This window comes from Lolium rigidum, chromosome 5 (assembly GCF_022539505.1).
Source record: "Lolium rigidum isolate FL_2022 chromosome 5, APGP_CSIRO_Lrig_0.1, whole genome shotgun sequence".
In the NCBI taxonomy this organism is placed as follows: Eukaryota; Viridiplantae; Streptophyta; class Magnoliopsida; order Poales; family Poaceae; genus Lolium; species Lolium rigidum.
Window position 1 is genome coordinate 21,374,643 of NC_061512.1, and position 72,089 is coordinate 21,446,731.

A 72,089-nucleotide genomic window follows, 5' to 3' on the forward strand; every position below is an offset into this window, starting at 1 on the left:
AGAGGGAACCCATACTAAAATACATAAGTTTCCAGCTAAGCCTTACCCGGATTCGAGTATTGTGGGGGTACTTGTAAAATTGGAATGGTATCGCATCCGAACCCAACCATCAGTGTTTTTGGTAAAATTCACCAAGTCAAATCACCAGTCATATTCACCTTCAAAATCTCTCCATAGAATGACTCATCATTCCAAGGTTTTCAAAGTCATTTCAATTCACAAGTTCCCAACTAGAGTAGTCACTTTTAATATTGAGCACTAGCCACTAGTTATGAGGGGTGCTAAGTATCTTGGAGCTTGCTAGGCTAAGTATGATTCTCTTGTACTACTCTATAATTCAACCCAGTGAATCATAAATCAAAAAGTAACTTCGATAAATAAAATCAAGTACAACTTGTAAAGTAAAAACTTGGGATAGGTTCATAAAGTAAAATGTAATGGTGCCTTGCTCTAGTAGAGCTTTGCACAAGGGAACCTTGCAAGAGTGTTAGCTTGCCTTGATTGGTGATGTGATCAAAGTTTTCTTGCTCTTCCTCTTGGTAGAAGACCTCTTCCTCTTGATAGTCTCCGGTACTAGCGTCTATAAACGAATACGAGGATACAATCACCAAACAACACTTAAGTAGTCTTAATTAGCCTTATTGGCTCACACAAAGGATCTAGCATCACTACTTAACATTTATTCTCAAATTATGCTAGGGTTTCTTTATTTAACATTAGGAAAATAATTTCCTCTCATTGAAAATTGGAAGTAGGGTTTATCTTTGGTTTGGAGAAATAATTTCCTCTCATTGAATTCTTCTTAAGATTTAATTTCTCTTATGAATAATATATGACCTAGGTTGACCAAAGTCAACCTCTTCATACTTATCATTTGAGAAAAATGATTTAAATGAGGTGCCATACCTCATGCAATTTAATACTAGCATGGTAGTGATTTAATGTCATCAAATAACTCAATATAAGATTATTATACCATGGTCACTACCTCATGTTGAATTACTTGAGAACAAGATTTAAATGAGAGGAATACCTCTCATATGATTTAACACATAGTTGTAACTAATTTAGTAAAAACTATTATTGAGGTGATGCCATATTCTCAAATAACCAGGGATGATCCCATGTTGACCAAGGTCAACACTTCACACTTAGTATTTGAGAAAAGGGATTTAAATGAGATTCATCATCTCATGTGATTTAACTACCCATGGCAAAGGTAAATACTATTTAGATTTAAAAATCTATAAGTGGGCCAGTATGAGCCTAAGCATTTAAAGGTCAACACAATACTTCATAACATTGGTGAGAATGATTTAAATGAGGTGCTACACCTCATTGGTTTAAATTCCTAAAATTTGAAATAGTTTAAATGGGCTAGTATTGACTACATAGCCAATATTTTGATTCTAGCCCATGATCATGTACAGAACATATATCCTATTTTTACATAGTAAATTAGAGTTTGTTAAATGTGAATTATTGCAATTGGATTCACTGCAAAATTCAAATTGGTTGATTTTTAAGATTTATTTGAATACTGAAAAGTATCTGTTTTTTTATTTTTGCTATTCAAAAACTACACAAGGTATGAGTTTGAATCCAGTGAGGTTTGCTAGATAATTTCATAAGCTTTCTATAGCATTTTGAATCACCAGATTTGGATTGGTAGATTTGAAGCTATTCAAAATATGGCACGGACTGTAATTGAAATATTTGCTGAATCAATTTATTTGAATTAAGTTAGATGGGCTAGGCGGGAAACTTTTGGGCCGAAACGGTTTGAATGGGGGAAACAGGCCCGAGTAACGGTTCGGTGTTTTAGTGGGCTGTCGTGGGTGGGGCCTACGTGTCAGCGACGGTTTTACTTACCGAAACGGTACGCGCTGGCGACCGTCGGATCAGAACGCGATCGGACGACCGGGGTTCGTCTTCTTCTCCGGCGAGAGGAGGGCGTGCGAGCGACGGAGGTAGGGGGTCGGGGAGCGTGATGACCCACAAGTATAGGGGATCGCGGCAGTCTTCGAGGGTAGTATAACCCAAATTTATTGATTCGACACAAGGGGAGGTAAAGAATACTTATAAGCCTTAACAATCGAGTTGTCAATTCAGTCGCACCTGGAAAAGCACTAGCAACAGGGGTGATGTGAAAGTAACGATAATATGAGAGCAGTAGTAAGCAACAGCTAGTAATAGCAATATGAGAGCGATGGCACGAGAAGATAGTTGATACTACTTCCAATGACATGTAGAACAGGTATATTATGATGAGAGATGGACCGGGGTTCCCAGCGATCTACACTAGTGGTAACTCTCCAATAAGTGACAAGTGTTGGGTGAACAAATTACAGCTTGGGCAATTGATAGGAATCAAAGGCATTAAGAAAGAATATCAGGCTTATTAATTATGTAGGCATGTTTTCCGTATATAGTCGTACGTGCTCGCAATGAGAAACTTGCACAACATCTTTTGTCCTACCAGCCGGTGGCAGCCGGGCCTCAAGGGAAACTACTGGATATTAAGGTACTCCTTTTAATAGAGTACCGGAGCAAAGCATTAACACACCGTGAAAACATGTGATCCTCACATCACTACCATCCCCTCCGGTTGTCCCGATTTCTGTCACTTCGGGGCCATTGGTTCCGGACGAGTGACATGTGCATACAACTTGTAGATACAATCTAAGCAACAATATAGAGCTCAAATCTAAGATCATGCCACTCGGGCCCTAGTGACAAGCATTAAGCATAACAAGATTGCAGCAACAATAACTTCACAAACTTTATAGATAGACTAATCATAATGTATCATCCATCGGATCCCAACAAACACAACACCGATTACATCGGATGAATCTCAATCATGTAAGGCAGCTCATGAGACCATTGTATTGAAGTACATGGGGGAGAGTATACCGACATAGCTATCGCTAGAACCCGTAGTCCATGGGGGAACTACTCACGGAGCATGGCGGAGGCGATGGCGTTGATGGAGATGGCTTCCGGGGCACTTCCCCGTCCCGGCGAGGTGCCGGGACAGAGTTCTGTCCCCCGAATTGGAGTTTCGCGACGGTGGCGGCGCCCCTGGAGTCTTTCTGGAGTTTCGTCAATCGGTACGGTGTTTTTAGGTCGAAAGGGCTTTTATAGGCGAAGAGGCGGCGCAGGGGGGCACCTGGGGGCGCCACACCCTAGGCCGGCGCGGCCTAGGCCTGGCCCGAGCCGCCATGTGGTGTGGTGGCCCCCTGGCCCCTCTCCGACTCTTCTTCGGTGTTCTGGAGCCTTCCAGGAAAAATAGGAGGTTTGGCGTTGATTTCGTCCAATTCCGAGAATATTGCCCAAACAGCCTTTCTGGAACCAAAAACAGCAGAAAACAGGAACTGGCACTGTGGCATCTTGTTAATAGGTTAGTTCCGGAAAACGCATAAAAACATCATAAAGTGCAAGCAAAACATGTAAGTATTGTCATAAAACAAGCATGGAACAACAGAAATTATGGATACATCGGGGACGTATCAGCATCCCCAAGCTTAGTTTCTGCTCGTCCCGAGCTGGTAAACGATAAAAAGAATAATTTCTGTAGTGACATGCTACTTACATAACCTTGATCATACTATTACAAAGCATATGAAATGAATGAAGTGACTCAAGGCAATGATCTATAGTTGCTAACAAATAGATAACATATAGCAAAACTTTTCGTGAATAGTACTTTCAAGACAAGCATCAAAAGATTGCACAAGAGTTAACTCATAAAGCAATAGATTCAAAGTAAAGGCATCGAAGCAACACAAAGGAAGATATAAGTTTCAGCGATTGCTTTCAACTTTCAACATGCATATCTCATGGATAATTGTCAACACAAAGTAATATGATGAATGCAAATATGTAAGTATGTAAGAATCAATGCACAGTTGACACAAGTGTTTGCTTCTAAGGTGGAAGGAAGTAGGTAAACTGACTCAACATAAAGTAAAAGAATGGTCCTTCAAAGAGGAAAGCATTGATTGCTGTATTTGTGCTAGAGCTTTGGTTTTGAAAACATATAGAGAGCATAAAAAGTAAAATTTTGAGAGGTGTTTGTTGTTGTCAACGAATGGTAATGGGTACACTAACTACCTCGCCAACCGGACTTTTAAGAGCGGCTCCCATTTTATTTTATTTTTGGGTGGCACTCCTTCCAACCTTTCTTTCACAAACCATGGCTAACCGAATCCTCGGGTGCCCGCCAACAATCTCATACCATGAAGGAGTGCCTTTTTATTTTAGTTTTATTATGATGATGACACTCCTCCCAACCTTTGCTTACACAAGCCATGGCTAACCGAATCCTTCGGGTGCCGTCCAACAATCACAAACCATGGAGGAGTGTCTATTTAAGTTAATTAATTCGGGACTGGGAATCCCATTGCCAGCTCCTTTTGCAAAATTATTGGATAAGCGGATGTGCCACTAGTCCATATGAGAGTCCGTCAAAAGTAAATGACAACGTTGAAAGCTAAACACCACATACTTCCTCATGAGCTATAAAACATTGACACAAATCAGAGGTGATAAATTTTGAATTGTTTTAAAGGTAGCACTCAAGCAATTTACTTTGGAATGGCAGGAAATACCACATAGTGGGTAGGTATGGTGGACACAAATGGCATAGTGGTTGGCTCAAGGATTTTGGATGCATGAGAAGTATTCCCTCTCGATACAAGGCTTAGGCTAGCAAGGTTGTTTGAAGCAAACACAAGTATGAACCGGTACAACAAAACTTACATAAGAACATATCGCAAGCATTATAATACTCTACACTGTCTTCCTTGTTGCTCAAACACTTTTACCAGAAAATATCTAGACCTTAAGAGAGATCAATTACGCAAACCAATTTTAACAAGCTTTACGGTAGTTCTCCACTAATAGGTTTAAACTACATGCAAAAACTTATGATCTACTTGAGAGCTCAAAACAATTGCCAAATATCAAATTATCCACAACATATGCGGCATTTTCTTTTCCCAACCAAATAATGATAAGTATTGTAGCTTCCAACTTTTATTCATTGAACATTAAAAGTAAAACGAAGAACAAGTGTTCATATGAAAAAGCGGAGCGTGTCTCTCTCCCAATCAAGGATTGCTAGGATCCGATCTTATTCAAACAAAAACAAAAATAAAAGCACACAGACGCTCCAAGTAAAGCACATATGATGTGACTGAATAAAAATATAGTTTCAGGGGAGAAACCTGATAAGTTGATGAAGAAGGGGATGCCTTGGGCATCCCCAAGCTTAGACGCTTGAGTCTTCTTGAAATATGCAGGGATGAACCATGGGGGCATCCCCAAGCTTAGACTTTTCACTCTTCTTGATCATATATCATCCTCCTCTCTTGACCCTTGAAAACTTCCTTCACAACAAACTTCTCATAAACTTCATTAGAGGGGTTAGTACTCAAAAAATTTGAATCCACCTTGGTCCTGTAGTGGCACATTGCAAGAACTCAATAAAACATTAGCTACAGCTCTCTACGTCTAGAAAACCTCGCTTAAAGTCCACAAGAGACAATGCAAAAAACAGAGACAGAATCTGCCAAAACAGAACAGCCAGTAAAGACGAATTTTAATAAAATACTCCCGTTGCTCAAATCAGAAAACTCAAAACTAATGAAAGTTGCGTACATATCTGAGGAACACGCACGTAAATTGGCATAATTTTCTGAGTTTCCTACAGAGAATTGGACCAAGATTCGTGACAGATAGAAATCTGTTTCTGCGCAGAAATCCAAATATAGTATCAACCTTCGATTAGAGGCTTCACTTGGCACAACCAAACACAAAACTAAGATAAGGAGAGGTTGCTATAGTAGTAAACAACTTCCAAGACACAAATATAAAACAAAGTACTGTAGCAAAATAACACATGGGTTATCTCCCAAGAAGTTCTTTCTTTATAGCCATTAAGATGGGCTCAGCAGTTTTAATGATGCACTCGCAAGAAATAGTATTGGAGGCAAAAGAGAGCATCAAGAAGCAAATTCAAAACACATTTAAGTCTAACATGCTTCCTATGCATAGGAATCTTGTAAATAAACAAGTTCATGAAAAGCAAAGTAACAAGCATAGGAAGATAAAACAAGTGTAACTTCAAAATTTTAAGCATATAGAGAGGTGTATTAGTACCATGAAAATTTCTACAACCATATTTTCCTCTCTCATAATAATTTTCAGTAGCTTCATGAACAAACTCAACAATATAACTATCACATGCAGCATACTTTCCATGATTTCCAAACACATAATTCTTATCAAGCTCAAAAATAGTGGAATCAAAACTTTCAAACTCACTTTTATCAATAATATAACAAGATGGTTGATCAATCTCAAGAGATATGGGACACATAGATAAAGTCAATAACTCTCCAATCCCATTTTCATTAGTAGTACAATTAATAGTATCAAGTAACATAGGACCATCATCTAGAGCTTTATCATAAACATTTGCCAAGCAAAATTCTTTAGTACCATGCATTTCGACATCGGGCACAAACAAAGCATTATCATAAGATTTATCAAAGTAGCATGGATTATCATAAATAACAGTAGCATAATTATTCTCACAAGTATTACTCATAGGTACTATTTCAAGAGAATCCACAGGAACATAACATTCAACCTCTTCCGGTAAGCATGGAGGACAATCAAATAGTGTAAGAGATAAAGAGTTACTCTCATTAGAAGGTTGGCATGGGTAGCTAATCCATTCTTCCTCCTTTTGTTCGTCGCTCTCCTCTTCTTTTTCATCCAATGAGCTTTCGAGTTCATCAATTTCCTCCTCTTTTTCATCCAATGAGCTTTCGAGTTCATCAATTTCTTCTTCCACAGGTTCCTGCAAATTGTGAGTGCATTCTTGTGCATTAATGAGTCTCTCTTTATAATCAATGATATAAGGATTATTACCGAAGCATTCCATGCAACAATTAAGGATAGAAGAGACATAATCTTTAAGGTCCTTACAAACAACACAAGTTTCATAATTCTCAACCATGAAGGATTCGATCTCGAGAGGCTCCCATAAACACGACAAATTGTTCTACCTCTTCGAACCCATAATGAATATAGCAATTCCGATTATAGTTCTTAATTAAAAATTCCTCACTAAAGCCACATTGAAATTTAAGATGTTTAGTATCCTGTTGAGAGCAACAGTTTATATCATGGCGTTTAAGCAAGATTTTAGCAATTGTATTCACTTTTTCCATCATAGCACTCATTACTTCACCAGACTCTTGATTTCCTATAATTATTATAACATTCTATAAGCTCCAAGTAGGTTGTTGGTTCTCCCATAACGAGCAGCTTTTAATTTTTTGGTTTTTCAAATTTTTATGGATTTTTGGGTATATGAGACAAATAAAATAAGACAAAAATAAACTAAGCAAAAGTAAACTACGCAAACTAATACTAGACAGAAATAAACTAAGCACAAATAAACTAGGCAAAAGTAAACTAAGCAAAGCAAAATAAAACAAATTAAAAACAGAGAGAGAGGTAGAGTGTACTCCCCAGGTGAACTTATGAGTAGAGCTATGCCTCCCCGACAACGGCGCCGGAAAACAGATCTTGATGACCCACAAGTATAGGGGATCGCGGCAGTCTTCGAGGGTAGTATAACCCAAATTTATTGATTCGACACAAGGGGAGGTAAAGAATACTTATAAGCCTTAACAACTGAGTTGTCAATTCAGCTGCACCTGGAAAAGCACTAGCAACAGGAGTGATGTGAAAGTAACAGTAATATGAGAGCAGTAGTAACAGCAGCAGTAATAGCAATATGAGAGCGATGGCACGAGAAGATAGTTGATACTACTTCCAATGACATGTAGAACAGGTATATTATGATGAGAGATGGACCGGGGTTCCCAGCGATCTACACTAGTGGTAACTCTCCAATAAGTGACAAGTGTTGGGTGAACAAATTACAGTTGGGCAATTGATAGGAATCAAAGGCATTAAGAAAGAACATCAGGCTTATTAATTATGTAGGCATGTTTTCCGTATATAGTCGTACGTGCTCGCAATGAGAAACTTGCACAACATCTTTTGTCCTACCAGCCGGTGGCAGCCGGGCCTCAAGGGAAACTACTTGGATATTAAGGTACTCCTTTTAATAGAGTACCGGAGCAAAGCATTAACACACCGTGAAAACATGTGATCCTCACATCACTACCATCCCCTCCGGTTGTCCCGATTTCTGTCACTTCGGGGCCATTGGTTCCGGACGAGTGACATGTGCATACAACTTGTAGATACAATCTAAGCAACAATATAGAGCTCAAATCTAAGATCATGCCACTCGGGCCCTAGTGACAAGCATTAAGCATAACAAGATTGCAGCAACAATAACTTCACAAACTTTATAGATAGACTAATCATAATGTATCATCCATCGGATCCCAACAAACACAACACCGATTACATCGGATGAATCTCAATCATGTAAGGCAGCTCATGAGACCATTGTATTGAAGTACATGGGGGAGAGTATACCGACATAGCTACTTGCTAGAACCCGTAGTCCATGGGGGAACTACTCACGGAGCATGGCGGAGGCGATGGCGTTGATGGAGATGGCTTCGGGGCACTTCCCCGTCCCGGCAGGGTGCCGGGACAGAGTTCTGTCCCCCGAATTGGAGTTTCGCGACGGTGGCGGCGCCCCTGGAGTCTTTCTGGAGTTTCGTCAATCGGTACGGTGTTTTTAGGTCGAAAGGGCTTTTATAGGCGAAGAGGCGGCGCGAGGGGGCACCTGGGGGCGCCACACCCTAGGCCGGCGCGGCCTAGGCCTGGCCGCGCCGCCATGTGGTGTGGTGGCCCCCTGGCCCCTCTCCGACTCTTCTTCGGTGTTCGGAGCCTTCCGGGAAAAATAGGAGGTTTGGCGTTGATTTCGTCCAATTCCGAGAATATTGCCCAAACAGCCTTTACGGAACCAAAAACAGCGAGAAAACGAGGAACTAGCCATCGTGGCATCTTGTTAATAGGTTAGTTCCGGAAAACGCATAAAAACATCATAAAGTGCAAGCAAAACATGTAAGTATTGTCATAAAACAAGCATGGAACAACAGAAATTATGGATACGTCGGGGACGTATCGGCATCCCCAAGCTTAGTTTATGCTCGTCCCGAGCGAGTAAACGATAAAAAGAATAATTTCGTAGTGACATGCTACTTACATAACCTTGATCATACTATTACAAAGCATATGAAATGAATGAAGTGACTCAAGGCAATGATCTATAGTTGCTAACAAATAGATAACATATAGCAAAACTTTTCGTGAATAGTACTTTCAAGACAAGCATCAAAAGATTGCACAAGAGTTAACTCATAAAGCAATAGATTCAAAGTAAAGGCATCGAAGCAACACAAAGGAAGATATAAGTTTCAGCGATTGCTTTCAACTTTCAACATGCATATCTCATGGATAATTGTCAACACAAAGTAATATGATGAATGCAAATATGTAAGTATGTAAGAATCAATGCACAGTTGACACAAGTGTTTGCTTCTAAGGTGGAAGGAAGTAGGTAAACTGACTCAACATAAAGTAAAAGAATGGTCCTTCAAAGAGGAAAGCATTGATTGCTGTATTTGTGCTAGAGCTTTGGTTTTGAAAACATATAGAGAGCATAAAAAGTAAAATTTTGAGAGGTGTTTGTTGTTGTCAACGAATGGTAATGGGTACACTAACTACCTCGCCAACCGGACTTTTAAGAGCGGCTCCCATTTTATTTTATTTTTGGGTGGCACTCCTTCCAACCTTTCTTTCACAAACCATGGCTAACCGAATCCTCGGGTGCCTGCCAACAATCTCATACCATGAAGGAGTGCCTTTTTATTTTAGTTTTATTATGATGATGACACTCCTCCCAACCTTTGCTTACACAAGCCATGGCTAACCGAATCCTTCGGGTGCCGTCCAACAATCACAAACCATGGAGGAGTGTCTATTTAAGTTAATTAATTCGGGACTGGGAATCCCATTGCCAGCTCCTTTTGCAAAATTATTGGATAAGCGGATGTGCCACTAGTCCATATGAGAGTCCGTCAAAAGTAAATGACAACGTTGAAAGCTAAACACCACATACTTCCTCATGAGCTATAAAACATTGACACAAATCAGAGGTGATAAATTTTGAATTGTTTTAAAGGTAGCACTCAAGCAATTTACTTTGGAATGGCAGGAAATACCACATAGTAGGTAGGTATGGTGGACACAAATGGCATAGTGGTTGGCTCAAGGATTTTGGATGCATGAGAAGTATTCCCTCTCGATACAAGGCTTAGGCTAGCAAGGTTGTTTGAAGCAAACACAAGTATGAACCGGTACAACAAAACTTACATAAGAACATATCGCAAGCATTATAATACTCTACAGCTTGTCTTCCTTGTTGCTCAAACACTTTTACCAGAAAATATCTAGACCTTAAGAGAGATCAATTACGCAAACCAATTTTAACAAGCTTTACGGTAGTTCTCCACTAATAGGTTTAAACTACATGCAAAAACTTATGATCTACTTGAGAGCTCAAAACAATTGCCAAATATCAAATTATCCACAACATATGCGGCATTTTCTTTTCCCAACCAAATAATGATAAGTATTGTAGCTTCCAACTTTTATTCATTGAACATTAAAAGTAAAACGAAGAACAAGTGTTCATATGAAAAAGCGGAGCGTGTCTCTCTCCCAATCAAGGATTGCTAGGATCCGATCTTATTCAAACAAAAACAAAAATAAAAGCACACAGACGCTCCAAGTAAAGCACATATGATGTGACTGAATAAAAATATAGTTGAAACCTGATAAGTTGATGAAGAAGGGGATGCCTTGGGCATCCCCAAGCTTAGACGCTTGAGTCTTCTTGAAATATGCAGGGATGAACCACGGGGGCATCCCCAAGCTTAGACTTTTCACTCTTCTTGATCATATATCATCCTCCTCTCTTGACCCTTGAAAACTTCCTTCACAACAAACTTCTCATAAACTTCATTAGAGGGGTTAGTACTCAAAAAATTTGAATCCACCTTGGTCCTGTAGTGGCACATTGCAAGAACTCAATAAAACATTAGCTACAGCTCTCTACGTCTAGAAAACCTCGCTTAAAGTCCACAAGAGACAATGCAAAAACAGAGACAGAATCTGCCAAAACAGAACAGCCAGTAAAGACGAATTTTAATAAAATACTTCCGTTGCTCAAATCAGAAAACTCAAAACTAATGAAAGTTGCGTACATATCTGAGGAACACGCACGTAAATTGGCATAATTTTCTGAGTTTCCTACAGAGAATTGGACCAAGATTCGTGACAGATAGAAATCTGTTTCTGCGCAGAAATCCAAATATAGTATCAACCTTCGATTAGAGGCTTCACTTGGCACAACCAAACACAAAACTAAGATAAGGAGAGGTTGCTGTAGTAGTAAACAACTTCCAAGACACAAATATAAAACAAAGTACTGTAGCAAAATAACACATGGGTTATCTCCCAAGAAGTTCTTTCTTTATAGCCATTAAGATGGGCTCAGCAGTTTTAATGATGCACTCGCAAGAAATAGTATTGGAGGCAAAAGAGAGCATCAAGAAGCAAATTCAAAACACATTTAAGTCTAACATGCTTCCTATGCATAGGAATCTTGTAAATAAACAAGTTCATGAAAAGCAAAGTAACAAGCATAGGAAGATAAAACAAGTGTAACTTCAAAATTTTAAGCATATAGAGAGGTGTATTAGTACCATGAAAATTTCTACAACCATATTTTCCTCTCTCATAATAATTTTCAGTAGCTTCATGAACAAACTCAACAATATAACTATCACATGCAGCATACTTTCCATGATTTCCAAACACATAATTCTTATCAAGCTCAAAAATAGTGGAATCAAAACTTTCAAACTCACTTTTATCAATAATATAACAAGATGGTTGATCAATCTCAAGAGATATGGGACACATAGATAAAGTCAATAACTCTCCAATCCCATTTTCATTAGTAGTACAATTAATAGTATCAAGTAACATAGGACCATCATCTAGAGCTTTATCATAAACATTTGCCAAGCAAAATTCTTTAGTACCATGCATTTCGACATCGGGCACAAACAAAGCATTATCATAAGATTTATCAAAGTAGCATGGATTATCATAAATAATAGTAGCATAATTATTCTCACAAGTATTACTCATAGGTACTATTTCAAGAGAATCCACAGGAACATAACATTCAACCTCTTCGGTAAGCATGGAGGACAATCAAATAGTGTAAGAGATAAAGAGTTACTCTCATTAGAAGGTTGGCATGGGTAGCTAATCCATTCTTCCCCCTTTTGTTCGTCGCTCTCCTCTTCTTTTTCATCCAATGAGCTTTCAGGTTCATCAATTTCCTCCTCTTTTTCATCCAATGAGCTTTCAGGTTCATCAATTTCTTCTTCCACAGGTTCCTGCAAATTGTGAGTGCATTCTTGTGCATTAATGAGTCTCTCTTTATAATCAATGATATAAGGATTATTACCGAAGCATTCCATGCAACAATTAAGGATAGAAGAGACATAATCTTTAAGGTCCTTACAAACAACACAAGTTTCATAATTCTCAACCATGAAGGATTCGATCTCGAGAGGCTCCCATAAACACGACAAATTGTTCTACCTCTTCGAACCCATAATGAATATAGCAATTCCGATTATAGTTCTTAATTAAAAATTCCTCACTAAAGCCACATTGAAATTTAAGATGTTTAGTATCCTGTTGAGAGCAACAGTTTATATCATGGCGTTTAAGCAAGATTTTAGCAATTGTATTCACTTTTTCCATCATAGCACTCATTACTTCACCAGCTCTTGATTTCCTATAATTATTATAACATTCTATAAGCTCCAAGTAGGTTGTTGGTTCTCCCATAACAACAGTTTTTAATTTTTTGGTTTTTCAAATTTTTATGGATTTTTGGGTATATGAGACAAATAAAACAAGACAAAAATAAACTAAGCAAAAGTAAACTACGCAAACTAATACTAGACAGAAATAAACTAAGCACAAATAAACTAGGCAAAAGTAAACTAAGCAAAGCAAAATAAAACAAATTAAAAACAGAGAGAGAGGTAGAGTGTACTCCCCAGGTGAACTTATGAGTAGAGCTATGCCTCCCCGGCAACGGCGCCGTGAAAACGATCTTGATGACCCACAAGTATAGGGGATCGCGGCGGTCTTCGAGGGTAGTATAACCCAAATTTATTGATTCGACACAAGGGGAGGTAAAGAATACTTATAAGCCTTAACAACCGAGTTGTCAATTCAGCTGCACCCGGAAAAGCACTAGCAACAGGGGTGATGTGAAAGTAACGATAATATGAGAGCAAGTAGTAACAGCAGCGAGTAATAGCAATATGAGAGCGATGGCACGAGAAGATAGTTGATACTACTTCCAATGACATGTAGAACAGGTATATTATGTTTTTTAATGAGAGATGGACCGGGGTTCCCGGCGATCTACACTAGTGGTAACTCTCCAATAAGTGACAAGTGTTGGGTGAACAAATTACGGTTGGGCAATTGATAGGAATCAAAGGCATTAAGAAAGAACATCGAGCTTATTAATTATGTAGGCATGTTTTCCGTATATAGTCGTACGTGCTCGCAATGAGAAACTTGCACAACATCTTTTGTCCTACCAGCCGGTGGCGGCCGGGCCTCAAGGGAAACTATCTGGATATTAAGGTACTCCTTTTAATAGAGTACCGGAGCAAAGCATTAACACACCGTGAAAACATGTGATCCTCACATCACTACCATCCCCTCCGGTTGTCCCGATTTCCGTCACTTCGGGGCCATTGGTTCCGGACGGTGACATGTGCATACAACTTGTAGATACAATCTAAGCAACAATATAGAGCTCAAATCTAAGATCATGCCACTCGGGCCCTAGTGACAAGCATTAAGCATAACAAGATTGCGAGCAACAATAACTTCACAAACTTTATAGATAGACTAATCATAATGTATCATCCATCGGATCCCAACAAACACAACACCGATTACATCGGATGAATCTCAATCATGTAAGGCAGCTCATGAGACCATTGTATTGAAGTACATGGGGGAGAGTATACCGACATAGCTACTCGCTAGAACCCGTAGTCCATGGGGGAACTACTCACGGAGCATGGCGGAGGCGATGGCGTTGATGGAGATGGCTTCCGGGGCACTTCCCCGTCCCGGCAGGTGCCGGGACAGAGTTCTGTCCCCCGAATTGGAGTTTCGCGACGGTGGCGGCGCCCCTGGAGTCTTTCTGGAGTTTCGTCAATCGGTACGGTGTTTTTAGGTCAAAAGGGCTTTTATAGGCGAAGAGGCGGCGCAGGGGGGCACCTGGGGGCGCCACACCCTAGGCCGGCGCGGCCTAGGCCTGGCCCGCGCTGCCATGTGGTGTGGTGCCCCCCTGGCCCCTCTCCGACTCTTCTTCGGTGTTCTGGAGCCTTCCGGGAAAAATAGGAGGTTTGGCGTTGATTTCGTCCAATTCCGAGAATATTGCCCAAACAGCCTTTCTGAAACCAAAAACAGCGAGAAAACGAGAACTGGCACCGTGGCATCTTGTTAATAGGTTAGTTCCGGAAAACGCATAAAAACATCATAAAGTGCAAGCAAAACATGTAAGTATTGTCATAAAACAAGCATGGAACAACAGAAATTATGGATACGTCGGGGACGTATCAGAGCGCTCTGGGCCACCGGCGGTCGAGGGAGAGGGGCGAGGCGACGTTGTCGAGGGTGTAGAGGCCCCTGGTACCGCGGCGAGGCTCGGGGTGGCTCCAGGCGAAGCAGATGATCTGCGGGGCTCCGGCGGGAACGAGCTGGCGATTGGAGCTCCTCCGGCGAGGAAATGTAAAATTGGTGGGAGGAGAAGGGGCAAGGATGAGAGAGGAGCAGATGGTGTGAAGAATCGTGGCTCCGATCTCTCCTATTTATAGGCTGGTGCGAGGGCCGTGGGTGCGGCGAAGGGGTCGACGACGACAATGGCGCTACGGGCTGCGAAAGGGCAAGGCGAGGTGCGCATCTTGTAGGCGACGTCTAGGCAAGGCTATCGCGCTGGATGGCGTGCTAAATGATGGTCTGTGGAGGGCTGGCGACGGAGGTGTCCTTGCGGTACCGCGGCGGCAGATGTTGATCATGGCGACGTCGACTGGTCCTCCGCAGGCGAGTGGGCATGTCTAGCGTGTAGGCCGGAGTGGTGAGGGTGCGTGATGCAGAAATAGGGAGGTAGGGGAGGACTGAGGCGATGGTCCGGCTCGCCGCTCTGGCGTGTCCAGTGCACGGTGAGCGTGCTCACTGGCACGTACTGGACGTGCAGGGGCGCGCCCGATTTGGCCAATACCGTGCTCGCTTCGATCCAGGGAGAGTACAGGCATGCTCAGGGAGGTTCGGTGATGCTCCAGGACAAGGTGGATGTGGCCAGAGATGAGGGGTGAGGTAGGGTGGCATGGTAGTGCCTAGCATGGCCGGCATGAGGAAGTTTTTGATCATGCACTATTTTAGCAGGTCACGCAGTGCATAGGATGATGCGAGAGGAGGTACAAGGATGTTGATGATCATAAATGAAAAGGGGTTTAGGCTAAAAACCGGAGGATAATAGCATGTGTGCAAAAACCGAATCATGCCTGCAAGGTGTTTGTGAAAATGGCCGCATGAAACTTTTTGTGGAATTTTGGAAATCTTTTTGGTGCACTTCATTCATATAAGTAAAGAAGTAGAAAGGTGGTGGTGGTGGTCAATTTGGTGAAGATTTGCAAAGTTTCAAAAAGTGGATCATCTTCTCTTTATTTCAAAGTCCTCACTTGTCCATCTTATTCTGGTCAACCTGGTCAACTTCAGCAGAGATGGTCAACAGATAAGTTGTTGACCTTGACATGGTCTTGGATGACATGGTCATAGTTGACCAAGTTTGGTGGAAGAAAAGTCAAAGCCAGAGGGGTAAAGAGGGGATCATGTTAAAAATCACACAAATGACCATCATCACATGTGAGATGGTTTTGAGTTTTCCTTTGATTTGATTCTTGTTTCTTTGATGCAAATGTGTTTGTTTATCATATATAAGTATTCTACAAGCAATAGATCAAGCATTGGTGGCCTTGGTTGAAGATTTGCAATTTTGGCTAAGTGTATGTGAGTGAAATATGGAATTTCTCACTATTTGGTTTCTCTTCATTTGAATTGACTTTGGTTGACTCTAATGTGATTCTTATTGGTTTAGAAACATTTTCAAACCATTGAATCCATTTCAAAAGGTCTTGGTCAAAGATTTGCAAAAATGGCCATAACACATAAGAGGTGATGTGTCACTTTTCACTATTCTTGTAAATTGTTGATCTTGCTTTAATTGGGCATGGGTTAGGGTCAATTTAGGGTTATATGAAGTTTAGAAATGGTTGCACACCATTTGGTCAAGGTTTAAAGTCATAGGGCAAGAATTGAGTATTATGGCTATGTGCCACATATGCCTCTATGCATATGTTGCATTTCATTTTAAATTTGACTTGGCTTGACCCATTTGGTGTTGTTGAGTGTTGAAATGGTATATGGAAGTGATCCAACCATTCACAACAAGTCTTAGGGTCAAGGATCTCAATTTCACAAATTTGCTATTTTACTCTCATATCCCTCTATGGCATTTTTAGTTTCTTTTTATTTTCTTTGGAAACCACTTGGATTAGGTTTGATAAGTACTAGGTAAGGTGTATGAAGGTTTTTCAAACCTCTAAGCAAAGTAGAAAAGCTTAGGGTAAAGTTTTATAAATATAGCCATAGGCACATATGCCTTTTTCTTATTTAATTTCCTTTTACTTTATTTTAACTAGGAGGGTGAAAAGAGGTGTGAGGTTTAGGGTTTTAGATCACTTCAAATTCTAATAACAAGCAATTCATGGCAATAGCACAAGAATTAAGCAAGATCACTATGTATCCTACTTAATTGAATGAAAGTTTTTGTTGGTTCCAAAATTTGGAACTAGTGAAATTCATTTGTTTTATTTTGAAATTCTTGGGATGTTACAACATCGGCTTCACCATAGCGGACCATCCACAGCAAGTTCCTCGACCGGGGCAATCAGCATTCATCTTACCAGCGGTGATCGCAGGATTCAATGTTTCATGAGTATTCATAGATGGGGGCAACAGTTTAAACCTCATGTACGCAGATACATTGAGGAAGATGAACATATCCCTGGCGAACTTAAAACCAACTGACACACGTTTTCATGGTATCACACCAGACATGCCAAGTTATCCGCTGGGAAAGATCGATCTCGACGTTCAGTTTGGAACCCAAGAAAATTACAGGATAGAAAGGCTGGAGTTCGAAGTCATAGATTTTCCATCACAGTACCATGCTCTACTGGGACAACCCGCGTATGCCAGGTTTATGGCGGTACCACATTACACATACTTGTTATGGAGACTCCCCGGACCCAGAGCTCCAATCACAGTAAAGGCAGTTTCGCGCTAGCGGATAACTGCAACAAGGATTTTCATCGACTGTCAGAAACCTTCGGGATGCAAGCGAAGTATATGGCATCCAAGCTAACAACTGACTATGACGTGTTGCCTGATGGAGGGAGGCCGCTAAAGTAGCCAACCTTCAACACAACCAAAAATTCAAAAGAGGTGCAGATTCACCCGACAGATCCCAAGAAGACGACATCTATCGCCATAAATATGGACCTCGCATAGGAAAGCGCGCTCGTCGAGTTCCTCCGTGAGCGCTGGGAAATCTTCGCATGGTGTCCAGCAGACATGCCAGGAGTACCCAGGGAACTTGCCGAGCACCCCCTTAACTTGGATCCATTGGCCAGGCCAATCAGACAACCTCTGCGGCGTTTTTCGGAACCAAACCGCAAAGCTATGCTGTCGGAAATTAATCGACTCAGAGAAGCTGGATTTATCAAAGAGCTACATACAGAGGCCACATGGGTAGCTAACCCGGTGTTGGTCCCGAAGAAAAACACAAAAGTTCTTCGCATGTGCGTCGACTTCACGTGTCTCAATAAACATTGTCCAAATGATCACTTCCCCCTCCCAAGGATCGATCAAATTATCGATTCCATGGCAGGCTGTGAACGTGTTTCCTTCCTGGATGCATATTCTGGTTACAACCAAATCCGCTTAAAAGAAGAAGATGAGGTCAAAACATCATTTATAACACCCTATGGCGTGTTCTGCTATAGAACAATGCCCTTCGGATTGAAAAACGTGGGAGCAACATATCAGCGGATGATGTAGAAGTGCCTGGCTACGTAAATTGGCAAAAACGTTCATGTGTACATCGACGATGTCGTCATAACAACAAAGAAAGGGTCAACCTTGATTGATGATCTCAAGGAAACTTTCGACAACCTCGATAAATTCTGCCTCAAGCTGAACCCGACGAAGTGTTCTTTTGGCATTCCTGCGGAAGAACTTCTCGGGTTTCTGGTGTCAGCAAGAGGAATCGTGGCCAACCCGGAGAAAATTGAAGCCATCGTGATGATGCGGAAGCCAACAAAGCTCAAGGAAATACAACAGCTAACTGGGCGAGTCGCAGCTTTGAGCAGATTCGTCGCCAGGTTGGGAGAAAAGGCGTTGCCGTTCTATGCCTTGATCAAATAGGGAGAAAAGTTCGAGTGGAACGAAGAAGCAGACATAGCCTTTGAAGATCTCAAACGCACAATCTCGACACCACCAATATTGGTGGCGCCCAAAGAAAAGGAACCTCTCCTGTTGTATATCGCGGCCCCACCCCAGGTGGTCAGCATAGTACTTGTGGTGGAACGAGAAGAAGAAGGAAAACTCCATGGAGTCCATCGGCCGGTATACTTCATCAGCGAAGTTTTATCGCCCTCAAAACAGTGGTACCCGCAGTACCAAAAGTTAGCATACGGAGTATTCAGAACCGCAAGAAAACTGCGTCATTATTTTTCGGCACATCCGATAATAGTGGTCAACGAGGCGCCTTTGTCCAATATATTGAATAACCCGGAAGCTACGGGTCGTGTCTCCCTTTGGGGAATAGAGCATTCCCCTTGGGACATCACGTATGAAAAAAGAAAAGCAATAAAATCGCAGATCTTACCAGACTTCGTCGCAGAGTGGATGGAGCTGCAAAATACGTGACCCCTAGACTTATCGAGAACTTGGACTATGAACTTTGACGGGTCCAAAAGGTTAGAAGGAGCTGGAGCAGGCGTGATATTAATATCACCTCAAGGAGACAAAATGAAGTATGACCACTATTCTACAATCTGTAGGCATTGACACTCAATGACATCAACGTGCTGCAATAATTTGGTCCAGACTATTGTTTATGTGTTGTAGTAATTTGGATGATTATTTGATTAATTATGATTGATTGTTGTATGTGTTGCATAGAATGAAAAACCCATCTACGGAGTATTTTTTTTTTTCAAATTTAGTGAACGATGGGCGGGCCCAAAGGAATTGGTCCATTTAAGGGTGAGCCACTGTATGTCGGCATGATGGGCCGCGGCGGTGGAGGCGCCCCGAATCCACGGACATCCAGGGTACGCCAGTGAAGCACCAAACGGAGACGCTTCCAGGTCGATTCAAAGAAGGGAAACCCCCGGACTCCGCCGCCGCCGCCGCCGCACCGCAGCCATGCCGTCGGAGAATGGAGGGTCCCGGTCGCCCTCGCAAGCGCCCTCATCGGAGCGCTCGGACAGAAAAAGGAAGGCAGAGGAGGAAAGCTCGACCGAGGCCGCCGGTATGAGGATCGGCGAGGATGGGGAGGAGACGAAGAAGAGGAGAAAGGATGAGGATGGGGATGAGGAGGAGACGAAGAAGAAGAGGAAGGATGAGGATGGGGATGAGGAGGAGACGAAGAAGAAGAGGGGGGATGAGGCTGGGGATGAGAATGGGGATGAGGAGGTGGTCTCCTCTGCACCCAGCTCTCCACTCTACGAACCCCGCCTCCCCGAAGACGATCCGGATCCTCCGCCGGAGTTAATCGAGGCCTTCGAGCGTGCACAAAGCAACTACGAAATAAAAAGGGGTAACTTCTTAACTGAGAAATTCGCCTCCTCTCTAAGATTCCTCCGCATATTGGAGATCTATCGATCCATCTTCTTCATCTTGTAGACCGCCATGAGGACTTGGTCACGATAGAATACTGCAGATCTTCGCACATGTTTTTCAATCCGGAGCTTCTCCCTGTCGCTGAACCTGCAACAAAGGCAGTGCTTTTGGCTGCCAGATTTGTTGTTGGGCTTTCCTCCTCCTTTGGTACTATGTAACACCGCTAATCTTATTTCGATCGCTCTGTCTCGATCCCATAATGTGTAACCATTCGGATTGTGAATCTGCATGCAGAAGGGGCAAGAAAAAGGTGCTCTGGATTCTGGATTAAATTTGACAAGAATAACAAGACCGGTTTTGTTTTGACAACCGCACATTTATTTAGCTCAAAGGGGTGTTCTGTTGAACAAAAGGGAGAAGGAGTTGAAGACGAGTATGCTGCTTATGGCGAGGTGAAGTATTATCCTGATGCCAAGGTGAGTTCATGAGAAAGGTTTGGGGCAATAACACTCTCTGTTCAACTGTTTAATTGGCATGGCTTATTTGTTTGACTTGTATCCTTTGTGAGCAGTTTCAGTTTAATTGTTTAGCTGGTTCCGTGATAAATTGAATTATTATCTCAAATAACTTCCTACTATCTGCAAGCCTTCTCTATCTGTGGTGTAAATTAGTTTGGTTGTGTTGGTTTTTTTTCTAGATAAACCCGCAGTCGGTAATCTCTTGTCCATATCAGTTGTGCATGGTCTATTTATGCTTTTGTCTAAAGATTTGATTTAGGCGCAGCTGCCCTTTTTTTTGGTAGCCAGCTCTCTAGATGTAATTTCACATTTTTAGCAACCAACTTTCAGGTTACTGTTCACTTGCCAGATGGGTCCACGAGAGTGGGCCAGCTGATCTACCACCAGGAGCACTATGATCTTGCTTTTTTTAGTGTTAGCGTGGATCAATCGGTGGATCAATGGGTTCAGTCACCACTTTATAATGATGGAGTAAAATGGGGTGAACTCGTCTTCTGGCTTGGAAGAGATGCCAAGTTCAATCTAACAATGACCCATCTTAGGCCGGGATATATGAATCCAAACACATTTGAACGACCTCATTACATGTTCTTTCCCGGTAAAGAACATATTATTAAGGTAAAAGCATATTCTGTTAAGGGATTGTATTGTATACATTATTTCTCTAGTTTGAGTTGTTTTTTAACCTAACTTTCTTGTTATATTGTGCAAACGGCTGCATTTTTCTTATGATAAAATTGTAATATTTTTTGTCAAATAGTATGACAACGGGGGACCGATCATTGACTTAGAAGGGAAGATCGTGGGAATGGTCAACAGTCATAGGAGTGGGTCTTTTATACCTTCTTCTGTTTTGCTCAAGTGCTTGGATTTGTGGAACGAATTCGGGTACGGTTTCCCTTCCAGTTCTGTGCAAATGTTGCTAGTCTAATGCTTTCTTCCATGCTGTTTTCCCTTGTTGTCAGGGGTTGAAGTTAACATTATCATCTTAGCACCATAGATAGGCCCATGTGTCCTATATGTTAATCTGGTTATGCTATAGGAGAGATGATGATTTGGTCATGTTTTCATGATACAAAGACAAAACTATATGGTTTACCTTGTCAAAAGATATAACCCAGAAATTAACTGTGATGGCATTCACATTTCCCATGCATGACTGATACATTTCCACAATATTCATGTAATATGGAAATATGATTTTGTTGAGTTTCAGAATTCTGGTTGCAATTTACTTTTTTTTAAAAATATATTTTCACTCTCTTACCTCATGCAATTTAATGACGACAAGTTATGTTCAGATATTTTGGCAATGCAACTGTTGTCAACTTGTCATGCCTTTTAGTATAATGACTGTTTGAATAGATTACTGTATTTTTTTTTTTTTTGCAAAAATGGTCCATGATCTGAATTTTTCTGAGGGAAGGAGTGACGATTACTTAATTATGCTATGCATTTTTCCATGTTATTTTAATAGCAAATGTCCAAAAACTAAATTTAGTAAATAAATGTGTTCTCTTTTAACTGCAATGGGACTTCTAACTTCTAAGGTCCATAAGCAAAGGTTCCATTCAAAATATTTGGTCTACTACAGGCACATTTTCAAATAGGAGAACGGTGTTTTCAACTGGCTGTAGCATCAGCGGGTTACATCGTGCGTCGCTGTCACACGTCGTAGTCACGTAGGTGCAAGTGCAACTCACCCTGCGTGGTCAACCCCCGCGCTGTCTTTTTCCACGTCACTTTGCCTTGATTGGTTGGGAAAGCTAACTAGCTCACTAGCGCGTCCTCTCTCTCAGCTAGCTAGCCGAGCAACAAAAGCACACCAGATGCAGTGCATATAGCTAGCTAGCTAGCGTGCGCTCTCTCTCTCTCTCTCTCTCTCTCTCTCTCTCTCTCTCTCTCTCTCTCTAGCTAGCTCTCTTTTAACTAGTTTATTTTTCAGGTAGCTAGTTAGCTGGGATCTTGTTGTTATGTTGCATAGTGATCAGGTTAAATAAGCACACCCACATACACGTAGAAGATAGCTAGCTAGCTCCAACGCGCCTCCAGCGTAGTTTGAAGTACACTCAGGCAGCACACATGGTGATGCTGCCACGGTCAATGACGAACGGAAATTTTTGGGAATTTTTGTGATATTACACATGTTGTTGCGATTATTACATATGTGCATCATTTTCGTTGTGTAGGTATGAGTAAACTGGTACAATGATTTTTGTGTATATGATACAGAGAAATTTGCACCAATGTTACATGCGTGTCACTGTAATGTTTGATAATTTAGATAAATTTGTTGGATGCATTGCACCGAAATGTTGTATGACAATGTCCCATTTTTTAAAATGTTACATACGCAGATAAAAGTGTTACTTTCGGGAAACTTGTGTACCATTGGAAAGAAGAATTGTACCATTTTTCGTAAAAAAATAGAAAATGTTGGAGACCGATGTTACATACTACAGAAAAAATTGTTACACGCGAACTGTTCTTGTACCACGACCGGACGCACGGAATTCGCTCACTTAACTAGATCGGACGGCCCGGAAGGTGGCTGATGAAAGACGTTTTTACAGCCGGCTGATCCCTAGCGTTCGCCTTTCAAATATGGTAGACATGATTTAGATTTCAACAAAAGTAGCTCATTTAAGAACTGTCAATTGTTCCTCCATACCTATTTTTTTCCAAAATGGTTAAATGCTTTCTCTTATGGTATAGGTGCATCCCTCGCCCCCAACTTGGATTGGCGTTTTCAGGTATCAAGCTTTTAGATATTGTTCAAGTGGAGAAGATATGGCGCAACTACAAGATTGATGATGGTCTTATTGCTAACGAGGTATTATAATGTTAATGGTCTCTTATGTGCTGAGTTACTGTTCCCAAATGTGCTTCTCTTACCATGGATATTATTATTGCCAATTGAACCTTAGGTATTAAAAGGATCACCAGCAGAGGAAATTGGAATCCGAAGAGGTGATATTATTGAATGTTTAAATGGAGAGTGCATTTCCACTACAGTTCAGGTAGGTGTTTTTATAGGTTTAGCGGGAAAAGAGCATTACTCCCATTTAAACTATTGGCAAGCAAAACTTCAGATACTTCCAGCAAAAAATCAAGTATTTTTGAAGGTGTTTCTTTTGTCTGAGTGTGTTGTGTCTTTGATGCAACTTTTCAAGTCCATGGTTGAATGGAAATCATGGTCACTCAAGAGGATTTTCGTAAGAGGGTACACTATATACATATAAAATGTTTCTTGTGTGGTAATGTTAGATGTTTTGAAGTTCTGGTGTTCCTTCATGCACAAAAGACGAGATCGTAAATTGTTGTATACATGTTTGCGTATCATATATGCTACATTCTTTTGTAGCTTGCATTACTTCAAGTTACATCCTTGTTTTTGTTTTTATCCAACATCTTGCTGTTTGGTGCTGGTGGTTACAGCCCCAACATACTGAAATTTAAGATATGTAGGATTTGATGTACTTTATGCGCTCTGCAGCAAATATTTTAAAGCTACAGGAGAGGAAGAAAATCTAGCTTAGAAGGTTAGATCTAAAAGGATCAGGGAATGTATGGGTTTGAGTGTGCATATCATTGGCAAAGATCGGACGGCCCGGGAGGTGGGAGGGGTTATTGTTCTCAATGATTCTGGTGTTGTATTGCATATTAATATCTAAGAACTAAGAATACTCCCGCCGATCCAAATTACTTGTTGCAGATTTAGGCAAAATGTTGCCCAAAATCTGTCTAGGTTCATTTAATCTGCGACAAGTAATTTGGATCGGAGGGGGTAGATAGATTGTACCTGAAATCCTAACCATATCTGAAAATTTATACGTTGGTTACAAACTTTTAGTATGCAAAATTGCGTATTGTTTTATGGTCCTCACTTGTGTAGTTATTTCTGCTATTATCAGCTGGAGAACTTGTTGCTGAGCCTATGCAAATCAGCTGGAAAGGGCCTTGATTCCGAAATCCATGTTTCAGTAAGTCCACTTGCGTGTTTTAGTCATTATTTCTTCATACTGGCTGGGAAGTATTATGAGCACTAAGGTATGTGTAATGCTTGCTTCATAGGTTGGGGTGTTTCATGTACGCAAGCTTCGCCGGAAGACAAGAGAGTTCACTGTAGGTGTATCTGAGCGTCTGGAATTTATTGACAAAGGTACACATCTCCATCCTTTTTATTCTGAGCACTAGCTTAGAGGTGTACCCTACATTGCGTGTATGAAATGTGCATATATTTCCTTAATTTACATGGATATGGAGAATATATTGGCCTGATCAGAGATTTTTTTTGTAGCTTATAAACTTGTCACTCTGGAAGAAGGAACTTGTGCTGCTTCGTCGTCAACCTGACTCAAGTTGATCGATGGGAAGTATGTGTGATAGATAGATGATGCCTTAACTTGTAAGCACCAGCTACTTTTGTAATGGAATGGTGAACATCTCAAGGAAGTTAGAAGCAACTGCTACTTAACCAAACAAGCACACCGTCACAGATTGATCTGCCAAGGACACGGACACGACACTGGATAGCGGAGGAGACGTGCCTTTGAGTTTGTCCACTGCCCTTGAGACCGATCTCTTGAGCTCACCTATGACCGATCTGATGTAAATTGCATGTGCTGACAGATCAAGTAGGAATTGATGAATCGTGTGTTTCCATTTTTCTGGGTAAGCTGTCTCTAAAACGTGTTACTACTGAGAAATGCTGTGTCTGTTCCCCGTGGCCCACACTATTATTTTTTACTACATTAATTGTCAGTTCTCTGAAATTTTGGCTGCCTAAAATCACACACCCCTCATAAAAATTGCGGCATTAAGATGGTGAGTGAAATCTTGGCGGCCTAAAATTGTACACCCCTTTCATGAAAAAATGCAGAATGTAAATGCATTCTTAGTTGGTAGGTTATATATATGAATTTACAGGTGTATCACAACCTAGTTTGTTTTTCTTTTGAAAGGCACAGGTTTCATTCCATTACAAGGACATGCTGACTAAATCGTCATCTACAACGTTCATTACAAAAGTGGGGAAATGGCCTAACCAAGTTTCATAAATACCCCCATGGAGGCTCCATGTGCAGCTAGAGTGTGTGCTGCATTGTTACAGGACCTTGAACATACAGTAAGTTTTACATCAGTGAAGGCAACATTCAGCTGCAGTTTTATATCATGAAACAGAACCCCTAGTGGAGCCAGTTTATACTCGTCACTTGAAATGGCTTGCTTTAGTATCATGGAGTTCTGTCTCGAAGATAACTCGTGTGCATCCCATCTGAGCAGATATGTTGTGCATATAGCATTGCTAATGCTTCTGCATGAAGGGCGTGTGCATCCCATCTGAGCAGATATGTTCAGTGCATATAGCACGGAAATTTAATTCGGCTCCCGGGTGCGTATGCTCCCTCTACAAAAAAATCATATTTTGAAATGTCGAAAAATTTGGATAAAAAATTCTACATGTACATCTCCATAATATATGAATGTTTGTCAAGTTTCACGAAAAAATAATATTTTTTGTGATCTATGTAAAAAGGAGATAGTTTATCTTGTGAAAAGCATTATTTTTAGCACTGAATTTTATCTTTTTTACACACGTCACATGATAAGTCATTTTTTTATGAAACAACTTTGTAAGCGCGTAGCATGTAAAGATGTACGTGCGGATTTTTTGTTTCAATTTTTTTGAAATTTAAAACACATGTAAGATGCATTTCAAAATATAGGGAGCATATGCACCCATGTTTCAAAACACCACTCTCCATATAGCAGTGCTAATGTTTCTGCATGGAGGACGTTAGACAGACGTTGCAGGTTTGCTGCACCTGCAGGAATAAGCACTTCACGGTCATCTCTTATAGTAAAACCCCAGCTACCTGAAAGCGAATGATTCATGAAAGGCACCATATGTATTTATTTTTAGAAACTCAATTGGAGGAGGAGACCATTTTTCGATGGAAACCTTCTTTTGGGTCATCCTGTGTTTCTTTAGGTTCCTGTATTCCTTGACATGGTAGTTAATAGATGATGATATATCATCTCAGGATCTGATTATATCACCAACATTGACTTTATTTCTCTCATGCCAAACCAACCAAAAAGGATACACACCTTCATACTTTCTTGTTCACTCAAACGGAAAACTTCTTCAAACAAATTAAACAGGTCGGCATAGAGTAATAGTTTCGCTCTGATATGCTCAAGTTGAGCTGAGCACCATACCTTCCTCACCGTTTTGCATTTAAGGAAGCAATGTCCTCCGTCCTCATCAAACCTGAAACAAATAGAGCATCTAGTATTCACTTCCATGCCTCTACGTTTTAGTTTCATTCATAGAGGTAAATTGTATATCGCCATACGCCCATAAAAAGTGAAGTATCTTACTAGGAAAGAGTAGGGTCCAAAGCTTCTTCCAAACAAAATCTATAATTTCACCATTACTTGCTGCACTAGATGTCTGTCCATGATCTGATTCTCGTTCTGCACTATCCAGGGCTACCTTGTAGGCCGACTTCACTGCAAAGGTACCCTTGTTGTCAAAATTCCAAGTGATAAAGTCGTTTGTGTGATCCTGGTGGGGATTTACAAAATTTTCTTAGCATCTTCAGCATTAAAAGCATGTTGCACCAGGCGGACGTCTCAAGAATTTGATATTGGATCATGAGTTCTGCTACCCTTGAGTTGACCTGCCTTCCTCTCTCTGACGTCAGTCTTCTGGTAATGCCACTCGGTAGCCAAGGATCCGACCATATATTTATGTTTCTTCCATCTCTAACCCGCCAGATCATGCCTTTCTTTAGAAGTTGGACACCTTTTAAAATGCTACGCCATACATAGGAGATTCCATTATTCGGTATTGCTTCAAGTATGCTGCGTCCTGGATGGTACTTTGCTGCTAATACTCTTGCACACAGTGAGGAAGGGTTTTGGAGAAGGTCCCATGCTATTAAATAAATGTTGGTTTCTAAAACCTAATCCTCCAACTCTCTTTGGTTTTGATAGTTTCTCCCAGCTCGTCCAGTGTATTTTGTTAACTTGGTCCATTTGGCTCCACCAAAATTTATATATCATAGAGCTGAGATTGTCACATAAGGACTTTGTCAGGTCTAATCAAGCCATGGTGGTATTGCCTGGGCTGCTTCCTTAATGAAAATCTCCTTTCCTGAGTTTGACAACGACTTTTCTTTCCAACCCTAGATTTCTTTTCCATACCTTCTCTTTGATGTATTGAAAGGTTCTTGTTTTGGCCTTTCCGATGTAAGTTGGCACTCCCAGATATCGCCCTTCTAATCCTTCGGTTGAGATGTGCAGGATCTTCATCACCTCTTTTTTTTTTTTTTTGCCTCTTATTTGTGTTTTTGCTAAAAAAGAGCAGATGATTTATCTTTATTCGAAAATAATTTGGTGCACATGGTGGCAGATGCGCACAGGGGGGCATAGTTACACACGCACTAGATAACCGACACCTGCCCTAGCTAACGTTGCATCGCGTCAGTACGTAGGCACGGTACCAAAATCACAGAGGCTACGTGTAGGGTAGATGTGTAGTGTCACCTTTTTTTCATTTGTAGCCCAAAACGGCCCATATGGTTACAACATGAAGATGGGCTGAGCCGTCGTTTTATGCAGTCGGCCCAACACTCACGGTTCGCCCCGACGGCTCCGACCATTTAGGCCTTGTTTACTTCTAGGGTATTTATGGGGATGGGAGGGGATTATTCCGTATCCCGGAAAATCCCCACTAGTCCGTTTACTTCTCCGGTTTTGAACGACATAATCCCGAGATATCCCCTCCCATCCCCTCCCATCCCCACATTTTTTGCCTAAATCAAAAACTCTCCATCATACTAGTGTATTTTTGGGGAGGGGTATTTGAGGGGATTGGGTGAACACCAAATCCCCTCCCATCCCCATACCCATTGGGAAGAAAAATACGAGAGAAGTAAACAAGGCCTTAATTTATATGTGAGCACGGCACCAGTCGTTAACAATCCACATTAGCCACGCCTTTTTTGTGCAGCACTCACCCAACCCCGTCTCTTTCTCGCTCATCGAAAGCCATGGAGCCAGCCAGATCGGGAGGCAGCCGCAGCAGCGCGTTCAGCCGCAGGGTTGCCTCGACCGGCTCATCATCAGGAGTCCGCGACCCTGGTGGGGCAATAGTCCTAGCGGACGGCAAGAATCCGGTGGACGAGTTGGGCGATGCCTCGCCTGTGATGTTGTGTGCATGCTCAAGCCCAGCTCTGTTGCTGATGGCAAACACTGTTGCGAACCCAGGCCGAATCTTCCTCAAATGTGGTAATCCAGCCCGGCCGCCCGTCAGGTGCGGCTGCTACAGAGGGATACAGGTGCGACTTACGCTTGGCGCCTCTCTCCAAAGTTTGATACATCTCAGAGTGCCATTCTTTTTAGCCTCAACCTAGTTGAATGCCCATGAGTTGCCTAAAAACTTGTATCCCCCACTTGTGCTTGCTACGGTACAAAAAGAAGTCTAAAGGTGAGAACCAACTTATAGTTGGATGTTAGGAGGATTATGGTACTCCAAGCCTACTAAAGTTCAAACATCATATTTGACACTTCAGTGTCTCATAAAAAAAGTGAAATATTCTTTCAGTGGGAGGCGGGAGTCTTGTCTGCAGCAAGGTGTCTATGATGACTATCAATCTCAAAACCTGTCATGCTAGTTTCTTGGGCTCAGTCTCTCGAAGTGCTCATAGCAGTAGGACGTGCGTGCCTGCGTTTACAGAGCTGAGTGTATATAAGTACTAGCAAGGCCGCGCCGGGAGTTGAAGAACGAGTAACATATCGTTTTTTCATCATGTTAAATTGTGATTGTGATGTGATGTTAGAGTAACATGATGTCATACGGAAGCTAGCACAATTGAATTGGCAAATTTACTTTTAATGAACTAAGATAAGTTAACATATTCATTACTTTATGTTAAAGGTGCAAGGGAACCTGAAATAAAGCATCATATTTATGTAAAATACAAAGTTGATGAGAAAAAGAATGTATTGTGCAGATTCATTGCTTCCCTTTGCAAATACATAATAGTATTTCTCCCCTTCATGCTTCCTGGGCCCAGAAGAAAAAAAAATCACTATCCAAAGGCAAATGAGGTATTCAAAGTTTTGAAGCAAGTCACCCAAGTAGTGTACTTGACTCGAATGTTTTCTAACACAGGAGTGGATGCCCTATATAAATGAATTGCTCACATAATATGTTGTCTAGAGAACACATGGAAAAAACGTTTCGTCCCTGGGCTCCCGCGAGTCCTAGGGCGAAACCCTAAATCGCCCCCGCCAGAGCTCTTCTCCCCCTCCCCCGCTTCGCCGCCGCCAGGAGGGCGCCGCCGGGCGAAGCTCGGGGGCGCCGGTGGCGGCGGGGCACCTCTCCCCTCCTCGTGGTGTCGCCGGCGCAGGCGGTCTCGTCGCGAAGGGGCGCGACGCTGGCAGGAGGCGTGGCAGCGCGGCTGCACCTGCGGTGGCGTGGTGGCTCTGTGTGCTGGGCGCACTCAGGGAGGCAGCGGCTCCAGCGGAGGCGTCTGCGGTAATGGGCGGCGCGAGCTCGGCCGGCGGCGGGATCAGGGCGTCGAGCACGGCCGGGCGGGCCGGCGGTGGCGAGGCCTTCAGGGATGGAGCAGGGCGAGGCGTGGGCTGGGTGGCCTCCCTGGCAGCCCTGCATGCGGGTTGGGGCAGGGGCCCCGGGCCCTGCCAGGCCCAGTTCGCCCCCAGATCTGGTACCCGGTGGCCATGGTGGCCGGCGGCTACCTCTCTAGCCTTCTTTGGGGTCTGTAGGTCGAACCTCGCGGCGGTGTTTCTTGTTTCCCTCGTGCTGTAGCGGGCAGGGTTGGGATGCTGGGGCGGCGGCCCTGGAAGGGGGGAGCTATTTGGTTGGCGGGCGAGCCAGTAGCTCTGGTGCTGGTCGGTGCCATGGTCGTGGGGGCGACGTGGTACTCAGCGAGTCGAGTGGTGTGGGGTGTAGATGGCGGTGAGGTTGCCAAGGGGAAACCTTTGCTCCTCGGGCCACGGCGGCGGCGTTCCCTTGTTGAAGACGACGTGAGGCCAACCTCCGTCCCTCTACTTCGTCCGGGTGAAAACCCAAGATCCTCGGATCGGACGGTGGCGGCACTCCGGTGTCGTGCTCTTCTTGAAGACACCATCTTGGAGCCCACAGCGTGAGGCTCACCGAAGGTTGTGACGGAGGTGATTCTTCGGCGATCTTCGACAAGGCTTGCTCCGTGCCCTTCCCTTGTCGAGCTTCCTTGGCGCTGCTCTTCGGTTTGCGAGCAACGTGGGTCGGTCCCCGGTGGTGGTCGGCTTCCGGTGGCGTCTCTGCGACGGAGGAGTTTTGTGGAGGCGCGCGTGAAAATGGCTCGCTCTCGAGTGAGCTCCGGCCCGACACTGTAGACTCCAGTTCTTCTCCGAGTCCCCGTTGGCGCTTTGGCTGAGCCTGTTGGTTGCCCTTCCGGTTGTAACTTCTTCGGTAGTTCGTGTGGGTGTGTGGTGTCGTTTGTAAGCTGGGTTCAACACTTTGTATCGTTCTCGCCGTTGGTGGCTTTGTTAATACAAAGTTGGGCACTTGAGTGCCTTTTATCTAAAAATATATATATACATTAAAGGAAGCAATAACCTGCAAATCATTTTAGTACGGAGTATTATAAGCATGCGCCCGCTGCATTATCTTTTTTGCAAACATGGTTTATATCAGCTGTTTCGGAGATATAGTAAAGCAAGTTTGATTTTGCTTGTAATCGTATTGGTCGGCTTGTACATTGATGGATCAAGTTAGTTATTATAGCCCACGCGTAGCATCAGTTCTTACAGCCACGGATGACTCGAAATAGCCTTTCGCCCCGCTATATAGCGGATGACTAAGAGGATAAAAGAGGGAAAAAGACATAGCAAACGGTCTGATCAACCATTCTTCCTCAGTTTGTTTCATAAAAAAAAACATTCTTTCTCAGTAATAGTACTGTAATAATAATAACCCAGAGCAAAGGGGTGAGGGGCTCTACTCCGTCGCCGTATGTGGTGGTGCGGCCCCGCTGCGAGTCAGTACCCCCTCGAAGATTGGGGATTGACCTGGTATGTCACTGTTTCTTGAGTATCCACTATGAGGCTGTGTACTGAAAATGAATCATTTCTGCCCTGGAACTCCGAGAGTAATCCCAATCTGAAAATGAAACTATAGGGTTTGATAATTACTCTGACAATTCTAGAAATTTACCTGAGTTATTTTCCTAGCTTAGTATGCAGTTGTTTATAACTAAATTATTGCGTGTCTATGTTAACTTATACCATAGTATTCCAGGAAACAAAGGGGTAAGGGATCCCAAGAAGTAAAAGCCGGCAGGACAAAGTAATTTCAATGTTCTGAAACTGGTTTGTTGTCTGCCTAACTCACTGAATTGACAATAAATTCAGTAACAAACACTACCTAACTAAAACAAAGTGTCGCGCCCAAACTGGACTAATGAATATCAACACTTCAACATCATTTACAAACATAAAAGATGTAGTAACAATATACTTCAGCTGAAACCACGGATAGTGCTTGCACTTCAGAACCAGGCATTTCAAATTTAGCGGCATGAGGAATTTAATAATTAACAGTTGTACTGAAAAAAGTAAAAAAAATAAACTAAAAAAACAGCTGCAAGCAGTAAAGGAGTAAGTGGAAACTTCATTGTCTTGCGTGGAGAACTGATCCTAGAAAACAGATCAATAAAAAACCATGATACATATGCAGAATGTGCAATAGGAAAAAAGAAAAGCACACATACAAAACAACACACCTACACCTCACCAAGCACCGCATATGTTCAGCAAACACCAAACTCTTAGGAAATGAATTTTAACAGAGCTCAGCCCAGGATGACCAGCAGTACGTGCACTTCAGTATCAGCTATCCTAAGCCTATTGCTGCGAGGAACTCCAACGGAAGAATGAGTAGGGAAGTTAATGCTTCTAGTAGAAAGCTGAAAGAAAATAACAAAGAAAAACCACATCAGTCAATCTCGACAGTGCTTCATCTCTGTCTTGTGTAGTTGGAACAGGTTGGTCTGGTGCTGCAAATGGTATCTTACTGCTTGCTGCGGGGAAGTAACAGAGTAAGATCAGTATACCTCAAGGGTAGTGTGTAATTGATTCTATCATGTGCACTAAAGTTTTTTTTTTTTGAAATGATGTGCACTAAAGTTAATACCTAACAAAGCAGAAATAAATAATAGAGTAGAAAAATAAGAAGAAACAATAATAGATAACAGAGTAGCATAAATAATATAAGCACTGGATCACACGTGCAGTGAAGTGGATACTTTGACAGGACTATTGTCGACTGTACATGTCTGCAGGACCTCAAATGAGTTGCATGCAAATAGAGGAAGGTTATCAGGTTGTGGAATGATTTCCTGAACTTTTGAGCACTTAAGTAATTTTGATTCTGTAAGGATGATCCGCTACTCTGTATTTATTCCTCACATCAGCAACGATGAATGTTTCTAAGGTGTAATCTGAACCTTCTTTTAGCCGCGCCTTGAATTGATCTATATGATTAGTTGGCACACATCCTTTCATCATGTTCCCTTCGGACAAAAGCAAGATTTTGATGCTTCTTGGAATGAAAAAATATCTGCATTAAGAAATTCATACAAACTCACCTCAGTAACATCCAAGTAGAAATCACATAGAGTAGAAACAGTTGACTCTGTGGAACAATCATGTATCCTTTTTCAGACTTTCAGGTTCAACCACATACATTATCCGGCTAGACAACTGTATAGAACATTTAACTGGTGTCTTGCCAGCTACTCAACTTACACTTGTTATTCGGTGATTAATATTTAATCCCAATTATGAAGTCAATGTATTACTATAAAAGCTGTATTGACTTGAAATATTCCCAAATCCATGTGGGCCTATTCACTATTCAGTTCACAAATCTAAAGAAAACATTTCTAGGGGAACATGAGGCCATCCACAGCCTATGAATCCTGGCCGTTGGATCAAACTGCATCGCGCGCTCTCAGCCGTCCGTTTTCCCCTATCGGCATCTGTGCCCTGGTTCACATGGTCCGAACCGTCTGTTTCAGAGAGCCCTTTGTTTGCCTCTGGGAAATCCATCTTCATCGGCCCCTACCTAGCTATCTCCACTGAACAGCAGGCCTGCTTTTTCGAGGGCCCGCCCATCAGCGACCTAGGGTACGTGTTGCTGTGTGGGAGATGAAAAAAGAGGATAGACACGGTAGCTCACCCCATGATTTTGCCATTGGGCCGGGGGTCAAATAGGGATTTCACATGTCATTCCGTCCTTCCCTGGTCACGGGGCTCCGGCGTAACTGGTCATGGCTCATGGGGAGAGTGGGGCAGGGGGCAGGGGCGCCACCAACCCTAGCCTACCCCCGCTTTCCCCTTTCCCATCCTCTTCCTTCCACTCCTCCACATCTTCTTAGGGTTTCTGGTGGTGGCGTGAGAAGGGGCCGGGGTGGAGGACAGCGACAGAGGAGCCCACAACCCATTTTGTGAGTGAGAGCGGCCACCCATCTTGCCTCTCACGGTGGTGAAGGACGAGGAAGGAACGAGGCTGCGCTTCGTCCCCTGCAGATGCCCTTCCGCCCCGACAGCAGCCCCCCCCCCCTCCCCCCCTCGCTGAGTGCAGCGGCGGCCACCCACCTCAGCAGCACCTCCTCGTCTAGCGAAGTGGTGGAAGGAGGAAGAAGGGAACAGGCCACGACCGTGAGATCTTGCCCTCCTCCAGCTTCGCATCTCGCTGGCTGCTGGTTGTGGGTCGTCGCTGTGGGTGGAGCTGCTGGCTGAGACACGGCGGGCACTACTAACATTCTTGTCAGCAACTGATAACTGCCTACGCTCCTCCACAGTAAGGTCCTCGAAGTCAACTGTCTTGGACACCTTCTCGATGAACTCAACCATCTCCTCATTTCTCTCAGCCTGCTTTACGAGCTTAGCCATCTACGCATTCTCCCTATGGGAAAGTTCAGCAGGCTGTGACATCTTCACTGTTTGTAGTTTTTAGTAGTCACAGATGGTCAAATCTGCCAGATATTTCAGTTAGATAAATGTTACTTAGTTACCATCATCACGCGCAAGTATGATTCGAGCCATTGTTACCTGAGTACAATACAGTAACACTAAAGCAATAGATACACTACTTATCGTGACAATGTAATCACAAGATTTTACATTCTCAGTTCAAATCTTTAAACCCAGAAATTTAGAGAAGAATATTGTCAAACAAGAACAAATTGATTAACACCCAGCTAATTGCCCTTATCCCCTTAGAAATTTGAAGCTTCTGTCGTCCCATGAATATTACCTATTCATAACGTAAAAATGAAAGCTTTTACTGAAATACCATTACATTTTTCCCGCTTATAAACAAGAAAATTCGTACAGACAGAAGGAAATCAAAAAACTTATGAAGACATCGATATAACAATATTTAAATAAAGATAAAACATAAAACAACTAGCATCGAACAATAGAGAAATTAGATATCAAGATGTGAGCGAAGATTAAACTACGAGTAACAGCAGTATTCAATACCTCAGCTCATTCGTCACGTTACTAGATTCCTTACTGCAAGCGCAAACTTTGATGTTTATGCTGATTTCCACCTGCTTTCGCCTCCCCCCATGATCTCTTTCCCTTTCCTCTTTTTCTCCACCTCAACCGTGATCCTCTGATCTGTTGGATGAAACGAGAATAAAAATCTTGAGAGTATTGTTTATCGATGTGAAAAAAAGAAACAAAAGTAAACATTACCTGAAGTCGTGGCATATTGAGCCAAGAAATCCAAGATGAGGTCTGATGGGATGAAATAAGAATGTGTCTTTCCAAAACCCCCATGTAGAAGTCCAATAACCCGACCAGACTTGTTGAACAATGGTGCACCAGATGAACCTGATTCGCTGGTTATGTTGGCTTCTAGTATTTCCATGTTGTACTCAATGTTGTTGGGCCTGCTGACCTCTCTCACATTCCTACGCACCCCCACACAGCCAGTTGCTACTCTTCTGTGCTTGTCAAAGGGCCATGACAATAGCATGGATTTTTCACCCTCATTTGCCAAGTCCCTGCTAATCTCAACAGCCGGATGAATTCCAGCACATATCTGACGACTTGATTGACGCATGATATGGCTTCGTTCGACTGCAATAAGAAGCAGGTCTCGTTCGCAGCTAACTGCAATGATATTCGCAGGCACATACTCCCTCATATCATCCCCCAACGTAGCAAGTCCAGCAGCTCGATAATCAGCCTCATAGTGATCACACAGTATTGATGCTTGAAACAAGTCATTGGCTCCCAAAATCGGCATTGACCCTTTGTACACATGGTCGATACTATGAGCCGTGGTCAATATTAGCAACTCACTGTCACTAGTCCACACGATGAAACCTGTGGACAGCCTAGTCTCCTTGGACCTACTACGTCGTTCCCCTTTGTCCACAGTCCCCACAGTATTAGCCAACACCTCTATCTCCTTTATCTTTGTCTCCCTCGGTGCTATGACGACAAAACAGACTGAATCTTTGGCACGCTGAAAGAGGGGAACGGTCCAGTCTTCATTTGCAGCCATCTTGAAGGAAAAATCAGTTTGATACCAGTCAATTAGCATACACAGATGTAGTTTGACATATAATCTTGAGTAAATATCATGGATGGGACAAAGGTTTAAGAATATCAATATAAGGTAGCAATCGATTCATGTGTGCTAGGTCAATTATAAGGTAACAATTATCCTGATGGAAGATTCCAAACATCTTGTGTCAGGGCTGAAAGAAACAGCAAGTATGTGGCCTGCAGGTGATCAGTATTGAAGGCTGCAGCCATTTATCACAGCCATACATTTTAATTCAAACCATGTGCAACTAAGCAGAAGATGACAGTAAACATGGAGTTAAAATTTCAAGATTGTGTGTTAAACATGAACCAGTGTATAGATTTAGTGCTTTAGTTTCCCTCCTCAGAGAGGAGGGCGGGGGATATTGGCTCAAGATTGGCTAAGCGAAGTTGTCTGCTCCCTTACAAATACAGGAACAAGGGTGATGGATAGGATTTATGCAAAGATAGGAGTACCAGCGATTGTAGCCGAGCACCGGTTTACTGACCTGATCCGGACACCTGCTTGCAGAGCTGGCTTGGCTGATCGGAGCTAGAGGGGAGCCTTTCGGGGCGGAGGAAGTTGGCCTGCTGGCGGCTGGCCGTGGGGTCCTACAGACCCGCTGTCGAATACGGGAGGCGGGCGCGCGGAGGAGGGACGGCGGCGAGCCAACTTGGTGCGGATCGGAACGCGAAATGCGGGGTTGGCCGGTGGACGGCGGCGCCCTGCAGCCCCCGGGTCGAATACGGGAGGCGGGCGCGCGGAGCAGCGACGGCGACGGCGACGGCGGCGAGCCAACTCGGTGTGGATCGGATCGCGAGCCAACTCGGTGTGGATCTGAACGCGGTTGATCGAACAAGGGGATTTGGGGTTGTCGAGTCTAGGGTTTTCGACAAGACGGCCGGGCGAGAGATGGGGAGGGGGTTTGGGGCTCTGGTAGGAGGGGATTTTTGTTTTTTTGAGACGAACACTCACGCATTATCTAACTGGAAAATTTGCTACTGTACATGACTTCTCTAATTCATACTAATTGGTATAGAAATTGTGTAGGATTTAATTTTACAGAAATATTTTCTACATTAGTTGTTTGATTTATAGAAACATATCCTATAAAAACCAATCATATAGGAATCTTGTAGTGCAAATCATATAGAAATAAAACATTTGGTTCTACCTCATGGAAAAATTTATTTGCCACAATCAAACACAAACTCATCTTCCTATTGGATTTAATTAGTCATTACATCCTAATGCTATGCTTTTCCTATTTCTATGATCTATGAATCAAAGGTCGTTGCAATCCGCGCGTGCCGAGGCTACCCACCGCAAAGGTTACCGGTTGTTGGATTGCTAAAATAGTTACCTTGTTTACTTGGTCTTTGACTCCAAGTAAAAAAAAGGCGTCTCATTTCTCTACCACAAAGCCACATCTCGCTCCCGCAATGGTCATGGTGAATTAGGCTTCTACCGTTGCAGGCCACTACTCCGTCAGTTGTGTCACAATCTACTACGTGCGGCCGATGCCCTCCACTAGCCTCCAGCGCCCTAGCCACCGCCCTCCTCCTACCTCTTGCACACCGCCGTAGACACCCGCGGTGCCTTCCAACCTCCTCTGGTAGTCGTTTGGGTGCGATCTCACCGTTTTTGGGGGTGAGCATGTGGTGCGCCATGTCGCTGCAATTCCTCTCCGAGCAGACCGCGTTGCCGCTCAAGGTGCTCGTCATCATGCTCCCGCGCGGATGATGATAGGTCAGGAGGGGTCTTGGAGGCGCCGCTAGAGGTGGAAGAAGGGGATGAGGGAAAGGAAAAAAGGCACGGAAGAACTCGAGCTGCAAGGCATTGTTATATCAATCCACGAAGGGGATGTGTTCAGTTTTATTTGATTTTCCACTTAATCTTCTCAGCACAGTTTTTAGTCCTAGAGATGAAACTCTGAATGATGGTTAGATGCGGTTGAAGAGAAGATTCAGTAACGCACAATAACAATATGATGTAGATCAGGTGACTGCCGGCAACGACAGTTTGGAGTAGATCAGGAGGAGCGCTAATTAACGTCCACGTGGCTAATGATTAAAGGAACTATGATTGACTGGTGGGTGGCAAGTGGCTCTCCAAGTTTTAGATAATTTGAACTCACATAGTTATCCGTAATACCCTGTACAAAATTGATGTTACAACTACACAGTTTCAGCAAACAAGATTTTCTTGGGTGTGCACTGCATGTTGAAGTAAATTTGCAATAATATTATTGGGTAATTATTAGAATATGTTTGTGTAGTGTGTGTATAGCGTACGGTAAGCCCAAGTGGCCCATGTACTATGTACTCTGTACTATATGTATCGCAAGGTGGAATAGAGAAAATTGATTTGGCAAATCCTATTATTGACATGGTATCAGAGCATGGTCCGCTCATGACCTAGCTCCATGCCGCCGCCGTTGGCAAGTCTACGCCGGCTGTTCCCGTCGCCGTCGTCCGTCGCTCCGGCCTCCTTCATCCAGATCGAACCGGAGCCTTGCTTCTTCTTGTACATCTACTGTTGTAGGTGCTTCGTCCCTGCTTTAGTCATTTGTGCTTGGCAGCTGCAAGAAGCTGCTGCAATTTGGGAAACAACAAAGGTTCTAGCGTGGCAAGCTCGAGCTAGCTTGGGTTCAGACATTGAGCGCTCAATTTGGAAAACTAGGGATTGGGTTCACATCGATCTCGACTTGGGGAATTTTCCAACTCAACACACTATCAAGTGGACCCCGCTGATTTTACCTACTCAACATTGTGAAAAAAAATCGAGTCACATCCTAATCAACCTCACTAGAGGGAGAGGGTGAAAAATTACGCCAAATTTGAGTTGAGGGTGAAATGTGGCCGTCAGGATGGATTTTGGGTGATTTGTTTTGCTTTCTCTTGTCCCAATAAAATTTGTTCATGTATGCCAATTTTTTTAGACAGTGGAGAAAAGAAAGCTTATGTAAACCGGCCCACACGGGAAAACATGAGTCTTTGCTGTCCACAAGCTAGACCGGCCCAACCCAGCCCACTGCCCACCTTCTTCTTCTTCCCCTGTCGCACCCGTCTACCACCACCACCACCACCACCATCAAAGGGGAACGAGCGCCGCCGATAACGCTCGCCTCCACCAGCCGGAGCACGACCGCCGCCCCGAATTCTTCTCTCGCATCCGTCGCTCCCCTACTCCTTGCTCCTTCGCTTCGCTGGATGGCGTCCAGCGGTGACGCGGCCGGAGTTGTCGGTAAGCCCTAGCTCGCTCCCCGCACCGCTCGCACACTCATCTCTCCTGCTGCCTGCCTTCCGCTCCCCGTCAGCCGCCAGCCCACAAATCTACCCGTAGGGGCTGCTTACGATGCTCCAGTCCGTCCAATCAGTTGCGGATTCGTTCGCTGACGCCGTGGATCCGTTCCCGTCCGTCAACCCACGGCTCGATTCGAGTCTTCCCCGGCTCGCTCGCTCGCTCGCGCGCGCGTGCGCGCGGGGAAGATATTTTGCCGTGATCAAGTAGTACATGGTTGAGGGTGTAAACTTCTGCTGCGAATAGCACTCTGTTAATTTTAGAAGCAAAAACAAAACAACTGGGTCCAGTTTAGTTCAGCTCATTCAATTCCTGGGACTCGGGTGTAGGTCGTCCCCTTTATACTGCTTAATAACGAGTTACTAGTATTTTGGATGGATTGGCAAGCAGTGCTATTTTAGCAAATAAGGCAGCAACTAATGTTCTGATGGCGATAAATTGATGGGAAGGATACTGGCATCCCATGTGATTAGGACAATGACACTGAGATGACCGTTCAACGTGATACTCAAGTCCATAGCTGTTGATAATCTTTATGATGGGGTAGGGAGTGTCGGAATTTTCTGTACAGAAGAAATGAAGAATCTAATGAATCCATTTTAGTAGAATGCATTGTATGACTAGCTTTGTGCAAAGTGGTGGTAAATAGGATACTAACAACTATTCATTTTAATCCCGACCAGTGCTAGAAGGAATACTTAAGGTTTATGTATCGCCAATCTATGCTTGTATGCTACCACAACATGAAATATTTTGTCCGCAGCTGTTTTTTTTTTATTCCTGCAAATTCACTATGCGAGTCTGCAAAGTGTAGTCTATTTTGAGGCTTCACCCAAAAGGGGAATAATTCAGTCGGAATCTGCCAATCCTTGGAATAGGCAACACTTAACTATACTAATTTTTATTGCTTCCACACTACATTTGCACTATTGTGTAGACCTTGTGAAGAGATGTACATTTTGGATGTATGGTATAGTCACATTTCTGTGATTGCTTAGCTGTCTAAGTGTGAGTAATCTTCTGATGTGCTACGCAGCCAAGGGAGATGGTATATTATAATATTAAGCACAACATTAGGTAGAATCCAAGATATGTGAGAATTATTGTCATTCGAGATTGCGATAACCTGCTCTGCAGTAGGCTGCGGAATATCCTTTGGTTATCTGCCGACTCCTAATTGCTTATTGGAATAACTTGTGTTAGAAATTTTGCAAGTAGAGTTTGTTAGTAAGTTGTCCATCGTATGAGCATCTACCTGGCTCTGTGCATGTGGGTTGATTTTTTTGAAACTCATTTATGTAGCTGTCCTCGCATCATATTTGCTTTGACATGCCTATGCTGAAGCTATTAAGGCTTTTGGAAGCGAACTATTGGTACTTACTTGCATAAAAATATTTCTGTAGTGCCGAGGAACTTCAGACTCCTGGAAGAGCTTGAGAGAGGAGAGAAGGGCATTGGGGATGGAACAGTTAGCTATGGAATGGATGACGCTGATGATATATACATGCGCTCTTGGACAGGAACAATAATTGGTCCCCACAACGTGAGATATTTCCACTTGCTTACTCTTGTTCTCTTCAAATATGATTGTTACGTTTCTGAGTTTGTACTTTTCTGTTGACCTATATTTTGCTTTGTAGACTGTCCATGAGGGCCGAATTTATCAATTAAAGCTTTTCTGTGACAAGGACTATCCAGACAGGCCACCGACTGTTAGATTCCACTCAAGAATCAATATGACCTGTGTAAATCCTGAGACTGGATTGGTATGTCACTGTATCCGTGCGACTGAACATTTTACATCACATGTTCTCCTTTTTTTTTCAAACCTAACTTGGAGCAAATGCAGGTTGACCAAAGGAAGTTTAACCTGTTATCCAACTGGCGCCGTGAGTACACAATGGAGAACATTTTGATACAGCTTAAGAAAGAAATGGCAACGTCACACAACAGGAAATTAGTGCAGCCTCCGGAGGGAACATTCTACTGAAAGCGCTCGTCTCACCTGCCATCCAAGAATTCTCGCGGTTCTCAATTTAGATATTGCATAAGATCAGACCTTAATCCAACATTTCGTGCAAACGATTGTACCAGAAACTTTGCCATGTCCTTCGCATGGTTCGTGTGTGTCTTGTCTTGCTTTCTTCGATAGTAGTAGCCGCTATGGCATTATCACCTGGGTAAACCTGTGTTGTAATGACGCACTTCAGTTTCAGCTAAGCCGCTATGGCATTATCACCTGGGTAAACCTGTGTTGTAATGACGCACTTCAGTTTCAGCTATGTTCGTAAAAGTACCAGTACGTTGCTTCTTTCTTGGATTGCAAGTGCTATGCTTGGCTATTTTGTCGGTAAGACCTAATCTTGCATGTGAAACCTTGGTGCGTGTGATATAGAGAGCACCTAGTGTGCCAAAACAGTACATTACAAGTGATTAGGTGCAGTTTACAAGACTCCGGGGATCTATTATGAATGCCACACCAAGAGATAGTCCTTTTTTTTCCAAATCCGTGTGATAATTCGATACTTGCATATGAGGACATCTGCCACAATTTTCCCAACCCCTATGTTGTAGCCTTTCTTCCGTCTAAACTCTATTTTGCATAATCAAATAGAAAAACAATTTATTTATTTATTTTGGAGGCGTCCAAATTTTCCAAACCGTGGAGTTGAGGGTGGTTATCTGGTTGAAACAAGGCCTTCAAATTGATCTTATAGGCCAAGGAAGCGGTGTATTTTCCATCATTCGTGAACTTCCAATGAATCGTTTCGGGCAGACGAGCACATCATGAGAAATATGCATCGGTAAGAAGTCCCAATAGCTTAACAAATTCTTCAATGTGTGGCACTCTGAAATCATGAAAGATCTTAATTTGACAGCCTAAAATTGTTGTGGAGGTTCTTTCGAACATTGCAATTCTTCTTCTTAGACAATTTAAGGAGCATGTGAGCTAAGTCAGGCGGACAAATTCCACCAAGCCAAGGTGAAGTCCAAAACTTTGCCTTTTATCCATTTCCAATTTTAACTAGATTGGCGGCCGTAAAAAGGCTTCGGTCCTTCTTATTGCATGGATTGCCAAGTCCAATCCAAGATTTAGTTTCATCGGTCCATTCAAGCAATCACCATCTTAGCCTTAGGGCGGCGACAAACTGCTGAAGGTGCAAAATACGAAGACCACCAAGCTTAGTAGGACGGAAAACTTTATCAAACTTGACTTTGCACTTGCCGCCCATTACTTTGTCACGGCCCGCCCATAAGTATGCACCTAGAAGTGCAATGATCCTTTGAATGACCTATTTGGGAAGGTCAATGGAGGTGATGTGGTAGATCGCTTGCGAGATGAGGGATTAGCGAACCAACACCCTTATACCGGCCATGTTGACATTTTTCCTATTCCGGAGGCGACCTTTTTGGCAATTTTATCTTTCGAGTATTGTAGATCCGCTCGTTTAAGTCTAGTTACTGTCAAAGGTAATCCCAAATAGTGCATTGGGAAGGTGGTTCTCTTTGCCGGGAAAAGTTGTAGGATGTCCTCAAGGTCAAAACCATCACACTGAATCGAGGCAACTACGGTTTTTTGAGAGTTGACACACAAACCGGTCACATCTTCAAAGGTTGTAAGGATGGAAAAGAGACAAGCAATGTCCTCTTTAATTGGGGTCACATCTCCAGGCGAGGATTTGACTGTGTGCAATGGCGAACCTAGATTCCGCACATGTTCAGCCTAGTGTACCCCATTTTGTGTGCCATATGTTGTCCACATAAGAGTCTTCTAGAGGTTGATGGCATATGAGCATTTTCAAGAGTTCAGGATCCGATTCAAACTACTGAAGTCTAAAGGAGCAAAAGTAAACTTTCTCCAGAGTTTATGGTGAAAAGTGAGCTTTCTTCTTTTCAAAGTAAATTGCAGTTTTTTTTTTTGGTTTGCACAGGTTGTTCGCGGAAACGAAGAAAAACGTTTCTCCTTTTATTACGCACTTAAGAATAGAAATATTTTTGCAATTACAAGGAAGTAGAGGGTTTCACATGAGAATGAGAGAAAAAATATTACTCTTGCTTTATTTGTTAAGTAATCAATAAGTAAACTGCGTTTTTTTTTGCGGGTAATAAGTCAACTGCTTAGGTGGCTGAACTTGCCATATCTATGAATTATTGGTAAAAGTATCCCCCAAAAAGAGTGTATGGGGGTATTTTATCTGTGTTTTGAAACTAAGAGGGTTAGGAGATGGTAAAAATTGATTTTATTTATCAAGTTACACTAAGTCAATACTTGTGAGTTAAATATTTTTTCTCTCGAAATAAATACAAATGCAGATATTTTATGCTCGTTATGTGCATGTATGACCATTAATTGGATATCATGTTTGCTTAGGCTAACACAATCTACACAGTTTATGCTCGTTATATCCGCGTATGACCATTGATGCCAATGGACGGTTGAACACGGAAACTGCGGACATGTGAATTAGTTTAAGCGGCTAGTGCAATCGGCGCGAGGGATGCCTGCATCTTTACCTAAAATGCAAGCAATGCCTCCGCCCAAGGAATGCCAACCAAATTCATTATGTTGTCTCTGCAAAATAGCTAGAAATAGCGTGTGGTAGTTGTTATGTTGGGCGGAGCTACGCTCAGGTATTGGGGGGGGGGGGGGGGGGCATTTGTCCCTCCCCCACACTCACATTTAGGGATGCACTCTCCTCTTATTTACTTGTTACCAATTAACCTAGAGAAGTGAAGTGTGTCATTCGAACAAGTATATTAAATGCATTTTAAACTTCTAGACTTCCAGATATACGCAAGTAGTTCTTGGGCTTAGCAATCATTGTGGAGCAACCAGCAAAATGTAGTGTCGTCACTGGAAATGACAAGTAAACGGTTGAAGAGAAGCAAAACAAGTGTGTAATTAAATTGAAAAAAATGTAGGCAACACCATATAATGTATACAAAAAAGAGTTGTAATTTTTTAATCATTAAGGGGAACTCGTTTGATAGAAAATAAGAAAAAAATACCTGCTAGAAGTACAAAAGCAACAATCCCCATTCTTGACCACTCGGTGTACATATGTAGAGGCTGCAACATCTATCTACATATTTCAACCATAATGCAAATTGCGACAAAAGTTAATAATGTATGTAGGGCAGGAGGAATATGAAGTGTACTCTGAGCTCATTGCCCAAACAAAAAGATTGTGTATTGCATCTGAGGGTATGCTAAGCTTGTTCCCGAATCCATAAAAGTCCGATGTGCAGATGATACACTAAAACCAGAAATGGCAATGGGTAGTTTAATTTTGATCATTTCATATGCTCCCTAGATGCACTTCATAATAATCCATGTGTTCAATTGAACTGCAGTGTTAGGGAATGGTGTGCATATAATACATGAAATTCTACCACTTGTGGTGACCACATCATCATGTTTGCTATGTTAGGCAGCAGCGGAGTTATGTTAAGGTAGGGGAGAACATAATCCACGTGTTTCAATTAAATTCCATTTCCAAGGGGTGTAGCTACGTTCAGGTGGGAGCATTTGCCCCCCCCCCCCCCACCACCAGCACACACACCTCAAAACAATATTGCTCATCTTCCTCCTCTTTCCCTGCAAACAAGCATAATATAAATTAAGTTGGGAGTATAGAAGTTTAGTATAAAAATAACTGGATATGTGGATGTTTTTTCTAGAATTTGGACCAAAAGTGGCATCGATCATATCTACATATGGATAGCATGTATGAAGGTGGTTGTCTAGGCTACCATTCTATACATATATGATGACTCATGCAAGTGGTGGGGTGTGTCCGACCCTCCCTCGCGTCGTTTTGGGCCAAATCTTGATATGTGGCCCCGTGCCATATACCCCATGAACATGCTTTTGTAAGTTCTTAGACCGTAATAATTTTCTAATAGTTTGTATTAGGGTTGGATACAGGAACATGAAAACACAAAAGGTGCCCAATTTTTCGCAATATTCCCTCCGGTGTGGCCTCGAAATGAGGGTGTTGAACGGCAGGAAACTGAGGGTAAATGGCAGAAAAATAGAGATGGAAAGCAAACACACAATTATGACATGAAAAATAAAAGTTGTAAACAAAAAAAATTATTCTTTCAAATTATAAAATAAGTGTATGACGAGTGTCACTCCTGGGCAAACCTTGATGGCATATTGTTTGCCAAGCTGGTATGTGTAGGGATTCGTAGCATAGAAAACAAAAAATTTCCTACCGCAAGAACGAATAACAAGCCAAGATCTAATCTAGTAGATGGTAGCAACAAGGTGAAGATCAACATACCCTCGAAGATCTCTAAGCGTTAACGAGATAAATCTCGTGGTGGATATAGTCAATCACTTGCCGCTTTCAAAAGCGCGTAGAAGATCTGGACGGTGCCACAATCGGGATACAATGCATTATCTCTTATTGTCATCCTTTACAATAAATAAGAATTAATTATTTTTAGTAGAAAATTGTGTGTCTAAGGGTAGACAAGTCGTACAATGGAAAAAATAGTCTTCTCTTGTTTCATAAGAGACCATCCCTTAGCTAAGAAAAGACAACCTTCTCTTCCTTCCTTCTTTCTCCTCCAACTAAGCAAAAATCCTACGTGGCAGGCATAAGTGAAGGCTGACATCACCCCATTGTACATGCCCTTAATGGCCAGGGATCGTTGATTTTTTTCCATTGATCTAGGTTATTGGTCGAAGAAAATCCTAGAAGATTTGCACTTAGCAAACTCACTGCATCATTGTTTTTTCTGTCAATTTAATAAATCATAGAAGAATATTAGTTTTTTTGACACTGAGAAGAATATTAAATAAGAAAGCCAATACGCTACTACCAACCATAGGTAAAAACAACACTTTTTTTCCTATTTTTCAGCTTGCTGATTTTGTAATTCACCATCAGTCAAATTTTCTGTCCATTGCCAATTGGCAGTAGCCATAGGTCTGTAATGTGAAGAAATGGATTTCCTTCTTATTCTTTTTTAATGTTCTTTTCCGCAATGTGAGAATACATATTTACTCGTTACCGAACATGTTTTTTCAGTTTTGCATTCTCCGTCTTCCAATTCATTCTGTTCTCCACATAATTTCTTCGACGTTCTTCATTTCTCATTTTCAGCCTTCAGTGCTCTGATCATTCTTTCAGCCTTTTGTTGCTTCAGTCTTCCGTTGCTTCGTTTTGTACCTTGATCCAGCCTCCAGGAGGTTTACTCCATGCATTAGGGCATGACGCTTTACCTTTGTCTGGGTCGCAGTTCACTAGGACCTTGGTACCTTGCAAGCAAGTTGTTATTTTTTTCGAAAGGGCTTGCCAGCAGTTTGGAAGAAAGATGACAGACACGGCAATGGTGCATTGCACTAGTAGAAAAAGGGGCTTCCGTCCAAGCCTTTAGTACCGGTTTCCTTACGAACCGGTACTAAAGGGTGCATTAGTACCGGTTGCACTGTCTAGGCCGCCTGCAACCTTTAATACCGGTTCGTGCGGGATCTTTAGTACCGGTTCGTGTCACGAACTGGTATTAAAGGATTGGCGTCAGCCGGAAAATCTTTAGTACCGGTTCGTATATGTTATGCAACCTACTATTCGGTGAAATTAAGAAATTCAAATTTTGACTTTTTTGTAAAAAAGTTTGAAAAATGGTAAAATCGCATTAACTTTTGCATACGACGTTGGAAAAAAACGTATAATATATTAAAATATTCGTGGGAAAAAGTTACATCCGAATTCACCAGGGCTTACCCGGTTAGCCAATTTTTAGATTCTCAAAATTCCAAATGAAAATATGAAAGCAGGAAGATTTTAGGTTTTTTCCAGAAATTAAAACTTTATATATTTTTAATTTTTTTAAAATAAAAATTAATAATTATAAGATTTTGAATCCCAGAATATTACTATTACTTTTAGCAAATTATAAGATTTTCAAAATTTCAGGTTTTAGGTTTGGCAAAAAAAAAAATTAATTTTTTTAAAAATAATACAAATTTTAAAAAATTATTTTATTTATTTATTCAACATTATTATTACATCATTACTTTTGTTTATTAAAAGAATTATTTGAAATTTAAACAATAAAGAAGTGTGACATCGACCAACATGTTAATATGATTGATATGATACTATTACCAACAACATGCGCGCGAAGCAGTTGAAATTGGGACGGGAAGTAACTCGGAAGTTAAGCATGCTAGTGCTCGAGTAGTGTGAGGATGGGTGACCAAGCGGGAAGTTTGACCACGGGTAATTAATTTGACTCCAGATTAAGTATAGTTAGAGACTAACGGAAATACTAGAAATTCTGAAAAAAAAATAAAAAAAGGGAGTGAAAAATAATTAGAAAAAATGGATAAAAAAATTAAACGAAATTGCCTTTAGTATCGGTTCGTGTTACGAACCGGTAACAAAGGTCTCCAGTCCCGCTGGCTCCTCCGTGCCCACGTGAGACACCTTTAGTACCGGTTCGTAAGGAACCGGTACCAAAGGTGGGAGGTTTTAGTACCGAATCTTTAGTATCGGTTTTGGAACCGGTACTAAAGATCCTCTGGAACCGGTACTAAAGGGGGTTTCTCTACTAGTGTTGGTGCTTTGTGCGAAATGGGGGAAATATCGCCCCAGCTTCTGCATCCAAGAGATGCACACGACTTTTTATTAGATTATTCACAACACCTTACAAGAAGCAATACAAAAGACCACACTCGAAGCCACCTCGCTAAACCTACAGTGGGATGAAGGGTGTGACAATACACCAACTCACATCATCCAAAAAACCAAATGCCTTCCCAGGCCGCCCAATAGCAAATGAGATGCAACAATCAAGCAAACTCTCAGCGCACGCCAACGTCCACGCCACAGGAGCTGCTACCGCCGTCTTCCTCGACTCCATCTTCAAGAGGGATCATCGCATTGACCTTGCTAGGCCCGCCATCGATGCCACCACGGCGCGCCAGACGACACCACCATCCTGCGTGCGTCCATCACACTGCACCCGTCTCCGAGACACCACTGCACCATGCCGCGGAGACTCGACGACGCCGACACAGCAAAGAACACCGCTCCACCTCAGCACCACCATCATCCGTTGTCTACTCCAAAACGATGCCCCCAACAGGTAGAACGGCGCTGCACGCCACCATCGTCCGATCCGGGAGACCCGGGTCTAGGGTTTCCCCTGGAGCAGCCCAGGCAAAGAACGCAGACTGCAGAGACAATGCCTTCAACAAGGTAATGACGAACATGCACCGCCATCATCCGCCATGACCGAAGTCAGGTGACGAGGGATCACCTCGCCAATGCCTACGTATTGTAGACTTGGGTTTCGGGAGAGAGCGACGATGGAGATTCCGGGAGCGAGATTAGGCACACGACGTACCCAGCTTCGGGTCCCCTCGGCGGAGGATCCCTACGTGCTGCTAGCAATCCAGTATATGATCATAAGTATGTTTACAGGGTACCGCCATAGGCGGAGCTATGGTGTCTCTCTATTCTCTATCTGTTGGTCTCTTTCTATCGGGTACCCTGGCTAGCTTTATATATGCAACCAGCCTAGGGTTTTACAAGAGTCCTAGTCGACTACTTCTTCGGGTTGCCTTGTTGGGCCTTCTCCATATTTGGTCTTCTCCATATTGGGCCGAGCCAGGTATACTAATAATGGGTACCCGAAGGGTATGCCCATGTCAGTAGCCCCCGAGTTTATAGGGAAGTCGAAGACTTGCATAGAAACTCCAAGCATAACCATCTCCGAAGTCGAAGAAATACAAGGCGAGGTCCATGTCGTAGATCATGTGTAGCGTAGATGATGTCGACGATTCTTGAAATTATCGGGTGCGCGGCAGCGCTCCCGATGGGAGTAGCCCCCGAGTCTATGGGCAAGTGCTTGCACTTAGGCATAGACTCAAGTTGTACTACTCGATGAAGAACTTAACTATATTTCTGCAAGACTTGATGAAATCCATATGCTCCCGATGGGAGTAGGCTCCACTCAAGTCGTAGAATCGAGTTGAGTCTACAAACCTTAATTGCCGTAGATGCTGTCGAAGTTATCTTTCTATTGGGTGCGCGACCAGCGCTCCCGATGGGAGTAGCCCCCGAGGCTACAGCCAAGTGTTTGCACTTGGGTGTAGGCTCAACTTGCTTTTAATCGACACCACAATTTTTCCTCTTTCTTGTATCTTATCGGGAGGGTGAACAATACTCTCGATAAGCGTAGCCCCCGAGGCTACAGCCAAGTGTTTGCACTTGGGTGTAGGCTCAACTTGCTTTTAATCGACACCACAATTTTTCCTCTTTCTTGTATCTTATCGGGAGGGTGAACAATACTTTCGATAAGAGTAGCCCCCGAGCCTATGGGCAGGTGCTTGCACCTAGGCATAGGCTCAAGTTGTACTACTCGATAAAGAACTTGACTATATTTCTGGATGCAACCCCTCTTTTTATCGACTCCAGGCCGTTGCTATTTTTATTTGACATCCATATCTATATTGTACAGGGATAATGGTAATTGGAGCTAGTTCATCTGACGGATCAGGTACTAGTTAACTGCTCTAGTGGCAATCCGCAAAAACCTACTTCAAGATCACGTCCCCGGACATGATCCCGGGATATCGGTGTTAACTCGACAGGTGCCGCTTAAGGTCTTACCATTCCGTCGAGTCCCAGTCATGTTTTATCGGGTACCTAACACGTCCGTTAGGATTTTTCTTCGTATCTGTTGATACGGAAAAAAGTAGCAAACCGTCGTCAGAGACGGCGCCACGCCGCTCAGAACGGATCTGGGGTCTTACCTTCGCAAAGTTTTGCGGCATTCAGAAATTGTTCGCAACTTTGGCGTTCTGAGAATATATTGTCGAGTGCCATGTTCGGCTGATGCAATGACCCATTTTACGGGCTCTTCTATATTTTTCTCGGGCGTGATGAGACAACCGAATATATTGGATTCTTCTATATTGTCGGGTTCATCACCGATGCTCTTGCTCGGAAGAATATGACGAGTCAATGGACCCGAAGATTTGTCCATCTTTTTTTTCCCTCCTTGATGAAAATTTCGTCGAGTTCCTCCTTGAAGAAAATTTCTTCGGGTCCTCCTTGAGGACAATTCTTCGGGTCCTCCCTGAGGACAATTCTTCGGATCCTCCTTGAGGATAATTCTTCGGATCCTCCTTGAGGATAATTCTTCGGGTCCTCCCTGAGGACAATTCTTCGGGTCCTCCCTGAAGAAGATTTTGTCGGTTTCATCCTTGAAGACAATTTTGCCGGGTTCATTGATACGTCTCCGACGTATCGATAATTTATTGTGTTCCATGCCACATTATTGATGATATCTACATGTTTTATGCACACTTTATGTCATATTCGTGCATTTTCTGGAACTAACCTATTAACAAGATGCCGAAGTGCCGATTCTTGTTTTCTGCTGTTTTTGGTTTCAGAAATCCTAGTAACGAAATATTCTCGGAATCGGACGAAATCAACGTCCAGGTTCCTATTTTGCCCGGAAGCATCCAGAACACCCGGGAAGGACCAGAGGGGGGCCACAGGCCACCCAGACCATAGGCCGGCGCGGCCCAGGCCCTGGCCGCGCCGCCCTATAGTGTCGTCGTCTCGTTGACCTTCTGACGCCGCCTCTTCGCCTATAAGAAGCCCCTCGACCTAAAACCTCGATACGAAAAAAGCCATGGTACGAGAAACCTTCCAGAGCCGCCGCCATCGCGAAGCCAAGATCTGGGGGACAGGAGTCTCTGTTCCGGCACGCCGCCGGGACGGGGAAGTGCCCCCAGAAGGCTCCTCCATCATCACCACCGCCATCTCCATCAACGCTGCTGTCTCCCATGAGGAGGGAGTAGTTCTCCATCGAGGCTCGGGGCTGTACCGGTAGCTATGTGGTTCATCTCTCTCCTATGTACTTCAATACAATAATCTCATGAGCTGCCTTACATGATTGAGATTCATATGATGATGCTTGTAATCTAGATGTCGTTATGCTAGTCAAGTGAGTTTTACTTATGTGATCTCCGGAGACTCCTTGTCCCACGTGTGTAAAGGTGACAGTGTGTGCACCGTGTGGGTCTCTTAGGCTATATTTCACAGAATACTTATTCACCTGTTATGAGTGGCATAGTGAAGTGCTTATTTATATCTCTTTATGATTGCAATGTGTTTTGTATCACAATTTATCCATGTGCTACTCTAGTGATGTTATTAAAGTAGTTTTATTCCTCCCGCACGGTGTAATGGTGACAAGTGTGTGCATCCGTGTTAGTACTTGGCGTAGGCTATGATTATGATCTCTTGTAGATTATGAAGTTAACTATTGCTATGATGGTATTGATGTGATCTATTCCTCCTACATAGTGTGAAGGTGACGAGTGTGCATGCTATGTTAGTACTTGGTTTAGTCGTGTTGATCTTTCATGCACTCTAAGGTTATTTAAATATGAACATTGAATTGTGGAACTTGTTAACTCCGGCATTGAGGGTTCGTGTAATCCTACACAATGGTGTTCATCATCCAACAAGAGTGTAGAGTATGCATTTATCTATTACTGTTATGTGATCAATGTTGAGAGTGTCCACTAGTGAAAGTATGATCCCTAGGCCTTGTTCCTAAATACTGCTATCGCTGCTTGTTTACTCGTTTTCTTGCGTTACTACTGCTGCGTTACTACTGCTTGTTTACTGTCCTGGGCAAAGAACTTTTCTGGTGCCGTTGCTACTGCTTATATATATTCATACCACCTGTATTTCACTATCTCTTCGCCGAACTAGTGCACCTATTAGGTGTGTTGGGGACACAAGAGACTTCTTACTTTGTGGTTGCAGGGTTGCTTGAGAGGGATATCTTTGACCTCTTCCTCCCTGAGTTCGATAAACCTTGGGTGATCCACTTAAGGGAAAACTTGCTGCTGTTCTACAAACCTCTGCTCTTGGAGGCCCAACACTGTCTACAGGAAAAGGAGGGGGCGTAGACATCAAGCTATTTTCTGGCGCCGTTGCCGGGGAGGAAAGGTAAACGGCACTCACACAATGGCAAGCCCGGCAACTAAGCACTTTTCCTCCCTCGTCAACTACGCGCCAAGCTATTTTCTGGCGCCGTTGCCGGGGAGGAAAGGTAAAAGGTACTCACACTCCGGATCTCGGCTACTAAGCTATTTTCCGGCGCCGTTGTAAGTACTCGAAGCTATTTCCTTTAGATCCTGCAATTGCAACTTTTTGATTCTTGTTTACACTAGTTAGGCATAATGGAAAACAACAAAAATATGAGAGATCTTTATGAACTTTATCTTGAATTAGGACATGATGTGTTTGAAGAGAGAACTAAAAACCCATGGAACTTTATATGCATGCTAATGGGAATGTTATTGATATGAATGCTTTGAACACTATTGTTGCTAATGCTATGGAAAATTCTAAGCTTGGGGAAGCTGGTTTTGATGAGCTTGATCTTTTTAGTCCCCCAAGAATTGAGGAGAAAATTTACTTTGATGATACTTTGCCTCCTATTTATGATGATTATAATGATAGTAGTCTTTTGTTACCGCCTGTTATGGAGGATAAATTTGATTATGATTACAATATGCCTCCTATATTTGATGATGAGAATAATAATGATAGCTACTTTGTTGAATTTGCTCCCACTACAACTAATAAAATTGATTATGCTTATGTGGAGAGTAATAATTTTATGCATGAGACTCATGATAAGAATGCTTTATGTGATAGTTATATTGTTAAGTTTGCTCATGATACTACTGAAAGTTATTATGAGAGAGGAAAATATGGTTGTAGAAATTTTCATGTTACTAAAACACCTCTCTATGTGCTGAAATTTCTGAAGCTACACTTGTTTTATCTTCCTATGCTTGTTACTTTGCTCTTCATGAACTTGTTTATTTACAAGATTCCTATGCATAGGAAGCATGTTAGACTTAAATGTATTTTGAATTTGCCCCTTGATGCTCTCTTTTGCTTCAACTACTATTTCTTGCGAGTGCATCATTAAAACTGCTGAGCCCATCTTAACGGCTATAAAGAAAGAACTTCTTGGGAGATAACCCATGTGTTATTTTGCTACAGTACTTTGTTTTATATTTGTGTCTTGGAAGTTGTTTACTACTGTAGCAACCTCTCCTTATCTTAGTTTTGTGTTTTGTTGTGCCAAGTAAAGTCGTTGATAGTAAGGTTCATACTAGATTTGGATTACTGCACAGAAACGGATTTCTTTGCTATCACGAATCTGGGCAAAATTCTCTGTAGGTAACTCAGAAAATTATGCCAATTTACGTGAGTGATCCTCAGATATGTACGCAACTTTCATTCAATTTGAGCATTTTCATTTGAGCAAGTCTGGTGCCCTTTTAAAATTCGTCTTTACGGACTGTTCTGTTTTGACAGGTTCTGCCTTTTATTTCGCATTGCCTCTTTTGCTATGTGGGATGGATTTCTTTGTTCCATTAACTTCCAGTAGCTTTGGGCAATGTCCAGAAGTGTTAAGAATGATTGTGTCACCTCTGAACATGTGAGTTTTTGATTATGCACTAATCCTCTAATGAGTTTGTTTCGAGTTTGGTGTGAAGGAAGTTTTCAAGGGTCAAGAGAGGAGGATGATATATTATGATCAAGGAGAGTGAAAGCTCTAAGCTTGGGGATGCCCCGGTGGTTCACCCCTGCATATTCTAAGAAGACTCAAGCGTCTAAGCTTGGGGATGCCCAAGGCATCCCCTTCTTCATCGACAACATTATCAGGTTCCTCCCCTGAAACTATATTTTTATTCGGTCACATCTTATGTACTTTACTTGGAGCGTCGGTTTGTTTTTGTTTTTGTTTTGTTTGAATAAATGCCTGTATGGGAGAGAGACACGCTCCGCTGTTGCATATGGACAAGTATGTCCTTAGGCTTTACTCATAGTATTCATGGCGAAGTTTCTTCTTCGTTAAATTGTTATATGGTTGGAATTGGAAAATGATACATGTAGTAATTGCTATAAATGTCTTGGATAATGTGATACTTGGCAATTGTTGTGCTCATGTTTAAGCTCTTGCATCATATACTTTGCACTCATTAATGAAGAAACACCTAGAGCTTGCTAATTTGGTTTGCATATTTGGTCTCTCTAAAGTCTAGATAATATCTAGTATTGAGTTTTGAACAACAAGGATGACGGTGTAGAGTCTTATAATGTTTTCAATATGTCTTTTATGTGAGTTTTGCTGCACCGGTTCATCCTTGTGTTTGTTTCAAATAACCTTGCTAGCCTAAACCTTGTATCGAGAGGGAATACTTCTCATGCATCCAAAATCCTTGAGCCAACCACTATGCCATTTGTGTCCACCATACCTACCTACTACATGGTATTTCTCCGCCATTCCAAAGTAAATTGCTTGAGTGCTACCTTTAAATTTCCATCATTCGCCTTTACAATATATAGCTCATGGGACAAATAGCTTAAAAACTATTGTGGTATTGAATATGTACTTATGCACTTTATCTCTTATTAAGTTGCTTGTTGTGCGATAATCATGTTTCTGGGGACGCCATCAACTATTCTTTGTTGAATATCATGTGAGGTGCTATGCATGTTCGTCTTGTCTGAAGTAAGGGCGATTTACCACCTTATGGTTAGAGCGTGCATATTGTTAGAGAAGAACATTGGGCCGCTAACTAAAGCCATGAATCATGGTGGAAGTTTCAGTTTTGGACACATATCCTCAATCTCATATGAGAACACTAATTGTTGCCACATGCTTATGCATTAAAGAGGAGTCCATTATCTGTTGTCCATGTTGTCCCGGTATGGATGTCTAAGTTGAGAATAATCAAAAGCGAGAAATCCAAAATGCGAGCTTTCTCCTTAGACCTTTGTACAGGCGGCATGGAGGTACCCCATTGTGACACTTGGTTAAAACATGTGTATTGTGATGATCCGGTAGTCCAAGCTAATTAGGACAAGGTGCGGGCACTATTAGTATACTATGCATGAGGCTTGCAACTTGTAAGATATAATTTACATGATACATATGCTTTATTACTACCGTTGACAAAATTATTTCATGTTTTCAAAATAAAAGCTCTAGCACAAATATAGCAATCGATGCTTTCCTCTTTGAAGGACCTTTCTTTTACTTTTATATTGAGTCAGTTCACCTATCTCTCTCCACCTCAAGAAGCAAACACTTGTGTGAACTTTGCATTGATTCCTACATACTTGCATATTGCATTTGTTATATTACTCTATGTTGACAATATCCATGGGATATACATGTTATAAGTTGAAAGCAACCGCTGAAACTTCATCTTCCTTTGTGTTGCTTCAATACCTTTACTTTGAATTATTGTTTTATGAGTTAACTCTTATGCAAGACTTATTGATGCTTGTCTTGAAAGTACTATTCATGAAAAGTCTTTGCTGTATGATTCACTTGTTTACTCATGTCATATACATTGTTTTGATCGCTGCATTCATTACATATGTTTACAATATGATAAAATTTATGATGGCATGTCACTTCAGAAATTATCTTTGTTATCGTTTTACCTGCTCGGGACGAGCAGAACTGAGCTCGGGGATGCTGATACGTCTCTGACGTATCGATAATTTCTTGTGTTCCATGCCACATTATTGATGATATCTACATGTTTTATGCACACTTTATGTCATATTCGTGCATTTTCTGGAACTAACCTATTAACAAGATGCCGAAGTGCCGATTCTGTTGTTTTCTGCTGTTTTTGGTTTCAGAAATCCTAGTAAAGAAATATTCTCGGAATTGGACGAAATCAACGCCCAGGTTCCTATTTTGCCCGGAAGCATCCAGAACACCCGGGAAGGACCAGAGGGGGGCCACAGGCCACCCAGACCATAGGCCGGCGTGGCCCAGGCCCTGGCCGCGCCGCCCTATAGTGTCGTCGCCTCGTTGACCTTCTGACGCCGCCTCTTCGCCTATAAGAAGCCCCTCGACCTAAAACCTCGATACGAAAAAAGCCACGGTACGAGAAACCTTCCAGAGCCGCCGCCATCGCGAAGCCAAGATCTGGGGGACAGGAGTCTCTGTTCTGGCACGTCGCCGGGACGGGGAAGTGACCCCGGAAGGCTCCTCCATCATCACTGATACATCCCCGACGTATCCATAATTTCTGTCATTCCATGCTTGTTTTATGACAATACTTACATGTTTTGCTTGCACTTTATAATGTTTTTATGCGTTTTCCGGAACTAACCTATTAACAAGATGCCACGGTGCCGGTTCTGTTTTCTGCTGTTTTTGGTTCCAGAAAGGTTGTTCGGGCAATATTCTCGGAATTGGACGAAATCAACGCCAAACCTCCTATTTTTCCCGGAAGGCTCCAGAACACCGAAGACGAGTCGGAGGAGAGCCAGGGGGGCCCCACACCATAGGGCCGCGCGGGCCAGACCCTGGCCGCGCCAGCCTAGGGTGAGGCCACCATGTCGACCCTCCTGCGCCGCCTCTTCGCCTATAAAACCCCTTTCGACCTAAAAACGCAGTACCAATTGATGAAACTCCAGAAAAGTTACTGAGGCGCCGCCGCCATCGCGAAACTCCAATTCGGGGGACGAAGTCTCTGTTCCGGCACCTGCCGGGACGGGGAAGTGCCCCGGAAGCCATCTCCATCAACGCCACCGCCTCCATCATGCTCCGTGAGTAGTTCCCCCATGGACTACGGGTTCTAGCTGTAGCTAGTTGGTATTCTCTCCCCCATGTACTTCAATACAATGATCTCATGAGCTGCCTTACATGATTGAGATTCATCTGATGTAATCGGTGTTGTGTTTGTCGGGATCCGATGGATTGATACATTATGAATAGTCTATCTATAAAGTTTGTGAAGTTATTGTTGCTGCAATCTTGTTATGCTTAATGCTTGTCACTAGGGCCCGAGTGGCATGATCTTAGATTTGAGCTCTATACTTATTGCTTAGATTGTATCTACAAGTTGTATGCACATGTCACTGTCCGGAACCAAAGGCCCCGAAGTGACGAAATCGGGACAACCGGAGGGGATGGCGGTGATGTGAGGGACACATGTTTTCACGGAGTGTTAATGCTTTGCTCCGGTACTCTATTAAAAGGAGTACCTTAATATCCAGTAGTTTCCCTTGAGGCCCGGCTGCCACCGGCTGGTAGGACAATAGATGTTGTGCAAGTTTCTCATTGCAAGCACATACGACTATAATTGGAAAACATGCCTACATGATTAATAATCTTGATGTTCTGTCTTAATGCCTTATCAATCCTATCAATTGCCCAACTGTAATTTATTCACCCAACACTTGTCACTTGTTATTGGAGAGTTACCACTAGTGTAGATCGCTGGGAACCCCGGTCCATCTTTCATCATCATATACTTGTTCTGTATGTCATTAGAAGTAGTATCAACTATCTTCTGGTGCCATTACCTCTGCGTTACTATTACTCGCTGTCGTGTTACTCGTTACTACTGCTCTCATATTACCGCTACTTTCACATCACCCCTGTTACTAGTGCTTTTCCAGGTGCAGCTGAATTGACAACTCGGTTGTTAAGGCTTATAAGTATTCTTTACCTCCCCTTGTGTCGAATCAATAAATTTGGGTTATACTACCCTCGAAGACTGCTGCGATCCCCTATACTTGTGGGTTATCAAGACTGTTTTCTGGCGCCGTTGCCGGGGAGGCATAGCTCTACTCATAAGTTCACCTGGGGAGTACACTCTACCTCTAACTCTGTTTTTATTTTATTTTGTTTTGCTTAGTTTACTTTTTCCTAGTTTATTTGTTCTTAGTTTATTTCTGTCTAGTATTATTTTGGTTGGTTTACTTTTGCTTAGTTTCTTTTGTTTTATTTTATACCCAAAAATCCATAAAAATTTGAAAAATCTAGAAATTAAAAAACTGCTGTTATGGGAGAACCAACAACCTACTTGGAGCTTATAGAATGTTATAATAATTATAGAGAATCAATAACTGGTAAAATAATGAGTGCTATGATAGAAAAATTGAATACAATGGCTAGAATCTTGCTTAGACGCCATGATATAAACTGTTGCTCTCAACAGGATACTAAACATCTTAAATTTCAATGTGGCTTTAGTGAGGAATTTTTAATTAAGAACTATAATCGGAATTGCTATATTCATTATGGGTTCGAAGAGGTAGAACAATTTGTCTTATTTATGGGAGCCTCCGAGATAGAATCCTTCATGGTTGAGAATTATGAAACTTGTGCTATTTGTAAGGACCTTAAAGATTATGTCTCTCTATCCTTAATTCTTGCATAGAATACTACAGTAGGAATCCTTATATCCTTGATTATAAAGAGAGACACATTAATGCACAAGAATGCACTCACAATTTGCAGGAACCGGTGGAAGAAGAAATTGATGACCCTGAAAGCTCATTGGATGAAAAAGAGGAGGAAATTGATGAACCTGAAAGCTCATTGGATGAAAAAGAAGAGGAGAGCGACGAACAAAAGGGGGAAGAATGGATTAGCTACCCATGCCAACCTTCTAATGAGAGTAACTCTTTATCTCTTACACTATTTGATTGTCCTCCATGCTTACCGAAAGAGGTTGAATGTTATGTTCCTGTGGATTCTCTTGAAATATTCCCTATGAGTAAAACTTGTGAGAATAATTATGCTACTGTTATTTATGATAATCCATGCTACTTTGATAAATCTTATGATAATGCTTTGTTTGTGCCTGATGTCGAAATGCATGGTACTAAAGAATTTTGCTTGGCAAATGTTTATGATAAAGCTCTAGATGATGGTCCTATGTTACTTGATACTACTAATTGTACTACTAATGAAAATGGGATTGGAGAGTTATTAACTTTATCTATGTGTCCCATATCTCTTGAGATTGATCAACCATCTTGTTATACTATTGATAAAAGTGTGTTTGAAAGTTTTAATTCCACTATTCTTGAACTTGATAAAAATTATGTGTTTGGAAATCATGAAAAATATGCTGCATGTGATAGCTATATTGTTGAGTTTGTTCATGAAGATACTGAAAATTATTATGAGAGAGGAAAATATGGTAGTAGAAATTTTCATGGTACTAATACACCTCTCTATATGCTGAAATTGTTGAAGTTACACTTGTTCTATCTTCTTATGCTTGTCACTTTGTTCTTCATTAATTTATTTGTGTACAAGGTTCCTTTGCATAGGAAGCATGTTAGATTTAAATGTGTTTTGGATTTGCCTCTTGATGCTCTCTTTTGCTTCAAATACTATTTCTTGCGAGTGCATCATTAAAACTGCTGAGCCCATCTTAATGGCTATAAAGAAAGAACTTCTTGGGAGATAACCCATGTGTTATTTTGCTACAGTACTTTGTTTTATATTTGTGTCTTGGAAGTTGTTTACTACTGTAGCAACCTCTCCTTATCTTAGTTTTGTGTTTTGTTGTGCCAAGTGAATCCTCTAATCGAAGGTTGATACTAGATTTGGATTTCTGCGCAGAAACAGATTTCTATCTGTCACGAATCTGGGCTGTTTTCTCTGTAGGTAAATCAGAAAAATATGCCAATTTACGTGCGTGTTCCTCAGATATGTACACAACTTTCATTAGTTTTGAGTTTTCTGATTTGAGCAACGGAAGTATTTATTTAAAATTCGTCTTTACTGGCTGTTCTGTTTTGGCAGATTATGTCTCTGTTTTTTTCATTGTCTCTTGTGGACTTTAAGCGAGGTTTTCTAGACGTGGAGAGCTGTAGCTAATGTTTTATTGAGTTCTTGCAATGTGTCACTACAGGACCAAGGTGGATTCAAATTTTTTGAGTACTAACCCCTCTAATGAAGTTTATGAGAAGTTTGGTGTGAAGGAAGTTTTCAAGGGTCAAGAGAGGAGGATGATATATGATCAAGAAGAGTGAAAAGTCTAAGCTTGGGGATGCCCCCGTGGTTCATCCCTGCATATTTCAAGAAGACTCAAGCGTCTAAGCTTGGGGATGCCCAAGGCATCCCCTTCTTCATCAACTTATCAGGTTTCTTCTATTGAAACTATATTTTTATTCGGTCACATCATATGTGTTTTACTTGGAGCGTCTGTGTGCTTTTATTTTTGTTTGTGTTTGAATAAATTCGGATCCTAGCAATCTTTGTTTGGGAGAGATACACGCTCCGCTTTTTCATATGAACACTTGTTCTTCGTTTTACTTTTAATGTTCAATGATAAAAGTTGGAAGCTACAATACTTATTTTTATTTGGTTGGAAACAGAAAATGCCTCATAATGTCTTGGATAATTTGACACTTGGCAATTGTTTTGAGCTCTCAAGTAGATCATGATTAAGTTTTTTTTTCATGTAGTTTAAACCTATTAGTGGAGAACTACCGTAGAGCTTGTTAAAATTGGTTTGCATGATTGGTCTCTCTTAAGGTCTAGATATTTTCTGGTAAAAGTGTTTGAGCAACAAGGAAGACAGTGTAGAGTATTATAATGCTTGCAATATGTTCTTATGTAAGTTTTGTCATATCGGTTTATACTAGTGTTTGCTTCAAATAGCCTTGCTAGTCTAAGCCTTGTATCGAGAGGGAATACTTCTCATGCATCCAAAATCCTTGAGCCAACCACTATGCCATTTGTGTCCACCATACCTACCTACTACATGGTATTTCCTGCCATTCCAAGTAAATACTTCATGTGCTACCTTTAAACAATTCAAAATTTACTATCTCTTATTTGTGTCAATGTTTTATAGCTCATGAGGAAGTATGTGGTGTTTTATCTTTCAATCTTGTTGGGCAGCTTTCACCAATGGACTAGTGGCTTCATCCGCTTATCCAATAATTTTGCAAAAAGAGTTGGCGCGGGGTTCCCAGCCCCCAATTAATTAACTTCATTAATAATTCTCTTCACATGTTTTGCTCTGATTCATCAGTAAGCAACTTAATTTTGCAAATAGACACTCCTCCATGGTATGAGATTGTTGGAAGGCACCCGAGGATTTGGTTAGCCATGGCTTGTGTAAGCAAAGGTTGGGAGGAGTGTCAACCATAAATAAAACTAAAGTACATGTGTAAACAAAAGAGAAGAGGGATGATCTACCTTGCTCGGTAGAGATAACGTCCTTCATGGGAGCCGCTCTTTGAAAGTCTGTTTGGCAAGGGGGTTAGAGTGCCCACTACCATTCGTTGACAACAACAAACACCTCTCAAAATTTTACTTTTATGCTCTCTATATGATTTCAAAAACTTTAAAAGCTCTAGCACATGATTTAATCCCTGCTTCCCTCTGCGAAGGGCCATTCTTTTACTTTATATTGAGTCAGTTTACCTACTTCCTTCCATCTTAGAAGCAAACACTTGTGTTAACTGTGCATTAATTCTTACGTACTTGCTTATTTGCACTCATCATATTACTTTGTGTTGACAATTATCCATGAGATATGCATGTTGAAAGTTGAAAGCAAATGCTGAAACTTATATCTTCCTTTGTGTTGCTTCGATGCCTTTACTCTGAATTTATTTCTTTATGAGTTAACTCTTATGCAAGACTTTTGATGCTTGTCTTGAAAGTACTATTCATGAAAAGTTTTGCTATATGTTATCTATTTGTTAGCAACTATAGATCATTGCCTTGAGTCACTTCATTCATTCCATATGCTATGTAATAGTATGATCAAGGTTATGTAAGTAGCATGTCACTACGTAAATTATTCTTTTTATCGTTTACCCTGCCGGGACGAGCAGAACTAAGCTTGGGGATGCCGATACGTCCCCGACGTATCCATAATTTCTCGTCATTCCATGCTTGTTTTATGACAATACTTACATGTTTTGCTTGCACTTTATAATGTTTTTATGCGTTTTCCGAACTAACCTATTAACAAGATGCCACAGTGCCGGCTCTCGTTTCTCGCTGTTTTTGGTTCCAGAAAGGCTGTTCGGGCAATATTCTCGGAATTGGACGAAATCAACGCCAAACCTTTTATTTTTCCCGGAAGGCTCCAGAACACCAAAGACGAGTCGGAGGAGAGCCAGGGGGGCCCCACACCATAGGGCCGCGCGGGCCAGACCCTGGCCGCGCGGGCCAGACCCTGGCCGCGCCGGCCTAGGGTGAGGCCACCCCGTCGACCCTCCTGCGCCGCCTCTTTGCCTATAAAACCCCTTTCGACCTAAAAACGCAATACCAATTGACGAAACTCCAGAAAAGTTACTGAGGCGCCGCCGCCATCGCGAAAATCCAATTCGGGGGACAGAAGTCTCTGTTCCGGCACCCTGCCGGGACGGGGAAGTGCCCCCGGAAGCCATCTCCATCAACGCCACCGCCTCCATCATGCTCCGTGAGTAGTTCCCCCATGGACTACGGGTTCTAGCTGTAGCTAGTTGGTATTCTCTCCCCCATGTACTTCAATACAATGATCTCATGAGTTGCCTTACATGATTGTGATTCATCTGATGTAATCGGTGTTGTGTTTGTCGGGATCCGATGGATTGATACATTATGAATAGTCTATCTATAAAGTTTGTGAAGTTATTGTTGCTGCAATCTTGTTATGCTTAATGCTTGTCACTAGGGCCCGAGTGGCATGATCTTAGATTTGAGCTCTATACTTATTGCTTAGATTGTATCTACAAGTTGTATGCAGATGTCACCGTCCGGAACCAAAGGCCCCGAAGTGACAAATCGGGACAACCGGAGGGGATGGCGGTGATGTGAGGGACACATGTTTTCACGGAGTGTTAATGCGTTGCTCCGGTACTCTATTAAAAGGAGTACCTTAATATCCAGTAGTTTCCCTTGAGGCCCGGCTGCCACTGGCTGGTAGGACAATAGATGTTGTGCAAGTTTCTCATTGCGAGCACGTACGACTATAATTGGAAAACATGCCTACATGATTAATAATCTTGATGTTCTGTCTTAATGCCTTATCAATCCTATCAATTGCCCAACTGTAATTTGTTCACCCAACACTTGTCACTTGTTATTGGAGAGTTACCACTAGTGTAGATCGCTGGGAACCCCGATCCATCTTTCATCATCATATACTTGTTCTGTATGTCATTAGAAGTAGTATCAACTATCTTCTGGTGCCATTACCTCTGCGTTACTATTACTGCTGCTGTGTTACTGTTACTACTGCTGTCATATTACTGCTACTTTCACATCACCCCTGTTACTAGTGCTTTTCCAGGTGCAGCTGAATTGACAACTCAGTTGTTAAGGCTTATAAGTATTCTTTACCTCCCCTTGTGTCGAATCAATAAATTTGGGTTATACTACCCTCGAAGACTGTTGCGATCCCCTATACTTGTGGGTTATCAAGACTCGTTTTCTGGCGCCGTTGCCGGGGAGGCATAGCTCTACTCATAAGTTCACCTGGGGAGTACACTCTACCTCTATCTCTGTTTTTATTTTATTTTATTTTGTTTTGCTTAGTTTACTTTTTCCTAGTTTATTTGTTCTTAGTTTATTTCATGCACTCTAAGGTTATTTAAATATGAACATTGAATTGTGGAGCTTGTTAACTCCGGCATTGAGGGTTCGTGTAATCCTACGCAATGGTGTTCATCATCCAACAAGAGTGTAGAGTATGCATTTATCTATTCTGTTATGTGATCAATGTTGAGAGTGTCCACTAGTGAAAGTATGATCCCTAGGCCTTGTTCCTAAATACGCTATCGCTGCTTGTTTACTTGTTTTACTGCGTTACTACTGCTGCGTTACTACCGCTTGTTTATTGTCCCGGGCAAAGCACTTTTCCGAGTGCCGTTGCTACTCGCTTATATATATTCATACCACCTGTATTTCACTATCTCTTCGCCGAACTAGTGCACCTATTAGGTGTGTTGGGGACACAAGAGACTTCTTGCTTTGTGGTTGCAGGGTTGCTTGAGAGGGATATCTTTGACCTCTTCCTCCCTGAGTTCGATAAACCTTGGGTGATCCACTTAAGGGAAAACTTGCTGCTGTTCTACAAACCTCTGCTCTTGGAGGCCCAACACTGTCTACAGGAAAAGGAGGGGGCGTAGACATCATTCATCCTTGAAGACTTTTTTGTAGGCGCAATTATTCTTTCTGTCGACCTGAGATGTAAAGTGAAGAAGTATGGTGCAGCCCCCGAGTGTCGGGTGCAGCGAAAGTAAACGATAATCAACTTTGTGCAAAATAAAAGAACACTTAGCTTATTGGACACGATGAAATCGATGAGTCGAGTGTAGATAAGAAGTCTAGCCAAAGTAGAAACCACCAAATAACAAAAAATGGATGCCGCCAAATTGTTGATGAAGAGATAGCCGAGCCCCCAAGCACTGCTGGGGTGATGTCATGATTGTTGCTTAGACGCCGTGTTACAGTTTTTACTCGGGGCGAAATCGTTGTCGAGCCCCCGAGTATTATCCGTGTCGCCGAAAGAAGGCCATTAAAGATGAAATACTGAAGATGAATCCGAGATGAAGTACTTGAGATGACTTCATATTAAAGATTACACCATCAAATATGAATCATATATTGAAGATGAATTCGCCGATATTATAGAAGATGAATCCATTGACCCGAAAAATCTAGAAATAACCATAGAAGATGAATCCATTGATATCATAGAGGATGAATCCATTGATCCGAAGAAAATAGTTCCAGTAATAACCATAGAAGATGAATCCATTGACCCGGAAACGCATCGGGTAATATTGTATAAGTGAACCAATAATAATCCAAAGAAAACCAATCCAGTAATGCGAAGAAAATAAATCCACTGAGCCGAAGAAGATAAAGCCACTAAGTCGAAGAAAATAATTCCACCGAGCCGAAGAAAATAATTTCACTGAGCCGAAGAAGATATATCTAGAGCTGAAGAAAAGAAATTCACCAAGTAACCGAGTATATTTGTGATAACGAAGTAATGGCGCAGCCCCCAGTGTTTGGGTGATTTTGCTATAGTAATGTAATGGCACAGCCCCGAGTATTCGGGTGTGGCGAAAGTAAATAATAATTGACTCTCGGAAGAGAAACACTTAGCTTTTTTATCGAGTGCAATGGAGTCATCGCTGAAACAGGTCGTGCAACGGACACCGTCGATGTAGATGACGTAATTGATGAAGAGGACGCAATCGATTGTGAAGGATTCTCAACGGGCGAGCCCCCAAATGTGTTGAGTTCACAATGGCGAACAGGGTCGATACAGAAAGGTAGTTAAAGCTGATGGTGTTTGTGTCGGATGGCAAGTTCGCAACAGCGAGTCCGCAATGAATAGGTTATCTGTACATACCAGAATAGCGCACAAGAAAAACGAAATATATCTTTGTAAAATTACGAAACGCAGTAGTATAGAATAGTAGCACCTGATAATATCTCCTTGGAACATGAATTTTTCTCTTTTCCTTGGATGTAGTATTCCTTGCTTCCTCCCGCGGTCGTGCACGATATTAGTTCTCACATGAAATTATTTTTTGTTGGGACTTGGTCCTTTGCTTCCTTTTCTGCAATGATATCATCGTCTCTTTTTTTTTATCGGCTGCCTGGAGCCGTACGAAACGCGGGTATGTGCGCGTGGTTGGTAACTGCGCGCTCTCGGCATGACTCCATCTCGACTGCCTTCTGTTGCACTGCTTGTTCGTAGTTCTAAGTCGCTACTGCTCTTCCTGTATCGATCTTCATATCGTGCTGTGATTCGGTTCTAACCTCCACACGCACGGGTGCAGTGATGATGTAGAGCCTCCGGGCGTTACCTTGGTTTACGATGCATTGTTTCGCCGCAGATCCGTATGATCCTTTGCTTTTGCAGTTGCAGCGATCTCGACATGGTTAATGACAATGGATCTCAACTTCCTTTTCTTGACTTCAATCTTGCCGATAATATTGATAATAAACTCTACGGATCCCGCCCGGATGACAAACTTAACTGATGACTCGTTGATGAGTATATTGTGGACTCATATAAAATACACTATCTTCTTGTCATCTTTGTATCTGAAACACTCATGCAGCCTGTACGTTCAAACTTTTTTTTTTGCCTTGGAATCTTTCACTTCTGTGGATGCAGCTGAATCCATGAATTTTATTTGTCGCACTCATCAATCCTTCAGCCTTTGACCGATACGGTGGAGTTTTGGACTTGATCGAGCTAGCAGACCGAGAACCCATCCATCAAATCAGCCGAAGAAAATAGAATACGTACTTTTGATCTATCTCCTGCCAGGCCTTCTTTTTGTCGTGAACGGATGCATGTGTATAGCTCGAAAGATGATTGCATCTCCATCAAACGCGTGAGAGCCTGGTGCTTCCCGACCGTGCTGTCGGAACAGTTTCTCATCGAAGCACGCGCAGCAGCCGCCGCCGTTGATTTCCATCTAGACGCGAAGAGAAAAAATCCCGCCGGCTGGCCGTTGACGTAGCCGACGAACTCGACAATTTTCTTCCTAGATGAGATCTGAACTTTATTGACGATGAACTCAACAGATCCCGTCCGGATGACAAAATCCAGTCATCGCAGATCCCCACGGTCGGCGCCAATTGACGAGGGATCACCTCGCCAATGCCTACGTATTGTAGACTTGGGTTTCGGGAGAGAGCGACGATGGAGATTCCGGGAGCGAGATTAGGCACACGACGTACCCAGCTTCGGGTCCCCTCGGCGGAGGATCCCTGACAAGGTATTAACTTGTCAATGCCTACAAGTAGTAGACTATGGTTTCGTGTAATGTAGAGGGCAAGTAGATCTCGAAGGTTATCAGCCGAATAATACTCGACGAAATAGAACTAGGGTTTGTTCAACAATGATTCGATGATCTCTCTCGTCCCTCGACTCCCCCTTATATATGAGGCGGAGCCGAGGGATTCGTATTGTACAAATTACAGAGTCCGGGAAGGTTTCTAACTCATCCCGCAAGATTACATACAACACTTCCTATTACAACTCTAGCTTTCCTTAATAACATCTTTGGGCTTCCGAGTCTTCTTATTCTTCGGGTAGTGGGCCTTCAGTAAACCCCGGGTACTATCTCCGGCAGGCCCATTGGGGATGCCTATGTCAGTAGCCCCCGAGATTTTGCTTGAGTCATGGAATCAGGGAAAATCTCCCCCGTTTATTTTTACTCGACAATTTTAACTTGTCTATATTTCTTCACACGAATTTCTATATTGTACATGGATAATGGTAGTTGGGGCTAGTTCATCTGACGGATCAGGTACTAGTTAACTGCTCTAGTGGCAATCCGCAAAAACCTACTTCAAGATCACGTCCCTGGACATGATCTCGGTGATACTGGTGTAAACTTCGACAGGTGCCGCTTAAGGTCTTACCATTCTGTCGAGTCCCAGTCAATTTTATCGAGTCCACAGCGCGTCCGCTGGGATATTTCTTCACATCTGTTGATGTGGAAAAAAGTAACAGAGCGCAGTCTTTGGCGATACCACGCCGCACAGAACGGATCTGGGGTCTTACCTTCGCAGTGTTTTGCGGCATTCAGAATTTAGTCGCAACTTTTGGCGTTCTGAGAATATATTGTCGAGTGCTTATTCGGCTGTTGGAATATCACATTTCATCGAGTCAATTTCTGACTTATATTGCTCTCCCGATGGGAGTATATGTAGAGTTATCTTTATAACTCGAAATATGCTCCTTCTTCCTTCTTTTTTTTTCTTTCTTTCTCTTTTTCCTTTTTGATAATTTTCATCGGGCACGCGAACAGCGTTCCCGATGGGAGTAGCCCCCGAGGCTACAGCCAAGGACTTGTGCTTGGTTGTAGGCTCAACATTCTAGTGCACCTTGTCGCTATTTTGTCATTCTTTCTCGATATTCTCTTCTTTTTATCTCTCGGGTGCGCGAACAGCGCTCCCGATGGGAGTAGCCCCCGAGGCTATGTACAAAAGCTTGCGTTTGATCATAGGCTCCCGCAATTTCTATATTGTCACCCTCGAATTTTATTTCTTTCAAAGTAGCCCCCGAGCATTTGGGCAAAAACTTGTATTTGATCAAAGGCTCCCGAAGTATTCAATAACTTCTCCTGTCGCCAATCTTCTTTTACTTTTTCTTGTCGAAATTTTCTCCCTTAAGCGAAGTTATGTCATTGCTGTTAATAGTCGCAATTTTTCTGCCTTGTGGGTCCCATGTCTCCACCACGTTGACACGTCGTGCAAGTGGGGGACACACGTCCTCCGCTTTTCCTGGCGCATGTACCATAACTCCTCAATGTTAAAATACTTTTGTACCCTTGCTTCCACGTGGCTATCATCTGCGACGCATTTTTTCCATCCAATGGTCCGTCGTTTCGCCGCACCTCTTATATAAGATCTCCTTCTTCCTCCTCGGACACTTCCGCTCGCGCCATTGCTGTTCTCTCCTCCGCAAATCCTCCTGCACTTCCCCGATTCTCCAAGCTCTGCACTCCTGCGCCATTGTGAATGCCTCCGCGCCGCTTGACCAGGCACAGCACACCGGAATCCTGCATGGCCGCCGCGGATCTGGGAGCCTCGGAGTGGGAAAGATCCAAACTTTCCGCTCAGGACACCAACCTTCTGAAGAAGCTAGGGCTCAACAAGAAGCCCAACGCACTTCACTTTCCTAGTGAGGAGAGCTACCCAACCCCTCCAATGGGGTACCGGGTAAGTTTCATTGACCACCTCATCCGCGGTCTTTCCGCCCCCATTCATCCTTTTCTCCGCGGACTGCTTTTTGTTTACGGTCTGCAACTTCACCACTTGACCCCCAATTCTATCCTCCATATTTCCATCTTCATTACCCTCTGTGAAGCCTTCCTTGGCGTCCAGCCTAACTGGGCGCTATGGAAGCGCATTTTCTTCTGTCGCCATAATGGTTCTCCCAACGTCGCCTATAATATAGGCGGCGTTGTAATTTCTGTTCGCCCCACTGTCGATTACTTCGACGTGAAGCTCCCTGACTCAGTTCAAGGGTGGCGCAAGAAGTGGCTGTACATTCAAGAGAAAAATGACGGATGTGCTGAAGACAACATCCCTCCTTTTGATGGTGCTGAAAGAATTCTTCGCCGCCGCTCCTGGGACGCAGAAGCTTCTGAAGAAGAAAAAACGGCGACTGAAGCCCTGATGGCTCGTATCCACGAGTTGCAAAATACTCGCGGCAAAGAATTATCAGGCATCCAAATCACAGCCTATTTTCTAAGGACCAGAGTGCAGCCTCTTCAGGCTCGCAAACACCCTCTCTGGAAGTATTCTGACGCCGCGGACGTTGATCGGTTGTCGACGGATTTGGAAGTCAAGGATTTAGAAAAACTTGTCCGAAGAATCTCGTCTCTCAGCAAAAAAGATCATGTCCCTTCTTCTTGCCGCGTGAAACCATTCAGCTCCACCAATCCACTTCCCAAGGTAAACTTTTTCGCTTGGTTGTCGTTGCTTTACTATCTTTATTTTTTCTTCCCTACTTTTTACCATCCTCCTCTGCTTTTTTTAGAACCATCCAAATCTCGTCTCGCTCCCTCCCCTTCCTGAAGGTGGAGAAGTCGAGGAAAGGGCTATTCTCGCCGATGACAACCAAGACGCCCCTTCTTTTGTAAATGAGCCCGTAGATTCTCGAAAATCTGCGGGTTCTTCCGAAAAAGATGCTGCCTCCGAGGGCACCACATCGGCACAATCTCCTCCTCCTGCTGTTTCTCCAAGGAACAAAAGGAAAAGGAATGACGCCGAGGATTCCGGCACCTCCAAAGCCGAGGAAGTTGATCCTTCCCGCCGGAAGGCGGGTTATGATCCATACCTTGAATCCCTCATCAGCTCGTAAGTTACTTTTATTTCTCCTTAACTTTGTACTCGAAGTTTTTTGCCTTTCTTGCTTTTTATGCTGTCGTCTTTTTCTTCTCTTCCTTTTTATTTTTGTAGTGATGATGAGGAAGAACTACCAACTCTTGACGTGGCTGCTCGAACGAGTTCGTCACGTACTTTAGTTGTTTCGGAGACGCCAGCTGAAGGAGAAAAATCTTCACCTCCTCAACTGAATATTGGCGCTCCTACTCCTCCTTCCAGCCCTCTTGTTCCTTCGCCAAAAAGGACAAGGGTAGAATCAGTTGTGGAGCCTACCCTTGAATTGGGTAGCTCCTCCAATTCTTTCTTGGATGACGTAAGTTCTTAATCTGCTTAGTGCTGTCTTATATTTCCTCTTGTTTCCTTTTGCATGCCTTCATATTTTTCCCATATCGACATATTTTCTTTCTTTTTCTTTCTTTGACAGCCTATGGTCAAAGAACTTCTTCGCATTGGTGCCCAATTTGTTGGGTACCGTGAATATGCTAACAAGGCTGAAGGTAATATTTGTCTTGAGTGCCCCCTGCTTTATGACTTCTTCTCACTGGTTTATCGTAATTTTGACGGATCTTTCTTATTTTGACAGAAAAACTGGCAGAAGCCAACAAGCTTGTCGACACTCTTGCTCAAAAACTGGAGCAGAGTGAAATGGCTCGTAAGAAGGCTGAGCTTGACGCCAGCCAAGCTAAAGCAGAGGCTGAGGAAGCCGTAGCCAAGGCTGCTGGTGTCGAAGATCTTCAAAAGAGGCTGGCTGACGCCGAATCTGCTTTAAATGACCACAAAGCTTCCCAAGCTTCTCGAGAGAAGGCGATCACCAAGCGTTTGATCGCTCAGAACCGGCGCTTTGTCGGTAATTTTTCATACCCTTCTATCTTTTCTTTTTCTAGGGTTAATTTTTCCTTCTTGCTGTCGACCAATATATATTTTCCTCGGCAGCCAAAACAAACCAAGAGTTTGAGCTTGAAGATCCCGACGATGATCCTCTTCTAGACGCACTCTCTTTCCTGGAATTTCATGGAACTGAAGTTCGCGAGGGCATGGATCATGCTGACGCGGGTTTATCGAAGTTGTTCCCCTACTTCTTCCCCAGGAAAGAGGAGCCTAAAACTTTCCTTGCCCTTGCCAAGGAATTTGACTCGTCAGAAGATCTTGGACTGAAGATGCGCCAGGAGAACATGAAGGTTGCTGTCGAGAGCACTATCGCCTTGGTTGCGGACAGCCAACAGACTGTTGACTGGACGAAAGTTGGCGCCACCGAGCAAATCGAACAAACGAAATGGCGTTCATTGATCAAGGCAGCCAAGCCCAACGCGAAGAAAATCCTGGCCTATCTCGGGATCAAGCCAGCTTCGACTCCTAGCTCATCAAGGCCGGAGGTCTAGTCGAAAGCTTCTTCTTTTATTTTTCTTTTGCTTTTGATGTTGTCGCTGAAGTAGCTGTTTGGCGACACCTATCCCACTAGCTCAACTTTGTAATGCCTTGTAAATATGCTGAACGATCAATGAAAACTCTATCTTGCTTGTTGATTGATGTCGACTTTTTTGTTAAATTTCAGTTGGTGTTTGATAACTATACTCCGTCTCCTGCTCCTCCCGATGTTTTGCTTTCTCCTTATTTCTCGAGGAAAAATCTTGCTGATACTGAACCTGTCGAAGATTCCTTGTCGCAAGAGTTGGATGAACTTCGGCAGCAACTTCAGTATGCGAAGAGACAAACGCTTGTGATGATGGAACAATCTCGCAAGGCATCTGAAGCCGAAAAGATTGCGCTTCAACAAGCTCAAGAGGCCGTGGCTGCTAAGGAAATCGCTCATTCTGAGGCTGAAAAGGCCA

General features: G+C 42.7%; 3 protein-coding genes across 4 annotated transcripts; 2 read left to right on the forward strand and 1 right to left on the reverse strand.

The window, feature by feature from the left end:
* Nucleotides 1-19,676: 19,676 nt before the first annotated feature.
* Nucleotides 19,677-25,366, forward strand: LOC124654714 (serine protease Do-like HtrB). Of its 2 annotated transcripts, XM_047193710.1 has the most exons (10): nucleotides 19,677-20,071; nucleotides 20,158-20,301; nucleotides 20,389-20,570; nucleotides 20,943-21,230; nucleotides 21,373-21,500; nucleotides 23,328-23,445; nucleotides 23,540-23,632; nucleotides 24,527-24,595; nucleotides 24,687-24,774; nucleotides 24,913-25,366. In XM_047193710.1, the coding sequence occupies exons 1-10, from the start codon at nucleotides 19,678-19,680 to the stop codon at nucleotides 24,966-24,968; spliced, it is 1,560 nt and encodes a 519-aa protein (XP_047049666.1). In that variant the 5' UTR covers nucleotide 19,677; the 3' UTR covers nucleotides 24,969-25,366. The 2 variants fall into 2 exon arrangements, with proteins under 2 accessions (XP_047049666.1, XP_047049667.1); XM_047193711.1 differs by lacking the exons at nucleotides 24,527-24,595; nucleotides 24,687-24,774; nucleotides 24,913-25,366 and adding an exon at nucleotides 24,109-24,202.
* A 9,952-nt stretch (nucleotides 25,367-35,318) lies between these two features.
* On the reverse strand, nucleotides 35,319-36,886 carry LOC124658234. Its single transcript, XM_047196627.1, has 2 exons — nucleotides 36,749-36,886; nucleotides 35,319-36,216 (listed from the first exon to the last, which is right to left on the reverse strand). The coding sequence occupies exon 2, from the start codon at nucleotides 36,214-36,216 to the stop codon at nucleotides 35,362-35,364; it is 855 nt and encodes a 284-aa protein (XP_047052583.1). The 5' UTR covers nucleotides 36,749-36,886; the 3' UTR covers nucleotides 35,319-35,361.
* Nucleotides 36,887-39,357: 2,471 nt separating this feature from the next.
* On the forward strand, nucleotides 39,358-41,854 carry LOC124653110 (ubiquitin-conjugating enzyme E2 variant 1C-like). The gene is made up of 4 exons (XM_047192170.1): nucleotides 39,358-39,486; nucleotides 40,947-41,086; nucleotides 41,184-41,309; nucleotides 41,393-41,854. Exons 1-4 carry the CDS (start codon nucleotides 39,453-39,455, stop codon nucleotides 41,531-41,533), a joined length of 441 nt encoding a protein of 146 aa, XP_047048126.1. The 5' UTR covers nucleotides 39,358-39,452; the 3' UTR covers nucleotides 41,534-41,854.
* The last annotated feature ends 30,235 nt before the right edge of the window (nucleotides 41,855-72,089 follow it).

What these genes read in the sequence shown, in the direction of transcription:
- LOC124654714 (XM_047193710.1), top strand. Translation starts at nt 19,678, where the DNA reads ATGCCGTCGGAGAATGGAGGGTCCCGGTCGCCCTCGCAAGCGCCCTCA. An exon ending in CAACTACGAAATAAAAAGGG is followed by an intron (nt 20,072 to 20,157) that starts GTAACTTCTTAA and finishes TTCATCTTGTAG; the next exon opens with ACCGCCATGAGGACTTGGTC. An exon ending in GATTTGTGGAACGAATTCGG is followed by an intron (nt 21,501 to 23,327) that starts GTACGGTTTCCC and finishes CTTATGGTATAG; the next exon opens with GTGCATCCCTCGCCCCCAAC.
- LOC124658234 (XM_047196627.1), bottom strand. Translation starts at nt 36,216, where the DNA reads ATGGCTGCAAATGAAGACTGGACCGTTCCCCTCTTTCAGCGTGCCAAA.
- LOC124653110 (XM_047192170.1), top strand. Translation starts at nt 39,453, where the DNA reads ATGGCGTCCAGCGGTGACGCGGCCGGAGTTGTCG. An exon ending in TGACGCGGCCGGAGTTGTCG is followed by an intron (nt 39,487 to 40,946) that starts GTAAGCCCTAGC and finishes ATATTTCTGTAG; the next exon opens with TGCCGAGGAACTTCAGACTC. An exon ending in CAATAATTGGTCCCCACAAC is followed by an intron (nt 41,087 to 41,183) that starts GTGAGATATTTC and finishes TTTGCTTTGTAG; the next exon opens with ACTGTCCATGAGGGCCGAAT.